The following is a 60948-nucleotide window of genomic DNA, read 5'->3' on the forward strand; positions in this document are numbered from 1 at the left end:
AATACCCACACATCGTTACTAATTCCGTTAAAATTTTAAGAATTGCTGTTACTTCACCGTTAACTTATTCATTGATTTTAATTAAAAAAAAAAAAAAAAAGGTCTTAGGTTCGAACCTCATCCCAATCAAAGTTGGCATAATTTGTACTCTATTTTACTCTTATTAAAAAATACATATGCATTTCTTTAATTTAGAATTATGTGTCCACAATGCCTTTATTCAAAAAAAAATTATTCATTATCAATAAATTAAATAAGAGAAATAATTGTATTAGTTATATTGTCTTTATTTTTCTACAATATAAAAATTCTTTATATTCAAATTTATTAATTGATTATATTCGCTACATTGTCCTTACAATGTCTTAATTCAGTGAAAAAAAATTATTGATTATCAATAAATTAATTAAGAGAAATATTTTCATTAGTTATATTGTCTTTATTTTTCTCAAATGTAAAAATTTTTACATTCAAATTCATCAATTGATTATATTCACTACATTGTCTATTATCTTTTTTGTGCACTATTTTTCTAATTAAATATCAAAGTTATAATACAAAATAATGCTATATATTTATTTACCAAGTATTTTATTAATACCATGAAAAAATTTAAAAAATATATAATTAATAAAGCCAATCATATTAACTACTTGAGAGATTTTGTGACAAAGAGAGTATTCAAATCACACAACAAATTGAAGTGAGAACTACCTTGCAATGTCCTTGTTTGACAATCAGCAGTTAGCGCCCGGATTATATTAGCGGATTTGACCAACGAATTTAATTAATTATTAACATTGGGTAGAAAAAATGAACGCAAAATTATTAAATCAAATGAATGGTTCAAATTGTTCAGGTTTTATTTTTTTTTTAAATTTTTCTAATTTATCCTTAATTATATGATTATCCATTTAACTTTTTCGTTAAATACCGTTAATTCACCGTTAGTCTAATTATAATATTAACGTCTAATATAGAATTATAATTACACCATTAATCTAATTCTAATATTAAAGTCTTAATAGAACTTAACCACAAATCCTAATGTCGAAATCTCCTCAAACAATATTAGTATATATTTAATATTTTATGCCCTAATTTTTATTTGTTCTCCCTTATGTTCCGTATTTGGTTTCAACCATACCTATACAATTATTTTATTGACAATTATAATCAATCTTGACTATATTATCTTGCATTTGTAAACTTAGAATTACCTATTTAACCCGCACGGGCTTAGCTCAATGGTTTAGTGGGCAGTATTTGGGAGAAGAGACCAAGGTTTGAACCTCGGCGGCGGCAGTGCGGGAATTATGTCCAAAGTGGGCAGATTCCTTGTTCGCACCGGCATTTGGTCATGTCTGCTGAACCACTGAGTCACCGTGATTTACAACTTCCTACAATGCTCTGTCGGGTCAGAGTGTGGGGGGCCCTTGGGGTAGGGGACTCAACCTTTGGGAGAAGAATTTCCATACCTATTTAAATACGCAAATTCAACCTTCAATTATCTATGCATGAACAATTTCAATATAATCTTGCCTTAATATACTTTAAAGTACTTATTTAAAAAAAAAAACTATTGGACATTATCCCAATCGCGCAATGCGCGTAAAAAACTAGAATATATATATATATATATATATATATATATATATATATATATATATATATATATATATATACACACATTTTTTTTAAAAAAATGGGTGTATATATACACAAATGCAATACTACTCCGAACGCATCTACTTATTAGTACCCATGTATGCTGCATGCATATACATATATGCATGGCATGTGATATATACACAAATGCATGCACATGGGTATACGTATGTACTATACGTACAATATTGTAGGGTACGTCGGTGCATATATATATATATATATATATATATATATATATATATATATATATATATATATATATATATATATATATATATCATCAAAACGTAGGCCAATCTCTTACCGTACCCTACGAATCAAACCATGCGACATAGTACGTTTTGTTATATGTATTAATGTTTGAACATGTTGAGATAGAAAGTGACATACTTTTGACCATTTTGGTACACTCTCTAAACTTATTGTTTTCTTTAAAAAAAAAAACAAAAAAATTTATAATATTTAAACAAAATTTTATAATACTGAAAATGTACGTATAAGGTTTATTACTCCTATCTAAAAATATTCCGAACTTATATTAAATTGAGATGTCCTACCAAAATTATCACTTTTCAAAAATACAACAATATTATTAGTTAATTACCCAACACAAATACGGTCCGGAGTTAACAGATGTTTAGTAGCAAAACAAACGGATGATTAAATTGGTTAAGATTTTTAAAGTTGAGGAACTTAATTGTTCAAAAAAAAAAATCAATGACTAAATTAGAAATTTTGCTATAGTCAAAGGATCATTTCACTAATTAATTCATAAATTTACCTATACTAGTAATTCACCCGCGCGATGCACGGGAAAAAATTGTGTTATTATTTTTGGAATGCTACTGGCTCTATTACAATGTAGTATCTGTTCATATACTTTCTCAACCTACTGAAACACAAAGAATCAATAACGCCTCCACTAAAGCTCGAACTCACAACCTTCCAAATGGAAAAACCAAAATATGAATATAAATAAAAAATTGAAAAACTAAAATATTTTAAATTGTTTAATGTAATAATATTTTTGAGCTTCCATTGGTCAAGTATTTATTATTTTTATAGAATACAAAAATACAATTAAAATTAAAATTAAAAATTTGTATGGTTAATATAATCTCTAATTATGTGCATATTCAAATAAACTTATAGAGAGAATTTACATAATTACATTGATTTATTCTTAATTGTATTTCATCTATATTATAATTTTCACAATACAAATAATAACTAAAATAATTACATTTGGAAAGCAAATTTCAAATTTTGTATGAGTAAATTTAAACTCTAATTGAACACATTTTTTATATGATTATATAATATATATAGAAATTTTATTTTTCAAATGTTGTGTTTTTTTTTTATATAATAAATGATGTTGTGGCATTAATTGTAACATTAATTACTTCTCAAACCATATAGCTTTATTATAGTTAAGATTATATATAAAAACAAAATCCTGAACTTTGACTTTCCGCTCAAATCCTTAAAAAATCTTACTTTTTATTAAAATATATTGTTTTCTACATTCATATTCGTAATATAATTTTAGTTTAAAATTAATATTCTAATATTACAAAATAGTGTAATACAATTTCTAATAGAATATATTGTTTCTACTTTCCTATTCGTACTATAATTCTACATTAAAATTCATATTCGTAATACAATAGGACAATATATATCTATATATAATTAAAACTAAAATCATTCTTCTAGCATTTTGATCCCACATCGAAAATGATTAGAAAGATGAGCTCTTGAACTACTCCTCTATATAAGAGGCGCATTGCTCATTTTCCAAATTACATAATTGCTTGCCCATCAACGTGGGCAAGTATTGAGAAGCCAAAAGACTCTTATATAAGATGTCTTAGCTTAATGGCTTCTTATTTTAGTATTTTTTTCTTCAAGAAAACATTTTTCTTTTTAATGTTTGGCTGCACAACAAAATATTGTCTAAAAGAAAATTTATATTATTATTATTACTATTATTGTTATGTAATATTGTAATAATAAAATTAAAATAGCAATAATAAAAATAAAAATATTAATAATATAATAATAATCAAAACAAAACTATATACAAAATAAAATTAAAAAAAAAACAAACAAACAGACAAACAAAGTGGAGCTATTGTAAATGACATCGAAAATGTTTAGAAAAATGGGCTCTTGAGCTCCTCTATATAAGAGGAGCAATATAATGTTCTCCTTCCAAACATAATTGTTTGCCCTTCAACGTGGACAAGTATTGAGAATTGCTTGCCCTTCAACGTGGGCAAGTATTGAGAAATCAAACATAATTGTTTGCCCTTCAACGTGGGCAAGTATTGAAAAGTCAAAAGACTCTTATTTAAGAATTCTTAGTTTAATAGCTTCTGCACAGCATAAAATTGTTTAAAAGAAAATTTCTATTATTATTATTATTATTATGTAATAATGTAATAATAAAATAATAAAATAAAATTACAATAATAATAGTAATAATTAATAATATAATAATAATTAAAACAAAACTATATACAAAATAAAATTAAAATTAAATAGAAAAAAAGACAAAGGGGAGCCACAGGAGCCTTTGTAAATGATGTTTGATCATTTTGATCCCACATCGAAAATGTTTGAAAAGATAACCTTTTGAGCTCCTCTATATAAGAGGAGCAATGCTCCTTTATTTAAGAAGCCTTAGCTTAATAGCTTCTTATTTTAATTTTTTTTTTCTTCAGAAAACACTTTTCTTTTTAATGTTTGACTACACAAGAGGAGCAATGCTCCTTTTTTATTATTATTATTATTATTATTATTATTATTATTATTATTATTATTATTATTATTATTATTATTATTATTATTATTATTATTATTATTATTATAATATAATAAACCAGAATCTATCTATATTATATATAAAAACAAAATAATCATGAACTTTAATTTCCCGCCCAATTCTTAAAAAATCTCTCTTTCTAATAAAATATATTGTTTTCTACTTTCTATTCGTACTATAATTCTAGGTTAAAATTCCTATTCTTCCAAAAGGCTGAACCCCAACCCTAAGGTAAAATTCCTATTCTAATATTATAAAATAGTGTAATACAATTCCTACCCATTCGTACTATAATTCTAGGTTAAAATTCCTATTCTTACCCCAAATATAAAATAGTGTAATACAATTCCTATTCTAATCTATATCTATACTATCTATCTATACTATACTATATATAAAAACAATATTTTGAAATTTAACTTCCTGCCAAATATATTGTTTTCTACTTTCCTACTCGTACTATAATTTTAGGTTAAAATTCATATTCCAATATTATAAAATAGTATAATACACTTCCTATTGTAATCTATACTATATATAAAAGCAAAATCCTGAACTTTAATTTCTCGCCCAATTCCTAAAAAATTTCTCTTTCTAATAAAATATATTATTTTTTACTTTCCTATTCGTACTATAATTCTAAGTTAAAATTCCTATTCTAATATTATAAAATAGTGTTATACAATTCCTATTATAATCTATACTTTTATACTATATATAAAAACAAAATCCTGAACAACTTCCCGCCCAATTCCTAAAAAATCTCTCTTTCTAATAAAAATATATTGTTTTCTACTTTCCTATTTGTAATATAATTCTAGGTTAAAATTCCTTCTAATATTACAAAATAGTGTAATACAATTCATATTCTATTCTATATTTATACTATCTATATTATATATAAAAAACAAAATTCTGAACTTTAACTTTCCGCCCAATTCCTAAAAAAATCTCTTTCTAATAAAAATATATTGTTTTCTACTTTCCTATTCGCAGTGTTGCAAAAATCGCGCCTAGGCGCCGATTAGCCTAGGCGCTAGGAGGCCGCCGCGAGGAATGGCCTCGGCGGCCTCCTCCGCGGCCAGCCGCCTAGCCGGCCGGCTAGGCGGCCGCCTAACCAGCCGGTTCGGCGAGGTTTTTTTTTTTTGAAAATGGACCAAAGGCGGTTTGGTCCACTAATTTCTCAAAAAAAAATGTTTCTTTAGCTCTTAATTTTAGTGTTTTTTTTTTTTTTTTTTTTTTTTGTTTTTAATGTATTTAGATGGTTTAAACAATCTTTTGAACAATTTTACAACCACTTTTGTAAATAGTTTCTAAGAAATAACTATGGAAACCTTATGTTTTAATACTAAATTTTGAAAATTTTTAATTTTAAATTTTTTTTAATTAAAAAAATAAAAAAAAAATAAAGATAAAAAATAAAAAATCGGCGCCCTAGGCGCTAGGCGCCCCCTTGGCGCCTAGGGGGCGCCTAACGTTTTTTGCAACATTGCCTATTCGTACTATAGATCTATGTTAAAATTCTTATTCTAATTTATATCTATATTATATATAAAAACAAAATTCTGAACTTTAACTTCTTGCCCAATTCCTAAAAAATCTCGCTTTCTAATAAAATATATTGTTTTATACTTTCCTGTACTATAATTCTAGGTTAAAATTCATATTGTAATATTATAAAATAGTGTAATATAATTCCTAATAGAATATATTGTTTCCTACTTTCCTATTCGTACAATAATTCTACATTAAAATTTGTATTCGTAATACAATAGGACAATATATTCTATCTCACACTACAAATACTCCATGACGCAAATATATTCTATCTGACACTACAAATACTCCATGCGTAACTCTTTTAACGCACAAAAAAATCTCGCACTACAAATAAAAAATCCAACAATATTGTATATTATAAAATAGTGTAATACAATTCCAATATATTGTTTCCTACGTACTTTCGTATTCGTACTACATAATTCTACATTAAAATTCCTATTCGTAATACAATAGGACAATATATTCTATCTGGCACTACAAATACTCCATGCGTAAATATATTCTATCTGGCACTACAAATACTCCATGAGTAACTCTTTGAACGCACAAAAAAATCTCGCACTACAAATACAAGAAACGAAAAATCTAACAATATTGTAGTTTTGGCGATTTGAAATTTTATAATCTATACATTCCAATAATTTTTTTTTTTTTTTTTTTTTTTACTAATGGAGTCTTTTTTTTTTTGTCTCTGCTTCCGACCTAACTCCCAAGACGAGAAAAAGTTGTATAAGGCTCCGGCTTATGCGTTGTTATTTATCAAGGGAATATCCACGTTCCACAGTCAACCAACAGACACTTGAGTGCTTACTCCATGACTCCCAAGTGAATGTTATTAATTATAGTTCTATGATTTGTAGTAAACGTTATGGTTTTGATTTTATTTTACTAATCTTTTGTTTCTCTAATTTTCAATTCTATTTTGGCGTGTTTGGTAAATAGTTGTTAGCTAATTGGGTATAACAATGAGTTTGACGTCTCTTTTCTTTCTGTTTTATGTATTGAGTTACTTCTCAATTCCAAGTGATTGTAATATTGTCGCTCTCCTGCAAGCATTTGCATCACAGTATATATACTGTCAAAAGAAGAAAAAAAACATAAAAAAAAATATGTAGACATAAACTAAATTCAAATTAGAAAATGATTTGTTTAACTGAAAATATAATTATGAAATAAGTGAAATGCTATGAAATAGAAAAGAGAATTTATGAATTTTCACTATATATTTTTTTTACTTCGGGAAAAGAGTTTTTTTTTTTTTTTTTTTTTTTTTGCTATATTAGATTAAAAATGAAAACAAAATAATAATTGTTTCAATCTTCATTTATGGAGTCTTTAATGGCTTCAGTTATAATTTTTTTTTTAAAAAAAAATATATAATACAAAGGCCTTTTGGGATGCGCACTACCCATAACAAACATATACATTCATATATAAATGAGGAAAAAAAAAAGTAAAGGCGATATGGTGAAAAGGAATATACTTAAGGTATAAAAGTATAATTGCACTGATATTAGTATAATTGACTAATAATTATTATGGTAATTAAGCTAAACATGGATCGTTAGATTTATTTTTATAATAATTACAATTAAATTATTTATAATTTTTTCTCCTATTTATTTATATTTTTTGGATCAAAAGAGAGGGAAAAACCCAGCAAGAAGCTCTCAGTCCAAGTCAATTAGCGACACCTCCTCTGTGCGGCTGTTGCCGCTGGAAACTCGCTCCATTTCTGTCTTCCTAGAGCAAGCCCTCCACTGTAGCAGGCGGATTAAAGAGGACCTGATTACCCAAGGTGTGAGAGAGGCCAATCACGGCAAGATTGTCCGCCACCCTGTTCTGTTCCCTTACAATATGCGAAAACTTCACTTTCTCGAAACGGCGGCTTTCTCTAATGCATGCAAGAAAGATGTTTCTCCATCTTTCCTGCCCTCGGGCGTTCATAGACAAAACCCTGATCACCACCGCAGAGTCACTCTCAACAACAATCTTCTTAGCTCCATACGCGTCAGCCATGCGCAAACCTTCGAACACCGCCCAAGCCTCGGCCTCGTCCGCTGAGCAGGACCCCACGTTTCGTGAGAAGCCTCGAAGCCAGTTACCTTGCTCATCGCGAAGCACCCCTCCACAGCCTGCCCTCCTCTCCGGTCCCTTGCAGAATCCGTCAACATTCACCTTGACCCATCCTACTGTCGGCTTCTCCCATGCAAAGGCCGTTGCAGAATGGTTATTTCTCCTCACAATGGGTGACCACTTCTTACGAAACGCTTCTTGTATCTCCATCCTCTGCTCTTGGATCCACCGGAGCTTATCAGTCAAGCTTTTGCCTCTGCCGTTGAACACTCTATCATTCCACCACCTCCAACACCACCAAAGCGCAATCCCGAAGGTCTCCGACCATTCTTCTGGAAATCCCAGCTTGGTGTCCGCCCTCAAATTCATAGCAAGCCATTCTGGCCAGACCCTTGTTCTGGACTCGTGTTAACGCCCCAGGTAGCAGCGCCTCCCATAGCCCCTCGACCTCCGAGCAGTCTCTGAAGAGATGGATCAGCGACTCCAGCACACCTACACAAATCGAGCACATGTTATTCGCAGTGAATTGTCTCTTGGCTCGCTCCACATTAGTCATAATTTTTTGGTGCTTGGCGAGCCATAAGAAATGGACCATTTTATTTGGAATTTTAGTCGCCCAAATACGCTCCTATTTATTTTAGTAATAATAATATAATTACATAAATCATATTACTTATCAATTTTAAAAAATAATTGCAGACAAACGAGTCATATATTATTCAACTAATTGAGTGATACATTTACACTAATCTTATAATCAAATATTAGAATTATTTATAATTTCATATTTAATTTTATTGTCTAAATATATAATAAAAAAAATTTCCGTGCGTCGCATCGCATGGGTAATTGGGCAATTATTTACTTGAATTCAAGCCAGGATAACATAATCGAACCAACCAATTTCATCAATTGCACAATATAATACTTGTTATTATAATTTATATAACTGTATATTGATTCAAATATTCTTAAATATTATAACAAATCAATTTCGTGCAACGCAGTGGTGAAAATACTAGAATTTTAAGAATATTTGAATCGGTATGCAATTATATAAATTATAACAACAAATATTACATTGTGCAATCTATTTAATATTTAAAATACAACAATATTAAAATTCATATTCTTAATTTTCCGTCACTACTCAATATTGAATCAATGATATTTAGTTACTCCAATCTATTTATTCGACTTTGTTATTTACTTTTCATTGTTTATAAATAAACTAATTTATTATTTTTTCTTTTTTCCTTTTAAGAGTTGATGTTATCGGATTCAGATAAAAAAAAATAGTTTACTTTGGTGGAGTTGGGGAAGCTGATATCTTTGTGGGGGAAGAGCCTGAAACATTGGTAACATAATTTATCGACGAGCAAAAGAATGTTTACGACTCTGTGATGAATGATATTGGTTCCAATGGAGGTGGATTGTTCTTTGTGTATGGTTACGGAAGAACATGCAAGACGTTCATGTGGAAAATGTTATCGTCAAAGATAAGCAGCTACAATGATATTGTTCTGAATATTACTTCCAGTGGAATAGCATCTTTGCTCTTGCCGGGAGGCAGGCCGACGCATTCCAGATTTGCTATACCACTCTCGTTGAACGAAGATTACATCCCACATGTAATATATCGGAAGGCAGTTACCTTGCTGATCGATGAACTTATAATAATGAGCAAATTGATAATATGGGATAAAGCACTGATGACGCACAAACACTATTTTGAGACTTTGGACAAAACCATGAGGGATCTATTGAGGTTTGCCACACCGGGTAGTGCTGAAAAGACTTTTGGTGAAAGGACAATAGTTTTGGGCAGCGATTTTAAACAGATCCTACCTGTTATTCCGAAAGCAACAAGACCAGTAGTTGTCTTAGCAAATATTAATTCTTCATACATGTGGACAAATTGCAAGGTATTAAGACTCACCAATAACTTGAGACTATGAACCTTAGCTTCAGAGGAAGATAGATAGACGGTTGATTGATTTTCAAAATAGATTGCAGACATCAGAGATGAGATTGCAAGGATTGTAAACAGTGGTTCATTTGAGATCGATATTCTAGCACAGTTTTTGTTGAAGTGTGGACACAATCCCATAGCAACTATAGTGGAAAGCACATTCCCAAGCTTGAGATATGACATGCTTGATGAGTCGCAGCTAAAAGGCCGAGCGATCCTCTCGCCGACTTTAGATGTCGTTGATCAAATTAATCAGTACATGTGCGACATGAATACTGTAGAAGGACGAAAATATTTAAGTTGTGACTCTTTGTGTAAGGCAGAATCAGATAGTGAAAATCTATCAGAAGTACACACTCATGGATTCTTAAATAGTTTGAGATTTTCGGGTCTTCATAATCATTAATTGACATTAAAGGTCCGTGCACCTGTTATGTTATTGCGGAACATAGACCACTCTCTTGGTCTTTGTAACGAGACATGACTCATCATCACAAGATTGGTAGATCACATTGTCGAAGCAAGAATAGTTAATGGGACACATGAATAAACCAAAGTTCTTATCCCCCGAATGTCTCTCACTCCTTTTGATACGAGGTTGTCCTTCAAGTTCTAGCGTAAACAATTCCTGTTGATGCTTGCATATGCCATGACTATCAACAAAAGCTAAGGTCAAACACTAACTCACGTTGGGTTATTGCTAAAACAATTGGTCTTTAATCATGGTCAATTGTACGTGGCCTTTTCCCGAGTCACCCATCTTGATAGCCTGAAGGTGTTAGCTCTAAACAATGATAGACAAGAGGTATTGCAACTACCAATATCGTCTACAAAGAGGTTTTCAATAACGTGTAAATACAATCGATGATATTATGTTTTCTTTTCATTTTGTTTTTCCAAAATAACAAAATTGCTATATATCTAGACAAAAATATATCCTTTATACAAATGAATTAGGATAACAATTGATTACTATAACAAAGTTGTTAGAGAACGAGCACATTTGCCCAATTTATAAAAATCCTAAACAATGATATATAAAAATCTCTAAAGTTACAGCACCGCATGCGTACATCTACACATTAACTATTAATTTGAGCAATTTTGTGGTTGTATGTCTTTAGGTCTCCTAAACACTAACTCCTAATCATAATGGTAGTCTAGCTATTAGGTTATTAGTGTTGCACCACACATCAAATACTTAACATTATCATAACTTATACACCATTTAGAGAGAGCTGAGTAGAAGTGAGAGACAAAACTATGTAGTAGTCCGGATCGCACATATTATATGATGCATGTGATATGGTAACATCAACAAACATAAACGATCCAAACCATATCTTCAATTGCACTATATAATACTCCGTATTTGATGTTATAATTTAAATAATTGTATATCGATCCAAATATTCTTAATATATTATAACAAATCCATTTTGTGCATCACACGGGTGAAAATACTAGTTATACGTAATAATAAAAAATATATCATTTAAATAATGAAAAAATTTGTACAAGGAATATACTCAGCATATTTTTACACCAAATTTTTATTATTATATACCACGCCTCCACTAAGGCTCAAACTCACAATCTTCCAAATAGAAGTCCAACCCGAGTACCATTAGACCACTTAGTCCTGGTCCAAAAGAGTACACTGTATGATCTCTAAAACTTTAGAAGCATGCCTTAAGTAGAGATCTCTTAATGTTAGCATAATGCTAACTATATTCTATGACTTCTTTATAAGTTAACTTTAAGCACTACCTCTAACAGCTAAGAGCTTGGAGTTGACACATCTGTCACTCCCACTCATCAAAAATAGCCAAAAGATAGTCAAGTCACATAAGCATTCCAATAACTTAGACAATAAGCCAAAGGTCTAAGCCCAAAAATTTGGAATCTTAATCATACACCATAACTTCCCAAATAACTTCAATGTTCACTTTAAATGAACTAAACATAATGAGTCTTACTTATATGTCTCACGAAGTTTTAGAGAGATTTCATATGCAAAATTGTTCACCAAACGCTGCTCCCATATCTAAGGGGGATAGATTCAGTTTGGACCAATGTCCGAAAAATGATTTGGAGAAAGAATCCATGGAGAACATCCTTATGCTGCAGCAGTTGGATGTCTTGGACATATTCAAGTCTGTATGAGAAACATCCCTTAAGGTACCGAGAATAAACATAGGGTTTGTTCATTAAGGACCTAAGTTGGAGAATTAAAATGCATGTGACCATAAAGGATACTATCTAAAATACCAACCTATTTACACCAAAACACCAAAATACCAAATTTCTATACTAAAATAATTTGATTTCTCAATTATTAGTTCGAACTTAATTAGTTTAATATAATTTAGTTCAAACTTAATTAGTTTAATATAAAATATAACTTGTGATGTAAATAATAATTTTTATTAACATCAATTTTTATGACATTAATTATTAAAAAAATCGAATTTAACAATATTTATAAAATTTAATTTATTCCACAACAATAATATAGCATAAAACATCTAATACATTTAATTATAGGAATTACTATATCGTTCCCACAAATGCTCAATCAATGTATTATGGAGTGCATAATGAGCTTCTTTATCTTTAATTTGTTTATGCCGAGCAAGAAATTCTTGAAATATAATATTCTTATCTCTAGTTATATCAACTTCAGGAGACAGTGCTTCCTTCCAACCTTGTATATCTGCTTGCTCATCACGTTCATCCTCAATGATTATATTGTGCATTATAATGCATGCTGACTTTATATCATGCAATACATGCACATTTATCCCAAAAACGTGCCGGTCCCTTGACTAGCTATTGTAAATCGTGATTGGAGAACTCCAAATGCGCGTTCTACGTCTTTTCTACACGATTCTTGCATCATCACAAATAACTTCTTTTTTGGTCCTCGAGGTTCATGAATTGTTTGTACCAATGTGGACCATTTTGGATATATACCATCCACTAAATAATATCATGTGTTGTACTCCTGTCCTTGAATTACATAATGACAAGGAGGTGGTATACCGTTTGCAAGATTTGCAAACAAATGAGATGCCTCCAACACATAAATGTCATTATTCGACCCCGACATACCAAAATGTGCATGCCAAATCTACAAATCATATGATAGTACTAATTACGTGTATATGGAGTATATGTACTGTATAAAATATGTATGAACATGATATGAACAAGAAGGAGCAATATAGAGTAAAGTGGGTATTTTATTCATATATCTTCTTGAGAGTGTTCTCTTGTATGTTTATTTGTAGAGAGAAGTGGGAGGATACAGTAGAGAGAAGGAGGAGATAATGGAAGTGAACCAAAAAATCCTTCCACTTTGAGGGCTTAAAGCCCTTTTATAGGTCTAAGGTGGCGGGTTTGACCCGCTTCGGGATTGACCCGTCACCTTTGACTTTGACCCGTGGACCGGGTCCCGAACCGCTTAACTCCGACCCGATTACAAACGAGAACACGAACCCGATGTATATAACCTATCATCATAATTGGCTACAGCTTCAGGAATAATAGGTGATTCTCTACTCCGCCTCGCATATTGTCCAGCCCAGGCAGTTGGACAAATTTTCCATATCCAGGGCATGCAATCTAAACTCCCAAACATCCCTGGAAAACCACGTTTTTCGCCAATTTGAAGCAACCGTGCAACATCATTAGCATCATGTGCTCTTAGATATCGCTCCCCAAAGATCTCTACAATTGCTCGACAGGATCTCTTCAAACTTTCAATTGTAGTTGTTTCTCCAATATGGATATATTTATCTACTGCATCTGCTGGTATTCCATACACCAAAATTTGAAACGCCATTGTTACTTTTTTGTAAAGTAGATAAGCCAGTCTATCGATTCTATCATTCCGTTGCACAAAATAGTTGTCATGGCCTTTTACAACATTGGCAATTCGTAGGAACAAATTTTGACTCATTCGAAATCGTCTACGAAACATTGCTTCAGAATATTTTGGATACTCTGAAAAATAATCATTCCATAATCTTCGATCTACTTCTTCACGATCATGATGAATCACTCTATGACCAAAAGTCGAACCTCCATGCCTTGGGGATTGATTATTCATATTTTTCATGTAGGAAGCTATGGCAAGGTTGTGGCTAGTATATGCATTGGTTAATAACTGTGTTTGTGCTCGTATTGCACTTGTGAGATTGGCAAAACGAAAAGAAGATAACAAAATCCGGATGTGCCTGAGTCGATTAGACGCCAATAACTACAAATTGTAGCTGAGAGAAATCAATTGCATGGAGGAGGAGTTGAACCCAATCGTGAATTTGATAAATATTTTGATAATTTGGGAGGAAGTGGGAGTGGACTAGGAAATTATTAATTTTATTTTATTTTTCAAAATTGTGTTGTATTTTATAATATCAATATTATGTCGTATGCATTTTAATTTTTATTATGTTCTAGTTATGTTTGATGTATTTGAAATTTTAATTAATATATATTCAATATTAGTCATGTTCCGATCGTCTCAATGAGATTTTTTAAATGGTATAATTTTTACTTAATAATACAAACTTTAAATATAAGTATTTAACAAAATAAAAAATTATATATAAAACAAATAAAGGATACATTTGAAATTATTTAAAAAAAAAAAAAAAACAAGGGTAAAATGGACTATTCCTACATTTGCCGTGGATGAACAGTGCCGCACCATCTGTTCATTAACGCCAAAATAATTGGCATTATAGCGCAATGCCGTCTCCCTTTGGAGTGAGAAAATTTGCATATTTACTACTTTGCCATTGGATTTTGTTGTTATACCGCCACCTTGGAGATGCTCTAAAGCACATATATATTATTCTTTAAAAATTACAAAATACATTCTTAACATTATAATTACATGCACTGTAAAATTTTTAAATAATACATTAATGGCACGTTTGGTTCGCGGAATAGGCCTGGAATGGAATAGCATTTCTAGTAATAGGCCTATTCCTTTTACCCACACCATCGTCGCAAACGTTTGTAGCCTCCGCAATTGGCCGGAACCCCTCGCCGGTGCAATTGACTCCGGGAAATCAGAATGTCGACGATCCTCAATCTGAGTAACGGGAAGTGATCACGACACCCTCCCCTCACCATTGCAACCCTCGGATTGGCCATGCATAGTCTGCTCCGCCTAGAAAGCCGCCATTGCCAAAGGTTGAGTCGGGCCACCCGACTTCGCAACCGTCATTCGATTATCTATTGAGAGTGGCGATCCTTCTGTTGAGTCTCTACGATGACACCGGGAGTGCCAAAGGAGCCATTACGAACATGTATGTGCGTCGGAGCTGCCATGGAGGAGACTAGGCCACGATTGCAATTTTGCTTCACAATCGTCCGGTCACCCGTCTTCTCAAACAGCCCTCAAGCTTCAATCCGACCATGGCGACGAGGCCAGGGAATGGAGTGCCGACGAGCATTGCTCCTTTGCCACTGACTGCTCCGATCACTAATGGGGGTGGTGATCGCGAGGCTCGGCTGTCACTCAAAACCCTCCTTTTTCTTTGTAATTTTTCTCTCTGTTTTTTTATTCTACATAATCACAATCTGAAAAATATGAGTAATTCTGACATGTCTGATCAGTTTGACATGTCTCATCTCAGCTCCTACCTCCCCGTCGTCGTCACCGGTATTTATCGGTTCTCCGTACGGCATATGCGTTTGGCTAATAATAATAATAATAATAATAATAATAATAATAATAATAATAATAATAATAATAATAATAATAATAATAATAATAATAATAATAATAATAATAATAATAATAATAATATTATTATTATTATTATTATTATTATTATTATTATTATTATTATTATTATTATTATTATTATTATTATTATTATTATTATTATTATTATTATTACTATTTTGTATAAGGGTAGTTATGTCTTTTACACATATATTCTATTTCTATTCCTTAAACCAACCAAGCACTAGAATAACATTTCTAAAGTCTATTCCTTCACCGAACCAAACAATAGAATACAATTTCTATTCTATTCTTTACCTATTCCATTCCTTATGGAATAGTATTCCTATTCCCTCAAAATTCATTCCGCGAACCAAACCCGTAAGGGTTGGTTTAGAAACCTGAAAGATTTTATTTTTTTAAAAAAATGATTCAATATTTTCGAAAATAATTCAATTTTCTAATATTTGATTGAATCTCTTTTTCTGTTTGACTAAAAGTTAATAAATTATATTTTTTCTATTTAGTTCATTTTTCTAAAATGAACATATTATTTGTTATAAAATATAAAATAACAACAACAACAACAACAACAACAATAATAATAATAATAATAATAATACTAATAATAAGTGGTGGTATGATAGTGTTGGTCATGGTAGTAGTAGTGGTGGTTCGCTGGTGGAGTAGTAATAATAATTTGAAAACTAGTTTGAAAAGATATGAGAGAGAGAAGATAAATACGGAAAAATAAAGAATATGGCAAATGTCTTCCGACTAAAAGTCTAGGACGACACTTTCTGCCAAGTTTAATCTTTTTTTCGACTTATCAGACTGAATATTTTTCTCTGACTCTATTTTCCTTGTATAGTAAACACAAGAAAATTCAAAAAATAACTTTCAAAAGTAATTTTTTGAATTTCCAAACGTACTCTAAATATATTCGCCTAAATTAGTGTTTCCAATTAGAGTAAGCAACATTTTGAGACAAATGGAGTATTAATGTATTATAAATATAAAAAATATAGTAGTATTTTAGTAAATAAAATGATAATTATTTACAAAACTATTACCAACTCTATCTTTATATTTGTAGTGGTAGTAGGTATATTGTTTTTTTTTTTTTTTTTTTTTAGTGATACTCACTGAAACAATTTTTTTTTTTTTTAAATACACTAATATGCAATACGTATACCCATTTCAAATAAATTACTCAGTAATATTTTAAAAAATCAGTGAATATATTCTTTTAAACCTGTATACACATTTTTTTTATATTAATAGGAAGGGATACTCAATTACATCAAATGCATCCACTGAAGCTCAAACCTATTGATGGATATCATACTAGGCCTAGGCCACCTGGACCGGCCCAAGGAAGCGACGGGATAAAGAAAGCCCAAGAAAGATATACGATGCGGAGCAATTCAAGAGTTTGTTAAGGATTGGGCCTGTTATTCCTAATATAATCAGAATTGGACTCATTATTTTTAGTATAGTAGAATTAGGTCTTATTATTCCAATGTAACACAGACTCCCGATATGAGGCAGTCTAGGATTCTTATTTCTTGTAGAGCTCTTCGGCCCAAGTTATGTATAAAATTATAAATAGACCCTTCACACAAAGGGGAGAGGACAACTCTCGGCATTCACGAGCAATACTCTTCAATACAACATTCCTATATTTTCGCCATATATTTCTCCTATATTCTCGTTATTCTAAACGGTAGTGTTGGCCTGCCGTTGTTTGCCCAAAAGTCATAAAACCAACACCTATCATCTACCACGTAAGGGAGCAACGTGGTACTATTGGACTACAAGGTCCTTTGTTAAAACCTGTATACTTTATTTTATGGGATAATTTTTTTTTCTTTTTAGAGTCGTAAGTGAGGTAGAAAATCGAGGTGGTTTTAAAGGTGAATGCGAAAGGTGTGATGTTTATTGGGGATCTTGCGCGTCTAAGTTATATATAAACATAAATGTATAACTTAACTATTGGTTTATATTTTTAATTGAGATAAAACACATGCTTTAATTTAATATTAGAGCCAATCTCATACTAATAGTTATGAATTTGAATCTTTGCATCTTCGTGTTACTGGATAAAAAAAAATTATGACGTGTTGAGTAAATAATATTATATAACTATAAATGTGCAATCCAACTATCAATTTAATCTTTTAATTAAGATGATCGAAACACATGCTTCAGTTTGTCCCTATCTAATTTTAGCTTCCCTTTCGTTTATCTTTTGCTCTTATCCACAAATACTCTCCTCACAATTTGGAAACAAAATATGGCTATTCAAACATCTTAATTCCTATACATTAAAATTTGTCTTTCTTGTTATATAAAATGTTACAATGTTATTGATATAATATATTGTGACACCCCGTAAATTCAAAATCTATTTAAGGATTAATTAGATAATTAATCATAGTTTATTTGGTAATTTATTCCTAAAATCCTGAAAATTCAATAGTCGGAGGACTAGAAATTGGCTAGTCAATCCAAGTCAAAGAATTGTAGTCTATGCTTTATGAATTATTCCCTTGTCTCCTTACTCTTCCCACTTTAGTAAGGGAAAAGAAGTCTTTTTACCTTATATTTGTGCCCCAAGCTAACCTAGCATTCATCCTCTTATTTCATTCACTAACACCCTAAACACAAAAGCTCCACCTTCTCTCTAGAGATTGATAGCTTCTTCTTCAAGCAAATTTTGGGTGTCTTAAATCCTACAAGTTGGTCTCCAAGATTCAAACTTTCTTAACCTTGAGCATAGGGGAGGGAAAGATCCTTGATCTCTTGGTGTTTTTAGTATCTTTTTAGGTGTTTTTTTCTAAAGATGGAATCTTTGTGTCTTTTGGTGTGTTTATGAAGTTGAAGTTGAAGGAGAGCTTTAAGAGAAGCCTTTAAGGGTGTGAAAAGTGAAGTGTTAGGCTACAAGAGGTAACCCATGCTTTACAAAATCTATTTTCTTACCTATATGATGATTTCTTGACTTCTACTTGTGATTTTTGATATGAAATGTGAGTTTTGATGCATTATCTTGTGGTAATGCATATCTAGAGCTTGTTATTAGGGTTCTTGTATGCCATTGCTTGGCTATTTCTTGGATTCAAGTCATATTGTTGTATTTTGTGAGATTTTGGGTGTTTTGGACTTGTTGGTGAAATCCCCGAAGGAATTATTTTGGACACAGGTTGGTACCCGCGGGCAGGGAACCACCCGCCGCCCCACCCGCGGGGAACAAAGGGTTGTGGGTGTGGTTCCCGCGGGCGGAACCACGGGTGGAGGTCCACCCGTGGCTCCACCCGCGGGGTACACGTTTGAGGTTGTTCGGAGATTTGTTCCCCGTGATTCTTTTGACTCGATAATTGATGTTTTGACCTTCTGATGTTGTTTTATTGGGCTATTTGAGTGTCTTCTTGATGTTTCGTATGTCTAGAACGGTATGTTAGGAATCCATGTAGGATTTTGGTGTCTTGAATCGTGTTAAGTGTCCAACTTTGTGATTCATTGGACTATGATGAGTCTTTTATGTTCTATGGAACTATGTTTGGTTTACCCGTTTGATAAGCATGCTAGTTTGATGTTGAAATGCTAGTGTGTGTGGTTTGTTCTTTCCCATTGAAGTTGGCAACTTGTGTTGACCATCGTTGGTGTCGGATTGTAATCCTTCCTTGTTGAGTATGGTTTCATATCTTTATTGTGATCCATTGATTGATTCCTGTGATGAAAACGTGTGTATTGGCTGAACCTTGATTGCATGGTTAATGGTATGGGACATTAATCACCAAGGTACAGATGTGGTCCTCGTGGTGGCCATGAAATGAAATTTGTGGTGTAATCTGAGCATAGGCTCACTTGTCGGAGATTGTGAATGAAATGAATGGTACCCTCATGTACTATATGTTGGTGGAAATGTTGGAGATTGTCGGAGTGGGGACGACGGTCCACGGAGGCATAAGGTTGGACTTTGGAGTACAGGGGTCCTGGAGGTAATGGTTGGAACTGTAATAAGGCCGGGGGTAGCCATAAGGTTGGAACAGGGCATAAGGTTGGAACTTTTGACATGAAGTGTCACTGTGGCATGTAGTTGCCAATGATTGAATGTCTATTCTTTTATGATGAGCATGTCGAGTGGTATTCTACTTTGTGATCAGTAGAATACGCCTCGAGTTGTATTTGGTTATGGTGGTTGTCCTTGTCTTGTCGATGTTTTGGGATGTTGATTTCCCTTGTTCTTTTTGAGAGTGAAATAGAGTCTTTACAGTTGACTTCTCTCTATGACTTTTGAACTGATATATACTGTATTCTGTTTCGAAAATAGTTTTGTTTTATACTATCTATATATGCTACTTAACACGTATTGATGGGTTACCAGCAATATTCGCTGACTGGGCATCGTCCCCTTTCTTTATGTTGCTTTACAGGTCCTGAGTAGCTTATGGCGAGTGCGCTAGCTGTTGGTTGTAGTGTAGCTCCCTTGGACTTTGTAGATAGTGTTTTGAGCCTATGTGCCGTGGTTATGTTGAACAAGATAGTATGTTGGTTTTAGATTTGCCTGTGCATCCACATTGAGGTGGATGTGGCATAGCACTTCCTGTTTTCATGTTTTTAATTAAAGTTTTCCGCTGTCGTTTATGTTTTATGATACCTGTTAGTTACCTTGCCTTACGTATTTAATTTTTTAAAATTTCGTGAAAATCGGGGGTGTTACAGTTGGTATTAGAGCCTAGGTTTGAGCCTAGGATGTTAGAGTCAAGACTTTTAAGAAGTTAGGTGTGGTTTGAGACCCTAAGGTGACCTTAAGTATCTAAGTGATTAGGACTTAGGATTTTAGGACGCGTGGTGAGCTGTGTGTTGGTTATCATTTGTGCTGTTTGCTTTGTTGTTTCTGCTTAGCTTAGTGTTCTTTTAGTTAGCGCCAGGTAAGGGTGCGTTGTTGTCTGTGCCTACCGTAACCGTGTTGTGGTTATAGAAGCTTTGTCATGGCACCACCTCGTCAACGCGCTCGTACACCGGAGACACCAACCAACGAGCAGCTAGCTCAGAACCTGCAACACCTCACGCAGACCGTGCAAACCTTGAGTGAAGTTCTTTTGAACAACAATCATCCTGCTCCGCCACCACAGCCAACCGGACACCGGGATGTTGGACGCCTTGTATCGGGCCATAGACCACCGATGTTTGCCGGTGAGGAGGACCCTGTCGTGCTCGAGGAGTGGATTCGAACCTTCGACAAGATCTTCTCCGTTGAAGGGTGCCCTGGAGAGCGCAGAGTAGAGTTGGCATCTTTCTACTTCAGTCATGAAGCGGATCTGTGGTGGGTGCACGAGGGACCTGCATGCCAAGAGGAGGCCGACTTCGACTGGACAGCTTTAAAGGACCGGATGAGAGAGCGGTTCTACCCGGCACATGTTCGAGCTGCTATGTATGAGGAGTTTCTACACCTCCAGCAGGGTTCATCGTCTGTGGTGGAGTACCACATGCGATTCTTGGAGCTCGCTCGCTTTGCAAGGATGCTAGTCCCCACCGAACTTGCGAAAGTGGAGAAGTTCGTGTCTAGGCTCAACTACGAGGCTCGTAAGGCGTTGACCGTGAGTAAGCCGAGGACCTTGAAAGAGGCTTATCTGAGTGCTGCTGACTTATACCGACTTCAACAGTTGCAGCAGGGATCGTTTGAGCTTACAAGGAAGAGGAATGAAAGCAGTGGATCTACCAACTTCAAGAAGCCAAGACAGGACTTCCGAGCCAAGACCGCACCTTCCCCACCTCAAGGATCAAACCGAGTAGGGTCCGGTGATCAAGCTAAGACGTTCGCTTGCAGGAAGTGTGGAAAGGAGCATGTGGGAAAGGATTGCCATGGTTTTGCCCTCCGATGTTTCAAGTGTGGGGAGAGAGGACATAAGGCTGCCGTTTGCCCTCTTCAAGCTAACCAAAGAGCTTTGCAACCTAGTTCGGGAACCGGTGGAGCTTCAGGAGGGAGTTCAAACCGAGGTGCATCTGGAGCTAGACCTTCGGGTCGGGTATTCGTGATGGGTAGATCCCAAGCTGAGACGGAGGGTTGGTTGAAGGTTGGGTATTCGTGATGGGTAGATCCCAAGCTGAGACGGAGGGGTTGGTTGAAGAAGAGATGGCAGGTAACCCTTTTCTAAGCCTATCTTTACTTTGAGAGTGTGCCTTTCCTTGTTGCCTTATTTCCTTGGTATGTGATCCTTTTTGGTTTTTTTTTTTTTTAAGTGAGTTTCTTTTGTGAGTTGATCGTGCTTGTATTAATTCCGTGGTTTTTCTTTTGTGAGTTGATCGTGCTTGTGTTAATTCCGTGGTCTTGTTTGTACTCTTTCAACTCGACCATTTTCTTTTGGGTCATCTAAGTTTAATTAAGCACCCTTCAAATTTATAGTAGACAAAATCCTAAAAATCCCAGTGAGTTTGTTTTGTGAGTTGATCGTGCTTGTGTTAATTCCGTGGTCTTGTTTGTACTCTTTCAACTCGACCATTTTCTTTTGAGTTTATTTTGTGGTCTTGTTTGTACTCTTTTAACTCGACCATTTTCTTTTGAGTTTATTTTGTGAGTTGATCATTTATTTCTGGGTGGATCGTGCTTGTGTTAATTCCGTGGTCTTGTTTGTAGATTTCAACTCGACCATTTTCTTTTGCAAGTTACCAATCCAACCTTTGAACCACTTGAACCAATTGTGTTACTTGAACCTTGTCCCAATTAAATTCCATTTCACCTATCTTTTTCACTCTACCCAAAAATCCCCAAATTAAAACCTTCTTTCTCCCAATTTTCCCCAAAATTCCCCAAACCCTTCATTGTTCCCTTTCCACCCGTGAGATACCCGAACCCCCTACCCGTTGGCCCCCTGTCCCCGTCGCAACCGAGAGCAGCCGCCGACGCCATCGCCACCGAACCCGACCGCCGCCGCTGTCGTGCTCTGCTGCTGTTTCGCCGAGACGCCGCGAGCGAGAGAGAGAGGGAGGAAGAGTGTGAGAAAAAGAAGAAAAGAAAGAAGAGAAGAAGTAGAAAAGAAGAAGAGAAAAGTTTTGGGTTCCCCTTTTGAGTCTTTGGGTCATCTCAGAATCATGCCCAGAAGGTCTAATTTGACAAGAAGAGTGGAATGGGTGGATGCCCACTACCTCGTGTTGGAAGGTAAAGCCTTTGATCCTGATTCTTTTTCAAGTTCTTTGTTGGAGATGTTGAATTATCAGGGTCTGTTGGATGGGTTTCTCGCCATCAGGGTTGAGACTTACCCGAGTTTGGTAAAGGAATTCTACCGTCACATGGTTGTGACTAAGGATGGTGGAAAGTTGGAGGTTACCTATAAGGTGAGAGGTGTGAAAATTGTTCTGTCTGAGAAGAGGCTGGCTCAGCATTTGAGTCTGACTGCCATGGGAGCCTCGCAGTATAGTGGTAACTCCTGGATTGAGACAGAAATCATGGGTTATCGAGACTATTTGAGTTATCTCTTGGGTCGGACTAGTGATTTTACCCAGGCCACGAGGCCGGAAAGGAAATGGTTGACTGCTGAATAGAGGATCTTGGTTATGCTTGTTTCTGACTGTCTTTCGCCTAATAACAACAAGAGCCGTCTGTTGGGAAAGTTAGAGTGCACGCCTTTTGCTTGAAGAATATGGTGAAGTTCAACCTGCCTGCTTTAATGTTGCATCATATGGTCTTTTGCCGAGATCATAACCGAAAGAGTCTACCGTATGGTATGGTTTTGAGCTGGATCTTCGCCAGGAAAGGTGTAAGTGTTGAAGGTTGTGTGCCTAAGCCAGTGGGTAAGATAGTGTTAGATGCCACAAACCTACGGAGTTGCAACCTGTTTCAGATTGATGACGGGGAGTACATCACGCTTGAGGAAGTCGCCAGGAAAACCCCCGATTAGAGAAATGCATTGGTTGCTGAGCTTAAGATTCCCGTTGGGAAGTTGAACCTCGCAGTTCGGAGCTTAGGAGGAGATGCGGGGAATGATGAAGTTGAAGACCAAGAAGAGGACCAAGAGGAAGATGTGGATGTAGGAGAAGCTGCTGAAGCCGAAAAGAGCAACTCTGAGGATGAAGAGAATCTAAGAAGGAAGGAAGCCAGAACCAAGAGGGAACACGACGCCATGACCCACGAGGAGCGTGTGGTCACCCTTCTTCGCCAGCAGAACAGAATGTTAGAGGAAGGCTTCGCATACATGAAGACGTAGTTCGTCGCGGTCAACCAGAGGTTAGACCAGCTTGAGGCTGGTTCTAGCCGAAGAGGAGATGATGAAGAGTCTGACGAAGACACCGAGGAGTCGGAGAGCGAGTATTTCTAGTTCGGAGTTGTGGTAATCTTGTCTTTCTTCCCTCGTTAGTGGTTATCGTTATGTTGTTGTCGCTTGCTAGTTGTTTTGTTGTTTGCCTTGTGTGATCTTTCTTGTTTGCTAGTTGCGTTGGATAGTTAGTTTTGTGGGTTGTTTTACTATGATCTAGTTGTTTAGAAAGTTTGGTTGTTATGTTTGACCTTAGTGTTTGTTGTGCTCAAGGAACTACGTTGGTTATTTCTTTAAACCTTGCAATGCCATGATCTCTTGATAATTTTTCATCTTTTTGAATTCTTGAAGTTTGGCCAAAAGACGTTCTTGCTTCTCTTGTCACATTGTTGTTTCATTTTGCCGTTTTGTTTGGATTCGTCGTACCCAAACTTCGGGGACGAAGCTTCTTTTAAGGGGGAGAGGATGTGACACCCCATAAATCCAAAATCTATTTAAGGATTAATTAGATAATTAATCCTAGTTTATTTGGTAATTTATTCCTAAAATCCTGAAAATTCAATAGTCGGAGGACTAGAAATTGGCTAGTCAATCCAAGTCAAAGAGTTGTACTCTATGCTTTAGGAATTGTTCTCTTGTCTCCTTACTCTTCCCACTTTAGTAAGGAAAAAGAAGTCTTTTTACCTTATATTTGTGCCCCAAGCTAACCTAGCATTCATCCTCTCATTTCATTCACTAACACCCTAAACACAAAAGCTCCACCTTCTCTCTAGAGATTGATAGCTTCTTCTTCAAGCAAATTTTGGGTGTCTTAAATCCTACAAGTTGGTATCCAAGATTCAAACTTTCTTAACCTTGAGCGTATGGGAGGGTAAGATCCTTGATCTCTTGGTGTTTTTAGTATCTTTTTAGGTGTCTTTTTCTAAAGATGGAATCTTTGTGTCTTTTGGTGTGTTTATGAAGTTGAAGTTGAAGGAGAACTTTAAGAGAAGCCTTTAAGGGTGTGAAAAGTGAAGTGTTAGCTCCCTTGGACTTTGTAGATAGTGTTTTGGGCCTTTTGTGCCGTGGTTATGTTGAACACGATAGTATGTTGGTTTTAGACTTGCATGTGCATCCACAATGAGGTGGATGTGGCATAGCACTTCCTATTTTCACATTTTTAATTAAAGTCTTCCGCTGTCGTTTATGTTTTATGATACCTGTTAGTTACCTTGCCTTACGTATTTAAGTTTTTAAAATGTCGTGAAAATCGGGGGTGTTACATATATACTTTGTAAAATATATTGTACTCTCCGCTTTTATTTTTTTTGTCAGACCATGAGATGTCCTGAGTAGACCCTAACTGTAGGAGGCACCTTTAAGCTCGAACTTTAAGCCCGCACCATATTCAGACTAATCCCTATTCGCATCGGATTGGCCCAATTAAGGGGCAAAGTGCTGGCTAGTTTTTTCATACGAGATGAGGTTCCAACTTCCGACCTCTCTTAAGGGATGAGAGTGCACGGCCACTCACACTAACCAAGCTGGTTTCTCCGCTTCTATTTATTTCTAATAACAAGATATAAAATATTTTTTTTAAATGCTACTGACTCTATTACATTGTATTATCTGTTCAAACATACTTTCGCAACCTACTAAAGCACAAAGAGTCAACAACGTCTCCACTAAGGCTCGATATCATGATCTCCTATATGAGAGAGTCAGTACATGCTAAGCACAAGGTGCTTGGCAACAAGATATAAAATATAATTCTACAAAGAATTAATTCTATTTTTAGTCCTAGATTTATAGGTGACAGTTCACTTTTAGTCCTTTTTTTTAATCAAAACATCCCCTTTTGGTCCTAGTATTATTGTGACATGACCAATTTTGGTCCTCTATCAACAAATCGTTGAAATTTCGTTAAATAGAATGACATTTTGATCTTTTTAATACAAAGTGCGTTGACCCATTATATATTTTATATTTATTTATTAAAAAAATTCATAATTGAACAGCGAAATGCTCTTGTATTTAACGCAATTTCAATGATTTTTTTGATAGAGGACCAAAATTGGTCATATCACAATAATACTAAGACAAAAAAAAAATGTTCTAATAAAAAAAAGACTAAAAGTAGACTGCCACCTATAAAGCTAGGATCAAAAATGGAATTAACTCTTCAACCAACTATATGCCATTGAAACTTATGAAATTATGAAATTATAAAATTTATAATATACCATATCATTTTATGTGCCCGGGCATAATGAAAACAAATTTTTAATATATAGAGCTAATGCATATTTTAATAACTAAAATGTAAAAGGTAAATGTCAAATGAGTCTTTTAATTGGAATAAAGAACTATAATTAAACATCAAACAAGTTAAAATCATGCAACCAAGTAGCTTGTAGTTCAATGACACATCTGTAACTCTCTTAAATGGGAGTCACAAGTTTGAATCCCAGTGGGACATTGACTATTTGTGCTTCAATAAAATCCCGCTAATCGGTGCCTAGGTGGTGCTGACCGACCACCTAGCGTATCACCATAATCGGTTGTCTAGGCGGTCGACTAGGTCGCCCAGTCGGCTGATTAACAAATGTTCCCTCCTTTTTTTAAAATAGGTTATTTCACTCAAAATCACAGCGTTCGGAGTGAAATAACCTTAAATTATGCAAACTCTAGATGTTTTTAGGTTAATATTTAATATTTTAGTATTAACAATTAAAATATTAAATAGTTTATATTTATCAAGTCTTAAAAATTTAAACAAATTTTTAATAAATAAAAAATACACGGGCGCCAATTAATCACCGCCTAGGCACCCTAGGCTCTAGGCGCCTCCAAGTGCCCGAGGAGTACCTATCGATTTTTCAACCATGCTTATTCGTTCTTCGTCACCGACAACCTGGAGATGAAGTGGACATTTTTTAAAAAAAAAATTTGTTTAAAATTATTATAATAAAAATTAATTTTTTTTTAATTTGATAATTGTCGCCACATCAGCAACTATAAGTAAACATGTTACTTTTGGTTCAATTGCATGATTATGTATTGCTCAGGGATCAAATTGAAATTTTTTTAGTTGGATAGCTCAATTGTAGTTTCATGTGTAGTTCAGTGGTCTATTTGACCCTTATTCTTAATGAAACCATATGCTAGAGCAACGGTATGACCAGAAGTGATGGGTAGATTCGTAGAAAAAAAATATTGTAGTTACCTGTCATATGCTCAGAAGCCCCTGAGTCAATGACCCACTATTGAGTTGCAGAAGAAACACAAACAACTAAATTACCTGTTTGGACAAAGGTTGCGAAGGAAGACACTTGATTGGATGGTGCGGTATATATGATGTGTAGGGGTTTAGGGTGGTATATATGATAGGGGATGGGGTTGGTAATCGACTATTCCGGCTAGCGCATGACTAACAAGGTTAGCTATATGTTGGTAATTGACCCTTACGGCTAGCGCATGACTAACAAGCTAAGGTTAGCTATGTGTTGGTAATCGACCCTTCCGGCTAGCGCAAGACTAACAAGGTCGAAACTGTACGTAATCGACCCCTCCGACATGCTTGGAACACGTTGAGAATAGATATGAAAGAGTAGTTGATCGATGCCGTACAGTTTGCTATATCCCATTTCTTTTGCCGCGATCTTAATTAATTAGCTCTATGTTCATAATTACCAAACTATATATTCATAATTTTTGAATTGAAATGCATATTCATAATGATTGAATAACTCTGATCTATATTCACAATTACAGAACTTTGTGTTTATAATTTGCGATGTTCATATATTCCCAAGTGTTTATAACTATACATTTTAGAAATTGTGAATCAAGAATACAGATTATGAATATGCAGTATAGAAATTATGAATTTATTGTATAAAAATTATTAATCTATACAACTGTATTTAAATTAGAAATATACTGTATAGAAATTATGAATCTACATTATAGAAATTTATGAATTTCGTGTTCTGTACCTATTACCCGGTTTTATTTTAATTGACCGGATGTAGCGACTCGAGTAATTAAACTAATATTTTGTTACGAAATTTCCCTCTAATTAAGCTAAGGAAAATTAAAATTTTCCCCCAAGTCAAAATTTCCCTCTAAGACAAAATTGGGAATTTTTTGTCTTCCCTCTAAGACAAAATTACGCAAAGGTCGTAGGTTAGTCCAAAATTTCCTCTCCTTCAGTTCGCCGACCGCCAGTCTCCGCTAACAACTCGTCTGTGTCGGTGGGGTTTTTGCCAGTCGCCGACCGTAGGTCTCCGCCAACAACACCAACGATACAGCTCGTCCGTAGGTCTCCGCCAGTCGCCGACCGCCACTAGTCATCTCCGCCAACCGTGTACCGCCGCCGCGTCCAAGCTTCGACACCGTCGCCAAAGCCCAACCTCTTCCACCATCGCCGCCGCCATCCTGTGTCGCCGTCGGTCCAGCTGCCGCCGCCGTGAGGTATCCAAGTTATTTTAAGATTGTATCAAAATTTCCCCCTATAATCTGTCAACTTTATCGAAGCTAGGTCTGATTGTATCAATGTGTGTATCAATACAGTATTTGTTTTTTTGTGTGAAAATATGATAGAAATTTAAATTATGATCTCTGGGTGTGATTATTGAATTTTTCAATCTACTCTTGCATAAGAAAGAAGTTGTTTATGCTTGTTCAATCTACTCTTTCTGCTTCTCCAGAAACTTGTTTATGCTTGTTTTTGGTATACTTTAAATTTACCACTTAGATAGCTACATATTAGTCTCTATGAATATGCATCAATGCACCATTCTCTTGGTAGTTGGACATTGGCAGTGAGCAGTGAGCTCATTTAGACTTTGGAGCATATTTTAAATTATGAACTATTATTAGTTTGTTAGACTTGTGATTTTTATTATTTATGGACATTTGATTTTGAAATCTTTATGTGATTGAATGTTTTAACTAGTAATGTGTTTTGGTAATCTGTTGTCAATTGACTCTTAATTTTTTTTTTCTCAATCTATCATGAAAGATTTCTCTTTTACTATGTAAAGGAACCAAACTAAGTCTAGCTTGTTTTGGTTATTCTCTAAATATATAATAGGAGAAGTTGTACCAGTGGATCTTGAGGCTACAAGAGGGAGGATCAAGAGTAACCACAGTTGACATTCTCAATTACCTTAAGGTTTTTCTTTTTTTACAAATTCTGCTACTGTTTCGTTTGTAGAAAAGATTGATTCTGTTTTTTATACACTTTTGAGTATGTGTTTGCCAATGGTTGTTAAGAGTTCTTGCACAGGGGTTTAAGACAGTATTAATTGCCAGTATATTGTAGTGATGATGTTAGTTTTTTTTTTTTTTTTTTTTTTTTTTGTATTAATTTTGTACTATTTGGGGTGGGAGAATGTCTGGTGGGTACTGACTGGGAAAATGAGCTCATCACTTCATTCCATGCAGTTTAATTTTAGTCTGTTTCTTTCTGCTCAAGACCACCTCATAAGCTGATCAATAACAACTTCAAGTTAAAATCCTTGAAAACTTCAAAAAATCCCCAGCTTTGAAAATATATATACAAAACAAATGAAATCAACAACAACTGCTGCATGTCTTGCATGCAATTTGCATCCTAGATTCTTGTTTTTACACACACATACAGGTCAATTATTAATTGCTTCTTTGAATCCCATTATATATATATTCTCCCATGCACATATGTATGAAAGAAATGACATTAATCTACCTCTTAATATAGCCAAATTACAAAACCAAATTAAACTTCTTTCTTTCATATAATGTGAAAAAGAAGAAAAATATTGCATGCTTAATATAAAAAGTTACAGCTTTTTGGAGTTTGGGTCAGGAAGGGAAAGAAAAAATGAAAAAGTTGCATTCTGTTTGATTGCTGCTCTGTTTGATATTCAATGTGTTAGAACTCACACGAATTGCCGGACAGACCACATTATGCTGTTCATTTGTTTTTTTTTTTTTTTTTTTGGGTTTTGTTTTCAGCCTGATCAATAGATTATTTTTCACAGTATTATTGTGATTTCTGATTCTTTTGGTGCTTTGTATTCGAGTTGATGAGCATGTATTCAATCTCTGGGTATGCCTGAATATATATATATATATATATATATATATATATATATATATATATATATATATATATATATATATATATATATATATATATATATATATATATATATATATATATATATATATATTATTTGTCTTGTTACTTGATTATTTTTAAGCGACATGAATTTATTTTTCTTGTCACTTGACTGTTTTGTAGCATTGAAATGGACAAAGAATGGATGTCAAAAGATAGATTATGTTATGAATATGAGGTTGGAGTAGAATCTTTTTTAGAATTTGCTAAAAAAAATGTCTTTGATCCTAATTCAATATCATGCCCATGTGCAATATGTGGCAACCTAAGGAAGCAACCTATTGATACTATAAGGGCACACTTGTACCGTAATGGAATGGATGCAACGTATGTGTCATGGATATGGCACGGGGAGAAGGCCACGTTTAACAACTCAATAGATGAGGGAAGTCAAATTAGGGGAGAGGAGCAGATGCTTTTTGATGAAAACCCTATAGATATGGTAAATGCTGCTTATGACGAATACGTTGAGGATCCCAAAAAATTTAGTAAATTACTAGAAGATGCAGAGAAACCGCTATACGCTGGATGTACTACGTTTACAAATTGCTTGAGCTCAGCGAATGATAAGTGGCGTCAATATAAGACACAACTCACGAATAAATTTATTTATTCAAGATTGGATGATGAAGAAAACTTACATAAACCACCGGCAGGATATGGTATTACGGGAGATGAATGGACTCAATTTGTGATTTCCCGCATGTCTGAAGAATTCAAGGTAACCTCAAAATTATCTAAGCATAGTTAACACTTGGACTTGAGTGCATAAATGAACTTTTTGCTAACAGACAACATGCAACTAGCAACTGGGATGCTCTATATGCATATTTGTATCATTGTATGCTTTAATTGGGCTTTATATTAGTTTTGATTTTATTGATAATCTGTTCACCTTCCTAGATTAGTTTAGGACAGTGAACTGTATGTTTTAGCATAATCCGATTCATATTACAAATGAGATGATTGAGTATTAAGTTGTTTTAATCTGGTATTTTCATCTTGGACCACCATTTTAGTGCTCTTTTTTTGGAATATCAAATAAGGAATATATTATTTATGGAGATATTGTTTCTGCTATTTTTATAACATTCTGAGTGATATTTTCTGTTTATTATATAATGTGTTTGGATCCTTGAATTTTGAACTCATGTATTTCTGCCCTTGTGTTTGATATCTATTATGGTTCTTGTCTGTTGGTAGAGATGAGTTTGAGCATGAAATAAAATGGTAAAATGGTTGTGGGATAATGATATTTGTAATAGTTGAAGAGCTCTTGTGGGCAAAGTGTACTGACTGGAAAAATTGCTTCCTTCACAGAACTCAAATGTATCAAAAAATAAAATAAAATTGAAACATAGAGCTCTAGGATTCTCATTTATTTGTTCAGTCCTTTTATTAACTTTTAAAGATGGAAGTCAAATGTATCAAAATTGTGGATAAGATTGGCAGCCAAAGAGCTTGTCTCTAAAGCAATGAAGGTCCCTTTTCAATTTTCATGCCAGCAAGCCTTTAAATCTTGATACACAAGTAAGAATGGGAATAGTTTGACCATATGCTTTTCCCAAGAAAGTGGCCTTTGTTCATCAAACATTGCCTTAATAATACAACTATATTATTGTCTCCAAATATCCAATTGAATGTCATTCTTTATCCTATTATTTACAATCTGTGAAATTTGGGACAGTTTTACTGTAATATAGTTCTCTTTGTTGGTTTGATTTTGCACTTCAATGTAGTATCGTTCAAGAAGTCTTAATTTAATCTTAATGTATGGTGCTATGGCAGAAATATAATGTGAAGCTTTTATTTAATCATGTTTGTCTTAGAAAGTGAGCGAGTTACAAAAGTCAAGAAGAAAGAAAAACCTTTATCCACATCGGCTTGCTCGTAAAGGATATGCCCGGCTAGCTAGTGAAATTGTAAGTAATTATTATTTCACTTTCACTATTATTAACTTCAACACATTTTCACCCTAAGTTTGACATTTATAAATCTTCTTGCCTGTAGTCGACGGAGTTGTGTGATGATGACGAAGTTAATAGAGCTATACTGTGGAAGAAAGGGAGAACTAGTAAACAAGGAGAAGTACAAGGAGATGTTTTGAAGACAAAATTTACAAAGATTGTAAGCAAAACCTTTACTGGTATTATCCTCTTTATGTATTTCTAAAGATTGTGGTTATATCATGGATTTGTCATGCATTACAGGATGAATATATTCAGCAAAAACAAGATGGTTTGTTGCAACTTCAAGGACCAAATGAGGACATCCTGACACAGGCTCTTGAATCTAAGGAGCATGGAGGTCGGGTGAGGGCTATAGGGGGACATGTCAATCCCTCAACATATTTCAGAATGGGTAGAGGGATGATGCCTGCTCATGAGAAAAATGTTCTTCTAAGCAGACAAGCCAAAGTTGAAGACAGAGTAGCAAAGTTAGAAAATATGCTACTTCAAAATGTTGGCTGTAATATTCAGATTGAAGCAAAAGGCAGCTGTACTGCAAAGGATGCAAAGGGTGCGAAGAAAAGTGAAGAAGAAATTGGTGATATTCAACATAAATTGGATTTTGAGGACGATGATGATGAGCTGCAATTTATTGAAAAAGAAGATGTCTTGGAGGTAAATTTTAATATATTTATGTGTATAATAAACATGCGTTTCTTAGTATATTTATTTATCTAGCTAATATGCGTATATTTTGCAAATTAGAAACCATCTAAGAAGAAAGCGGCCAAGGAAGTCAAAAAGCTTGAGTTGAACTCCTCAAGTATGCCTAAGTCATTATGGCTACTTTACTGTTATTACAAGCGTGCACTTGGGAATGGAGAGAATTTACAAATATTGCTAGATAATAATGTCTTCGGGGAAGAATGTACTCTCTTTGTGCACGACGAAGATGTGACTCCTTTTTGTCAATTGATGCCAATATCGTACACGTGTATTGCTGTCTACATATGGTATGATTTAATATATATTTCGAGTCAATTTGATAACTTATCACTTCTATGCTTTGTTCTTCTAATTCAGTTTCCGTTCAAATGTTAGGTATTTGTATAACAAGATGATGGAAGAGAACAAGCTTGACAAATTCAGATTTATGCAGCCAAGTGTTGTATGGCATCTGGCAACGAAAAGAACAGATACAAATTTTCTAGAAAATCAATTGGAAAAGAGGGCACGAGCTTTAGCAAACAGACTGCTGGACATTCCAAGTGATGCAACACTTTTGGTGCCATGTAATATAGGGTAAGAATGGTTACAATTTACTTTCAATTGCATATATTGTGTTGATGTAATATATAATTATGTGTTTGTGTGTGCATAGCTTCCATTGGATTCTGACAGTTATCAACATCACTAAGGACTTAGTTTATGTGTGGGACCCTCTTAATCATCGCATTCGCGATGATGATTGGAAGCGTGTTGTAGAAATGTAAGTTTTTATTTTTTATTTTTTTTTATTTTCATTCTTTCGATTTATTATTACATAATCTGAATAATCAAATATATATATACATATGAAGGGCTATTAAAATGGTTCATGCATCCATTACGAATGCAAAGAAAGGACGCAGTAAAACTACTTGGGAAATTGTCAAGGTAATTTCATATTTTTAACTATATAAGTGTTTGTATATAGCTAAATTGTAATGCAAATATTATTTAACATTTGTAGGCTCCTCGTCAACCGGATAGTAACCAATGCGGTTTCTTTGTCATGGCGTACATGAAAACTTTAATTGAGAATATGCCAGACTTCAATGATAAAAATTCTGTTCAAGCACTGGTATTACATTCCATTTCTACTCTCTCTTCCTTGTTTCTCGCTGTTATTTAATTGCAGAATGGTTCTAGGTTTTTAATGCTTTGTTAGCTTGGGTTTAAGCCTCTCTCTTTTTCACTTGATTTGGACAGTTATTGATGATAAATTTGATTTTTATTTTTTATTTTTTAGAATAAGTTTGTTGCTCTGAAATTTGGGTGTAGAATGCGTGTGAAAGCTCGAAATTTTGGGCATTTTAGTGCTTGATGTATTGCTTTTTCAAGTGTCTTTCTTTACTTGTTGGCTACACTTGTTATGATTCTCTTTAGGAAACTCATTATCTTGTTATGAACAGCTTGAGTATGAATGTGGTGAGAGTAAGAGGGCAGTTTCATTTCATTGCAAATTATTTATATCTATACTAATTTATTTTCTTACTTTTTACATGTAGTTTCAACAAGTTGATTATGACAAAGAGGTTATTGATCTGGTGCGATCTGAATGGGCCGATATTCTATCAAGTCATATAGAGTAGGTATGATTTGGTCATTCGAACGTTGTGATCATCTAGACTTGAATTGGTTCGGGGAATTGTTTTTTTGTGTAGTAGTATTATGACTTGAATGATAATTAGAATTGGTCATGGAAGTCTTTTTACTTTTTATTTTGAACCTTATTAGCTTGTGCACAATTATGTAACTACACTTTGCAATTTATGGTGAATGGATAAATTGTTTTTTTATACGATTATAATTTAAGCAGGTGATAAACGGTTAAAAACCGTTGTCTATTTTACAATAGACAACAGTTAGAAACCGTTGACTTTTCTACAAAAGACAACAGTTTATGGGTGTTTCAACAACACCCAATAGACAACGGTTTATAACTGTTGTCTTTTAAAGAAAAGACAACAGTTAAAAACCGTTGTCTATGTACGTGACTTTTAACAACACTGGTTTCAACAACGCTTAATAGACAACGGTTAAAAAACCGTTGTCGTTGGTAGAAAAGACAACGGTTAATAACCGTTGTCTATTGCGTGACTTTTAACAACACCGGTTTCAACAACACTAAATAGACAACGGTTAAAAAACCGTTGTTGTTGGTAGAAAAGACAACGGTTAATAACCGTTGTCTATTGTGTGACTTTTAACAACACCGGTTTCAACAACACTTAATAGACAACGGTTAAAAACCCGTTGTCGTTGGTAGAAAAGACAACGGTTAATAACCGTTGTCTATTGCGTGACTTTTAACAACACCGGTTTCAACAACACTAAATAGACAACTGTTAAAAAACCGTTGTCGTTGGTAGAAAAGACAACGGTTAATAACCGTTGTCTATTGCGTGACTTTTAACAACACCGGTTTCAACAACACTAAATAGACAACGGTTAAAAAACCGTTGTCGTTGGTAGAAAAGACAACGGTTAATAACCGTTGTCTATTGCGTGACTTTTAACAACACCGGTTTCAACAACACTTAATAGACAACGGTTAAAAAATCGTTGTCGTTGGCAGAAAAGACAACGGTTAATAACCGTTGTCTATTGCGTGACTTTTAACAACACCTGTTTCAACAACACTTAATAGACAACGGTTAAAAAACCGTTGTCTATGAGCAGGACCTACAACAACACCGGCTTCAACAACAGAAAGTATACCCCTACGACAACGGTTAATAACCGTTGTCTATGTGCATTTTTCTTGTAGTGGCAGTATTAGCAGCCACTTGTTGTCTTGGCGGCTTAAGACACTGATTTCAAAAGTGCCCGGGATCTCTCCAATTAAAACAAACTCATGGGCCTCCACGACCTCTCCCAGAACCCCCACGTGTAACACCCCCGAATTTCAACAACTTTTAAAAACCAATTAAATCTTATGATAGAGGTAAAGTCTAATCATTAAGAATAAGCAAAGCAGAAGCTAACTACATAAATCCAGGAGATGTTATGCCACACCTACACAACATTAGGTGCACAGGCAAACACTAACTACTAAGCAGTCTAACAACTCAACTACTTAGGTTCACAGGCCTCAACAAATATTAAAGAAAGAGATCTAATCTATCTACAGGTCACTAGCGCGCTCTCCAAAGCTACTCAACTTGTAAAAGATAAGGGGATAACACCCGGTCAGCGAATAATGCCGGTAACCCACCAACACGCGTTAAGTATCATAATATACATAGATATAATCAAAACTATTTGAAACTGGGAATACAGTATATATCATTTTAAAGTCGAGAGAGAGGAAACATCAATAGACTCATCAATCACTCACAACAAAAAACAAAGACCAACATACTCAATAAGACAATAGAACCACAAGCAACAAGCTCAACAATAAGGTACAACGTACAACCCACAACGAAGGATTCACAAAAGACATGCTCTTAAGCAATGGAAGACAAGATTCACACCACAACGAGTTCCAAGTCGTCATAGGACACAATCACTCCAAGTCATATACCGTGGAGTCAGCACCACGGCCCGATTCATAGTGGATCAGTGTGGAGGGCTCCAAATCATCAATCATGTATCACGTAGTCATTGCAACGACCCGAATCACATGCTATAGTGTCATCGCAATGACAAGGACCGCAGCCCAATGGAAGCAGAGCTAGCAACTTTAAGTGTATACACCCCCTATTGAGATTCCAAGCTCAACGGGTTAGTTACCATCTCTGGCAACTGGAATGAGTTTCCCAGTTTGCCCACGAGTCACAAGTAACCAAATGGCAATCCGGAGCTTTAACCCACTACCGGATGCAATCACACATAGTCCTCACACTGCCCACTTTACCAGCTCAATCGTCTCATCACATCAATCCATCATCTCAAGAAGAGTCAATACACACGGAATCTAGAGATACAACCACACCTAGATTCCACACAAAGTGTGTACAACAAAGGATCTTAATCAAGGAATAATTATACACACAGGATCACATCAAGGAATTTAATCAAGGGGTTTCAATGAAGGACATGAAACGATACTCAACAACAACAATGGACCTCAATCCAATATCAACATAATTAGCAACACGAGTTGCCAATCCTTAATAGAAATGGACAAACAACACATACTAGCATCAATGACACCAAGACTATCATGCATATCAAACGGGTAAACCAAAATGGTTCCAACGAACCCCAACGACTCATAATAATCCAACGAATCACAAAGTTGGACCATAAGCACGATTCAAGGCACCAAGTCCTAATATGGATACTTAAGAAGTCGCTCTAGACATACATAACATCAAGGAGACACACAAAAGCTCAACAATCCAATCAAACGGTGCCAAAGAATCACAGACGAATGGGCGAAACGGTGGGCAAACAACCGCCCACCCTTTCTCAAACGGGTACCCTGGGGTTGGGTCCACGCGTAGGGCTCCCCCCCCCCCCCCCCCCCTTGGTGGTTCCTCCCGCGGGGAACATCCTTGCACCAAAAGTCAGCACTGCGCAGTTTTGCACTTTCAAGGTTAAGTTCAAGTCCAAATGACCCCAAATCTTCCATACAACAAAGATATGACTTGAACCTATGAATAGCTCATACAATAGCATTCAAGGACCCTAATACAAGCTCTAAACACACATTATCACAAGATCATGCATCAATCACTCAAACACATCAAAAATATCACATACAAGCCAATAATCATTCTTATCAAGTGAAACTAGGTTTTGTGTAGCATGGGTTACCTCTTGTAGACAAAGAACACCTTCTTCAACCTCAAAGCAAGACCAAAGCTCCTCTAGATCAACCTAGCACTTCACCCACCACTAGATCTTCTACAAACTCCCAAAATCCAAAAGGTAGAAGAAAGATTTAGAGAAAAGATGGAGGAATCTTGTAAGGAAAAGTTAGTGAAGGATAGATCTTACCATTACTAGCCTTGTAGTGTCGGGAAGTTGGAATTTTGGCTTAGGATTTTTGAAGAACTTGTGAAGATGAACTCTAGGATTTCATAGAGAGAAGGAGGAGTACGGGGCAAGAAAGAGATGTAGAGAAAAGGGAAATCCTGAAAAATGATTTGGATTCCTTGGTTAGGGTAGGGTTTTTATGCTAGCATTGAATGAAATGACCAAAAGGGCCCCTTCCTCCCAAAACTAGTTAGGAGAAAGACAAAGTCTAGGGTACAAGGGCTAAAGTCCAAGGTACAACTCATTGACCAAATTAAAAGGATAAGGAATTTGGTCAACTAGGTCCTTCAACTAATTTCAAAGGGAAATTAGGATAAGAATTGTAAAGCCACAGGGAATTAATTAAAGATTTAATTCGGGTTTTAGGGAATGAATTTTCGGGGTGTTACACTACGTCCTCTGAAGCGGTTATTACATCCTCTTTGAGAGCCATAACTTTCACCGGTACTTCCCCCTTGAGATACCAGGGCACTTGGATCCATACTACCTTGTAACATAAAGACATTTCTTTCCTAGAGATCATTTGAATCATTATTTATTGATGCATTCTATAGCATGGAAAATACTCGATCCAAAGACTCTAAGTCCTTATTTCCAAATAGTTGAGATCTAATGACATCATATTCTTTATCCAGTCCAGCAACCTAGCTAAAAAAAAAAAGTAATTTGTCACGTTGTTTTTTCATTTCATCCACATCATTTGTTATTAGCATCGCAGCATACAAGGCAACACAAAGTCATAGTAATACACTCTAAGCTCACACCCCTTTTGACTAGACCGATATGCTTCCTAAGATAACTAGTATAATTTTCTCAAATTACTGGTTCCACTAAACCATTTGTTCACTAAATCCCATACTTCTTCAATAGTTTGGCAGTGTTGCATAGACAAAATAATTCCTCCTATCAATGCAATTAATTACATGTAACAATAAGGCTTTATCAGTAGTTTTCTAGTCCATAGCTAAAGTAGCATCTGTATGACACTCTTTTTTCAAATGATCACCCTTCCCCATACCATCTAAATTTACTTTAATAAAAAATATCCACTCAGAAAATTAGACCCATCTAAAGCCAAAACTATGTCAATTAATTTAGATGGTGTGGAAATAACAATGATTTTCCTTTCTTGTGCCATTTTAATCTTCACCCAACAAATTCAAAAGATGAACAACACAACAACCCTTCACCTAGAAAAGATAAAACACATTAGTCATACCTCTTTCATTAGAAGACCCAACCAGATCGATAACCTGCAACACATCCTACCTCCCTAGACTCAGCACGATGAGGCGAGACTAGAGAAGCGAAAACCGACCGGTGGCATCGCCGGAAACAACCTCATGCGCCGGCACGTGTCTTCGGAATAGCTCTGCGACGGTGGCGCGTGACTCCTCCGACGGCAATCAGACTTCTTTTAGCGGCGTCGCCCGTCCTTCCCAACCCTAGGCACTTGCTCTCACTTCCTAGGCTTTGATACCATGTTAAGTGTTGAAACACAAGAATAGTGGTTGTATATTCATTGTGTTGTTGTACAAGTATAAGCCCTATTTATACATAAGCTAAAAGACTACCAGCCATAGAATTCAAAATTCAAATGAAAGACTTAGAGACTAACTCTAACAACTCCCTTATTCATCTTACAATATATATATATATATATATATATATATATATATATATATATATATATATATATATATATATATATATATATATATATATATATATATATATATATATATATATATATATTGAACTATAAGTAAATAAACTAAATGTACACGATATGTTAACTACATGTACATAATTTGGACTAGGATCCATAATGCTCATGGTGAACCTGGTGTACGATATAACGATTGTATTTTGGTGGTGTTGTGTAAAATATAATTTTAAATTGGTAAAAATTTTAATTTATTACTTGTTGATCAAGAATGTTTGTTGTGTGGTCATTTGTTGATAAGAATTAACTTTTTATGTTATGATTTAAGAAATTCATAATCATTCCAACTAACGACGACTTTTTCTCTCTAGGGTTTTGCTAGGGTTTCCTCTCTTTTCTTGATACTCAAGAATTTTCCGGCGAATTCTATTGTTTCCTCCGGTTTCTACACCGGCGTAACGCGACAGAAGGCATGGAGCAGGCAGCAGTGACGCAGGCGGTCGCTGTTTTGGGCCGGCGATGTGCGGATGTAACCCTAGACGATGAGGAAGATGACGTCTTCGTGCCGACGGTGGAGAAGGACGACGAGCAACCTGCCGAAACAGTACCAACATGGTGCCTGGTGGGTAGATTCTTGACTACTAAGCTTGTGAAGGCGGAGTTTATGAGCCAGGTCATGGCTTCGGTATGGCAGCCGGTGAAGGGAGTACGAGTCTCGGAGTTGCAACCGGGGCTTTTTCTCTTTGTGTTATTTCATGAAACGGATATTCAGTTGGTTCTTGATGGTGGTCCATGGTCCTTTGAGAATCACACATTCGTTTGCAAGCAAATTCAAGATGGGGAGATACCGGTCTCGGTGCCTTTGAACACGGTTGATATGTGGATACAAGTGCATGACTTGCCGTTGGGCTATACTTCTGATCTTATTTTGGAGCAGGTAGGAAACTTTTTTGGTGTTTTTATTAAGATTGATGATAGATTTGCTAATGCACCCTGGAAGATGTTCTACCGGATTAGGGTTTCAATCTCTGTCTTGAAGCCTCTAAAACGGCGTATGAAGCTAATGAAGAGGGATAAAACGACTTGTTGGGTTAATTTCAAGTATGAAAGGCTACACAACTTTTGCTACTTCTGTGGTATGATGGGGCATCTACATAAGTATTGCTTAAAGGCGCGAGATGCGGGAGTACCGATTGAACAATATCCATATGATGAAAGTTTACGTGCTGGATTTAGGAAGGGGCCGCGGAAAGTGGGTGCTTCATGGCTTCTTGACATGAATGGTAATCCTATGGCGGGGACACGGTCGGATCTTGTGCCTAGGGCACGGGTTGACAGGCAAGAGAGTGGGGCATCTGAGCCTTCACGTGAACAAGGGGAAAGTGATATAGTCACGACTGCGATTAAGAGGAGAAGGGCTGAGCTGAATGATGGGGGCGATGTGAATGTTGGTGGGGATGTGGTTATGACAGAGATCCAAAAAAACTTGTCCATGGCGGGTTCTGGTTCCCAGACCCGCCTGTCATTATGAGTACCATCAGCTGGAACTGTCGTGGCTTGGGCAATCCACGAACAGTTCGAGAATTAACGGACCTTGCGTCCCAGAAGAAGCCTGATTTTATTTTTCTTATGGAAACCATGGTGCAACGAATACATGCTGAAAGAATTCGTGTCACTCTTGGTTTTGATGGTCTTTTTTATGTTGATCCGACACCGCAGGGTGGTGGTGGTTTAGCACTGCTGTGGCGGAAGAATAATACGGCAAGTCTATTGAGCTACTCCAAAAACCATATTGATATTGAGGTAAATATGTCCAGTTTTCCGAGGTGGAGAATGACATGTTATTATGGCTACTCCCAGCGCCATAGGAGGGCAGAAGCGTGGGAATTGATAAAATCCTTTGCACCCCGGTCCACCTTACCATGGGTTATGATTGGAGATTTTAATGATCTCCTATTTCAACACGAGAAGAGAGGAGGTAATCCTCATCCTAATAGTCTCCTACGCGGCTTTGGGGAGACTATTGATCAATGTGGTTTGACTTAGTTGCCTATGGAGGGTTACCGTTTTACTTGGGAAAAAGGAAAAGGTACGCTAGCTTGTATTGAAGAACGATTGGATAAAGTGTTAGCATCTAATGGTTGGCGTGAGATTGTGCCTGGGGCCAGAGTTATTAATAATCTGATGAGGAAATCTGATCATTCTGCGCTGTTTTTGAGTGTCCATGGGACATTCCAAAACGGAGGGGGAGGAAGGAGAGGGTTTCGGTTCGAAATGGCCTGGATATATGATGATGGATGCAGGAATGTGGTGGAAAAGTCATGGGAGGAAGGGAGGAGTGAAGGGATCCAAGACTGTATAGCACACTGTGGGAACCGATTGTCCAGATGGGGCGGAGACCGGTATCATAAGTTTGGTGAAAAGATCAGGCACCTAGGAAAACAGCAATTACATCTTAGGGGTCGTACTGATCTGGCATCCTTGAATGAATTCCAACGCCTAGAAGGAATTCTGAGCAATATGGAGATCCAGAAGGATGCTTATTGGAGGCAGAGAGCCAAGCAACACTGGCTAAAGAATGCAGATGCTAATACAAAATTCTACCATAGGTACGCCTCTCATCGTAAGAAGAAAAATACTATTTATAAACTTATGAATCATAATGGGGATTGGGTGGAAGGAGGTGCTATGAATACGATTATCTTGGATTATTTTAGCCAAATCTTTTCCTCTTGTAATCCTGTGAATGGTGACAATTTATTTTCTGGAGTATCCCCGTGTAACCCAGAATCAGAATGAGTCATTATTACGTCCTTTTGAGATATTTGAAGTTAAAGATGCCCTGTTTGCAATGGCCCCTGACAAAGTTCCTGGACCGGATGGTATGAACCCAGGTTTTTACCAACATTTCTGGGATGTAGTTGGTAACGATATTTCGGCATTTATAGTAAATTGCCTTAATAATCGAGTCTTCCCCTCTGGCCTGAATAATACGGATGTGGTACTCATCCCGAAAAAGCAAACCCCTGAGGTGGTAGCGGATTTTCGCCCGATAGCGTTGAGCAATCTGATCTACAGGATAATGGCTAAGATGATTACGCAGAGAATGAAACCATTAATGGAGAATATAATATCTGGCTCTCAGAGTGCATTTATTCTAGACAGGCTGATTACTGATAATATTCTTGTAGCTGCGGAAGTGGGCCACTACTTGAATAGGAAACGGTGTGGGGCTGTAGGTTGGAGTGCACTCAAACTTGATATGGCCAAAGCCTATGACCGCATGGAATGGCCCTTCCTCCGTGGGATGTTATTAGCTCTGGGCTTCGATAATAGATGGATTGAGTTGCTTATGTTGTGTGTGACTACTGTGTCGTATAACTTTATGATAAATGGCTCTCGCAGTTCCTCCATTACGCCCACGCGTGGCCTCCGCCATGGGGACCCATTATCTCCATATTTGTTTATTATCTGTGCGGAGGGGCTTTCAGTGCTATTGCAGCAGGCGCAGAATAGAGGTTTAATACATGGCTGCAGGGTTGCTAGGGGAGCACCGCTGATCTCTCATTTATTTTTTGCAGATGATAGCCTACAGTTTTTCAGAGCAAATAGACAGGAAGCATCTGAGATAAAAAATTGTTTACAGTTATATGAGAATTTATCTGGTCAGAAAGTAAATTATCATAAGTCCAATATATGCTACAGCAGGAATACAGGACAGACTGATAAGGATATGGTGGCACAAATACTAGGTGTTGCCCAAGCCCCCAACTTTGGGAAATACCTAGGGTTACCCTCATTTGTGGGTAGGAACAAGAAGGCTGCATTTGCATACATAGAAGATAAAATCAAACAGAGGATTGGATCTTGGAACAAGAGGTTGTTATCACAGGCTGGTAAGGAAATTTTGTTAAAAAGTGTGGCTCAGGCAATGCCAACATTTTCAATGAGTGTTTTTCTTTTACCCATATATGTTTGTACAAATATTGAACGTGTTATGAATCGGTACTGGTGGGGTCGGGTACTGATCGTGGCATTCACTGGAAAGCCTGGGATAAATTGTGTGTCCCAAAGAAACATGGTGGACTGGGGTTTAAAGATTTAAGGGCATTTAATTTGGCAATGTTAGGAAAACAGGCATGGAGGCTGCTCACTAACACTGACTCATTGGTAGCCAAGGTTTATAAAGCTAGATATTATCCAAAGGATACTTTCCTAGAGGCAACTATAGGAAATAATCCAAGCTTTTGTTGGCGCAGTATCATGGCGGCTAAGGACCTAGTATGTGGTGGTATAAGAAGGCGAATTGGGAATGGGAATTCTACCTTAATATGGGAGCATCCCTGGCTGCAGGATGAACTGGATCCTATTATTCACACAGAAATGCCACATTACCTGTCTGGGGCCAGAGTGGAAGGATTAATTGATCAAGATACGGGCACCTGGGATCCGCATATGCTAGCTGATATTTTCCAACCGAGTGATATACCCAGAATTCAGAGTATACCAGTTGTCCCTGAGTATGATGATATATGGTATTGGTATGGTGGTCCTAATGGATGTTATTCAGTCAAGAGTGGTTACAGGCGTATAGTTGGTAATTACGAGAATAATTCTATTGGGATTTTTAATGAATGGCTAGCCCTATGGAAATTAAAAATTCCACCAAAATGGAAGACATTCCTATGGAGAGCTATTTGTGATATCCTTCCTACTACCAACAACAACTTACTTATAAAGAGAGTGGATGTTAACCCAATGTGTGCCATGTGTGGGAGAGTGAATGAAGATACCATGCATGCATTAGTTTTGTGTGACTATGCACACTCCATTTGGGCTAAATCCAACCTTCCAATCCCCAATATTGTCACAAATATTTTCATGAATGGTTTAGTGCAATCTTGAATGTTCTAGACTTTGATGGAATTGTTTATGCAGTTGCAATTTTATACCATCTATGGAGGGCCCGAAACGGAGCGGTATGGGATGCCTGTCTACCAAGGCCAACGAAATTATTAACAATTGCAGCAGCTACAATGAGAGCATGGAAGGATCTCCATCATCGTGCCCCATCACAGCCCCGAGCTACTGCCCACCACCCTACTGCCGAGCAGCCTCCACCGACGCCAGCTGCACCGAACGCCGACGCTACCGAAACCGCACTGCCTCCGCCGCACGCCAGCTTGCCGGAAGTCATGCATGGCGAGGTGATGACGCCCGTCAAATGCTATATGGACGCAAGCTATCACCGAGGAACCAATGCAGCAGCTGCTGGTGCGGTACTCCTCGACGCCAATGCCGCTACATATCTGCTTTCAGCGCCCCATTAATAGGTTGCCACTCCCCGCTCATGGCCGAGGCTTTTGCATGCAAGGAAGTATTATCATGGCTTAAAAGGAGGAATGAACTATCTATACAGATTCATACGGATTGTCAACTACTGCAGTGCTATTTATCTGGACCACCAGCCACATCACGCTCATATCTAGGTTATGCTATCGATAGTTGCAGAACCTATATTTCTACTTTTACTTACTGCTCAGTAATTTACATTCCTAGATTACAGAATTTATTAGCTCATACTTTAGCTACTACAGCACTTAGTTTCGCTACTGCTATGTACTGGGACAATGTCCCACCAGACTCTATTTTAACTCTTCTATAAATACAACCGCCAGGTTGACTTTCAAAAAATGTTATGATTTAAGAAGATATATCTTCTGGAATTATTGATTGTGTTTTAATATATGATATTTCAGTAAGTTGGAATCAATAGATTTTTTAAAATGATAGACTTTGGGTTTGAGGAATTGAAAGATCCTCTAAACGGTAGATTTTGGGATATTGTAAAATATTCCTGGAAGATCTTAGGAGTCCTAATAAAACTTAGGCTAGGGAGTAGTATACTAACAAATCCCAACTGTGAAGGTCTACTAATGAGATCTTATGATATAAGATATGCTGATGAACTAGTTTTATTATACTTGCATTTCTGCTGAACTAGTTTTATTATACTTAATAATATAATAACTCTTGATAATTTTACAAATATTTAAAGAAAAGTAACGATTTTAGTCCATTAGTTATATCTAAATTGTAGACTCAATCTATAAATTATTATTCTATACAAATTTTTCTATTTAATTATGTTGAATGTGGCAGATTCAATCCATTATGTATAGATTTTTTAATATTAACAATTTATTTTTAATTTTCATATTATTAAAGGACATATTCGTCATTTCATAAAATTTTCTCAAATTCTCTCTATGAATCTTCATATATACGCTACTCTTACTGCAAAATAGCATTCTAAGTTGCACAAAATTATAGTCTAAGACAATAAAAAAATAAAAAATAAAAAATAAAAATAAAAATAAAAAAGAGAGAGAGATTTATCTAAATACATAACACATCGTTGCACTATACTTACTTTCCAGTAAGTCAAGCACACTTAACTAATTGGTGATAAGTATGTGAACATTAACCATTTAACCACATCCCTCCATGGTAAGCCACAACGTCACGTCTCGAATCGAACAGGGGCTGAACTCGGTCGACGCCCAAACTCAGTTGTGCAGCATGCTTGACTTGGTCCTTAGCATCTGTGCCCATCATCCCCCTCCTGGGACTGGACTCAGCCGTCGCCTCGCCATCGATTCAAACCTGTAACCTTGGCTCTGATACCGATTGATGGATCTCTGGACTGGGCTTTCGCCTCGCCATCAATTCAAACCTATAACCTTGGCTCTGATACCAATTGATGGATCTCAGCCCGGCACTATGCTTACTTCCCAGTGGGTCACCCCTCCTATGACTGCTATAAGTCAAGCACGCTTAAACATAGAGTTCTTTGACTATTTGGTTTTCATATCCTACTTAAAACCAATTGGTGATAAGTAGGTGGACATTAACCATTTAACCACATCCCTCCATTGTAAGCCAAAATGCCACATCTCGGATCGAGTAGAGGCTGAATTCGGCCGACGCCCAACACACATGCTTTCAGTTATTTTTCTTCTTAAATTTAGAATGATACTGATGGTTTTTTGTTACTCTCTTTTTTTAGATGGTTGACTAATGTTGGAGGCTACATTGAATATTCCTGAGTGTAATGACTACTAACTGTTGGAAGTTAGATAATTATATGTTATTTTCCCATTATTTGTTTAATCTAAAAACCAATAAAGATAATTATCTCATCCACCCAACTTCCACTAAATTTAAAACCAACGTCATGATATGGTGAAAAAAAAAAAAGATTTGCATCTCTAATGAGATATAATAATAATACACAAAAATACTATTTCTATTAAAATAGTAATCCACAGCATTCACCTTTTGAATAAACATCTATATACAATCAATTAACATATTAAACTAACTTAATTGCATATATTACTCATTAAGATTGAGTTATTAAAAAGAGTAAATTACATGCAATGTAAGGAAAATTTGTAATAAACTAACACATTATACTTATAAGTTACAATTCAATGTATCTCCAATCCTAAATAATATCCTACTTGTCATTTTTGTTTCTTAGATTCCTCCTCAATCAATGCAAACAAGTATTTAACAATAATTTTGTGGTAAGAGTACTTTATATATGAAGATTCATGAAAGGAATTTGAGAAATTTTACAAAAATACCAATATATCTTTTAATAATTTGGAAATTCAAAATAAATTGTTAATGTTAACAAAATATAAACCTCCATTTTTTGAATATTTAATTCGTGAATAATTTAAGGGTGTGTTAGGAAACACGGAAAATGATTTTTGAAAATTATTTTTCGAGTTTTCAGTATTTAACAAAGAGTGGAAAATGTGAGTCAAAGGAAAATGATATTTGGTCAAAGGAAAATAGTTTCATTTTCTTGGAAAATGACATGCCCTTTTATTTTGGGAACTCATTTTCCATTTCCCACACCATCACCACACTACCATCACCACTGCCACCACTACCACCACAACCACTACTACACTACCATCACCACCACTGCAACCATCGCCACCAGTCCACCACTACTACTATCACCACCACCACTGCTGCCGCCACCACACCACCACCGCACTACTACTACCACACCACCACCACCACCACCACCGGCAACTACCGTCGCTGCCGCCGCCACCACCACCACCACTATCACACCACCACCACCACCACCACCGCCATCACACCACCACTACTACCACCACCACCACCACCACCACCACCACTACCATCACCACCACTACCACTACCACCACCACCACCACTACTACCTCCGATCCACCACCACCATACTACCACCACTGCACTTATTATTATTATTATTATTATTATTATTATTATTATTATTATTATAATATAACAAATAATATCACCACCACTACAACTATCCTGACCAACAACACCACCACCACTACCACACCACCATCTTCACCACCACCACTAGTCCACTACCACCATTTATATTATTATTATAAATGTTATTATATTCTAAATAAAATAGTTAAAATGTTTAATTATGCAATTTTACTCATTTTCATAAATTGAATCAAACACACTAAGACAATTTGCGGGAATGCAACCAAACACTTGAAAGGAAAATATTTTCTAGAAGTGATTTTTCTGGTTTAAAAGTACACCCTTAAAAACTTATAAAAAAGTGTATTTAATATAGTCTGAAGTTATTTACTCTTTTATTTCCCTGCATTTTCTCAGCACCCATATTAAATTTCCCAAGCAATATTTGTTGTAAGTGACATTGTATTTTTTTAAAAGAATATAAATGTATGATAAGAGTCCTATGTACATAATATGCTCTCAATTAATTTTGTGCAATAAATACGAGTCCGTAGCAAACGCCTTTTTAACATTTGATTGCTGCTTTCTTTCTTTGTTTGGTTGCTTTGTCAGAGAGCGTGCGTTTGAATCCTTTTCATGGTTCTGTACTCTCCTTAGCCCCAACAGTGTCCCAACAAGACAAAAAAACATGAAACGAAAAAAAAGACATTAAAGTCGGCTTAGTTGAGGTTGTTTTCAAAGGGGAGATCTTTATGGTATCTGCAGGGTCAAGATTTACTGGAATCATCATATCATGCCTACTTGTACGTAGTAATTGTCGCAGCCTACCAGCATTAACATCTCACACTCCTCTCTCACGTTGACATAATCATCTGCTTTCCATTTACAATTTTTTTACATCCTTCCTACAAATAGGAAGTAAATCATTGCTATTTTAATAAGACCAATACTACAAATTCCTCTTAAAAACTACCCCTCCTGATGTGGCATCATTTAATTGGTAATTAAATTTATTTTTAATTGACAGTGAGATTAGCCAATTCAATCCTTGGCACCTAATGAATGAAAACCACATCATGAGGAGAAAGTTTGGAAGGGAAAAGAGCATTTTTTTTTTTATAAACATTAAAAAAAAAAAAATTAGTCTTATAAAAAATTATTTCGATATGTCTGAAATAGATAAGCTTGATAGCCCAAACAAACTAGCCCAAAATTTAGTAGGCAAACTTAATAGCCCAAGCCACTTAAGGGTATTCTTTGATTCATAAGTAATGTGAAACAAAATAAACATGAAGTTTATTTTTTTTTTTGGTGGAAACCACACATTGTGGTCCGGGTCTTTCTCCGAGAGGCACAGAAGCTGGCCCAAAGGGAATCGTCACTTGTGGGAATTGAACCCGGGTTATCCCGGAATTCTCTCCACAAAAAGAGCTCATTTGCCACTTGAGCTATCCTGTTGGGTTAAACATGAAGTTTATATGTAAGTTCATCTTAAGTATTTTTTTAAATTAAATTCTAATAAATATATTAGTAAATGTATTACAAAATAAAATATTTTCATAAAACTAAATAAGGAAATAAAATTATTATATCATAGTATAAATATAATATTTTTTTTAGTTGGAATTTGTAGAGGGGGGTTTAGATTATTTGAATGATGTATAAGTTTATATTTACTAATGTGAATGTAGTAGTTTATTAAAATTGAAAATTTAGAATATTAATTTAAAAATATTAAAAATTAATTAAGCTCACATGAGATTTTAGAGTTAGGGCCAAGAATTTTAAAGTCGACAAAAATCAACTGGCTTAACAACCTGATAGAGCTATTGACCGAAGTCAAACATGCATGCTGAAATTCGATTGACATCACTACCTACAAATATGCAAGTGTAATAAAATTATATCATATACTATTCACACTAATTGCTAAAAAAAACTTACAAAAAAATGACATGTATGTGAGTAGTCATTTAATACTTTGTTTTTAGATTGGTTGGTTTCTGATTTGGATTGGGTTAAAGTGGATTCAAATCTTTGTTAGTAAGACTGTATTATGGATATTATATATTTAAACACTAAAAATAGATAGCTATTAAATGAGCTAGAAATTAGTTCTAAAGTATACCTTGAAATTGAAGAAAGTGATCTCTAAAAGACTTTAAAAATAATAAGTCTTCGTCTCACTTTAAAAAATTATGTAGGTTTGCACTAGTATACATATATTTATACTTTTTAAGAAATTTGAAAATTTGCTAAAAAACTATGTTTTCTTTCCTATCTCGTTAAAAATTAAGAAAATATGTTTTTAAATAAAATTCCCAACACTATTTGCCAACTTTAGAATGCTACAAGTGTACTTTTTGTTTAATAAAATATACTTTTTATTTTATAAAGTTGTACTTTTTTATTTTTTTCAAAAAATAAATATATACTTTTGATAAAGCATAAAATATAACATTATATTATAATTTATTAGAAATTATAGTCCATATAAAAAAAAAAAATCAGAACTTTAATATGCAGCTGTAATTAGTTAGTGATGATGGGAATAAAATAATTTTTTTTATTAGTTGTGGCAGGAGGATTTTGGGGAGTTTTTTGCACTTTTAGTCCCACGATTATAGTGGCACTGGCAGAATTGATCCACGACTTTTGAACATTGCAATTTTAGTCCACGACTATTGATTTTTTTGCAAAAATGGTCCTTCCGGCCACTTTTCCGTCAAAATTTCACCGAAAAAAAAAAAATTCTCCATTTTTAGCCGGGTTAAAATTGACATTTTACTTATCTCAAAAAATTAAAAGAAAAAAAATTGATATTTGACTACATACAATATTACTGGGTACATACTACTGCCCCAGGCGGCGGAGTTCCTGGAGCAGGCAGGGCTGTTAGTAAGTGGCGGAGCGGCCGTGGCGTTCCCCGGGCTCCGGCAGCAGCATTGGAGTGGTACATGTACTCTGCCGCCTGGGGCAGTAGTATGTAGCCCAGTAATATTGTATGTAGTCAAATATCAATTTTTTTCTTTTAATTTTTTGAGATAAGTAAAATGTCAATTTTAACTCGACTAAAAATAGAGAATTTTTTTTTTCCGGTGAAATTTTGACGGAAAAGTGGCCGGAAGAACCATTTTTGCAAAAAAATCAATAGTCGTGGACTAAAATTGCAAGGTTCAAAAGTCGTGGATCAATTCTGCCAGTGCCACTATAGTCGTGGAACTAAAAGTGCAAAAAACTCGGATTTTGGGGGCTTGAAAGATAAAGTATCCGTTGTCTATGGGAAAAGTGATGAGGTTTTAGGACAAAAATTTTAGGCCTTTAGCAGTGAGATGTCATGATTGAGGCCTTTGAACTTTGGGTTTTGTGTTTGGTTGGTTTATAGTTTATACTATCAACTTCCATAAGAACTGAATTGAGGCTTTGGAATTGAAGGGAGATGTTTGAATTGCTTTGACCAACCACCCATGAGAGTCTCCCACAATTCAGCATTATATTGGCTTTTGCTTTAAATGCTGATTCTAAGCCTGAGATTATGAATTTAAACTATATGAGATTGGACTAACAATTTCACAAGACTAAAATATAAATCCATATATTAGTAAATTTTTATGGGATTAATAATCGTGTCGTAGTGAATTTTAGTCATGTTTAATGTGAATTTATAAAAGATTATAGACACATTTTAGTCATGTTTAATGTGAATCTATAAAAAATGATAGGTAGTTAATTTTATTATAGGTGATAATACACTTTTAGTCCTTTTTTTTTTATCAGAACATCTCCCTTTGATCTTAATATTATTGTGGCATGACTATTTTTTGTCCACCATCAACAAAACCGTTTAAATTTCTTAAAATACAAGGACATTTAAGTCTTCAATTATGAACTTTAAAAATTATCGAAATGTCATTGTATTTAACGACATTTCAATGATTTGATTGATAGATTGAGAACAAAAAATGGACATGTCACAATAATACTAAGATAAAATAGGGATGTTACTAAAAAATGACTAAAAGCGGACTGTCATATATAAAACTAAGACAAAAAATGGAATTAAATCAACCGTTTAATTATCGTTCTCAGTTATTCGTAGATCTGTGAATAGTGTTGTCCATGTATTAGCTAAGACAACAATTGAAGTTGCAGTTGTGTTGAAATGAAACTACAGTGTATATAAAATGAAACTGAATAACATTTCACATATTTTAGTGTCTATTGTGCAATGAAACTGTAGTTATATCGAAATGATAATGTAATTTTATTTTAATGAAACTATAGTGTATATAAAATAAAATTAAATAACATTTTCACATATTTGAGTGTATAAATATCGAATGAATCTGTAATTATATAGAAATTAAACTGTAGTTGTGTTAAAATGAAACTGTAGTGGGTACAAAATGAAGCTGAATAACAGAATTACTTTTTACGGAACGGTGCAGAATGGCACGAAACAAATGCTTTTTCTTTTCATTAAACAAAATGACATCGTTTAGAAGCTCAGTGCGTAATCCATTATGCACCACGGTGCACGATATAATTTGCCATTCTTTGATGTTACTGTCTGATTCCATGTCTTCAAATGCAGCTTAAATGTTATGTTCTCATATGCAAATTTTCTGTACAAGAATTAGAGTGAGTGAACATGAAAGCATCCTGATTCCTGGATTCCTGATATTTGGACTTTTGTCACACTATATTTTGGGACAAAGTGACAGAGCATTTGTAATATCTTTTGGTTCCCCCTTGAAGCACATTATTTTTATAAACAGTTATAACTTCCAATTTCTACTCCTCTCACTTTTTCTCTTCATATTAATATTTTAGTTTATAATCATTATATAAAGTACATTGCACATCCAAACCGGAGGCATACAATCATTATTGTGTAGCATACTATCAAATAATGTACATTCACTACACAAATAATGTACTTTTAGTATATTAAAAATGTACATTGTATTCAGGAAAAGTACATTATTTTGTATAATGCACATTCAGTACACAAATAATGTACTTTTAGTATATTAAAATTGTATTTTTTGTTATGGTCCACATAGCACTGTGTGGACCATAATTTGCCGGGGGCATACAACACCCAAAGCAAACACTGGACTCGCTTGAATTTGGATCCAAAACAGAGGCCCGACTAACAACCGGCTCTACCAGAAAAATAATATATAATGCTGCAAAAATCTGTAAAGCTTCTCGATAAGAAAACTGAGCCTATATAAAGTTTAGCGCGCTCCAGTTAATAAAACAATGATTCTCTTGGAACTCTTATGAGTTAGGTCAAAACTCCAACAGACCTAGTTCTTAAACTCATTTAAAAGCAACTGTTCTACTTACCTCCCGCGACAACAAAAGAACTCTGAATTTCCAGGGTGAGTTGGTTAAGTCGTAGTATACAAGTTCAGCTGTACATGATTTCATTCAGTTGTGCGCTTCTTTGCTGTTGCAACTTCTTCATTTATACCAACCAGTAAGAAGCCACCTCAGCAGGAAACAGAAGCAGCAGCAGAAGGCCTGTCGGCAGACAAATTTATATACGAGGGTTCAATGACACCATGCCACATATGCAGGATTGATTGAAGAAACAAAGGGAACGAACCAGTTTAGGACTTCAAGTAACAAGAATTCTACAAGCAATGCAGCCTATTGTTATCCTTGGTAAATATCTAGTGTAACAACATTTTGATTGCCAGTTTGCCACCTAAAATTCATACCTTACCTAAATTATTCTTGAATTCTAAGTTGACTACATGTCTACATCTTTATATCAGCAAAAAAGATGGCATAGAAGTGCTTATAAATACATTTCTATTAGAGTGTGTCCCACCCATTAGAGGTGCCTACAATTCAACGAGGGGATTAGTCGGTGTCCGACGATGGAAAATGGAAACCATGGGTACACCCAAAAAAAAAAAGATGGCATAAAAGTGCTTATAAATACATTTCCATTAAGGTAATTTCTACCTGTCACGCACAGAAATTTCAGTTATAGAAAACTAGTAAGTTCAAGCTTTATATTCAAAATCAGTCCAAATTTGAGTCCGCTGTACCTATTTAAGTCAGGTGGTGGAAGAGAGAAGAATGGAGTTCAGATCAAAAAGTCGGCCAATTATGTACTGGTGATATAAGTAAATTTAGGGTTGTTATGCAGCATCAAATTAAAATCAGTTGTTCAATAACCGATGGATCTATGTAAAGGAACTCATTGTTAGAAGAAGTCCAATGAGTGGCTAGCCACCATTCAACAATATGAAGGAACTTGGCAGCTCTCTAAATACATGAGAAACCTATTACCTGGAAAAGTAGTAATACAATGCAAAGGGACTGTTCTGACATTCTGCCAAGTTGTCTTAAGAAGAAGTTTACCAATGTTCCGTCATTTGTACCAGTCAGTAAACCCGTCTGAGGATCAAATCTGAACAGTTCCAATAGAGGTCAACAATTTAGTTGTGAGTATTTACAAGTCAAGCAGGCAAATAAATTAACTTACTTAGGCAGTCGATGCCGTGGACAAGGGATAATACCAGCTAGCTGACAAAGGAAAAACGAAGAAAAGGGGTTAGTCTTTATAAATAACAATATTAACTTCATTGTTCTGTTTTAGAGGAATCTAGGAAGAGGGGGTGGGTACCTGAGGGAGTGACAGCAAAAAGTTCAAAACTTGAGGGGTAAAGAATATCAGAAGTGTTTCACTGAAAAGGATAAAACATGAGAACAGTAGTTGATTATAGTTCGCAGAATCTCAGATCAAAACAGCTAAATAAGTAACTTTATAATGTAACAAAATGCATGGGTGCTTGATGGGAATAACTGGATAATGTAAAAATATGCATGTATTTTTTATGGTGCATCAGCAATTAGACGCAGTTTAAAGCCATATTTTAACTTTGTGTAACATAATTGTCCACAAATCCTTATTTGTATTCATGTTAATAATATAGACAGCACTCCTGTGGATTTAAATTATGTTCAAAGTGTTTGATTGAGGGATAGTAGTACTGCAATTCACATGGAGGGTATTCATCAATATGTTGATGGAACAGCCTATTGGTTCAAATGCCAACCAGATAAGATGAATATGGGATTTTATATATCTTTTTTGGTTAATTGTATTTTTTTAATTTAAAAATTGTCTTGAAATATATGATCAATTGATCATCCATCTCGAGACAGAGATCATCAGCAGACAGCCTAAAAAACAATTTTTAATACATCTATACCAAAACAAAGACTAATTTTTGTTTCTCTTTCAAAGAATCCCAGTTATTTAATGCATTCTCCTTTCTCTCAAGATCAGGGGTAGGATATAACTATGAGTGATATATTACTAAGATGGTTTATAAACCAGGGAACTTTCAAAGTTGAGGATTCATGTCATCATCAAAGAATATAATGAGGGGAGAGTCAAATTTAAGTTCATTCTGTACTTAAATTAATTATATTGTTATAAGGAAAATACATATTCACATACCTAAAGTGACCCAAAATGCCAGCTACTGCCATAGTCATTCCAGCAAAGTAGGTGAAGGTGTCACCAACAAAAACCGAAGAAGGATACCTATAATAGAAAGTTCAGGATAACACACAGAAGACAAATTGCAAAGTTCTAGGAAAATTGACAATCTTGAAGTACAGTACCAGTTGTAAGAAAGTAACGCCAAGGAAGTGCCAAGCAATGGTTGGGCAAGATAAAGAGAAAATGCATGGGCTTGTTTGTACTCGGGGTCCGTAGATGCTCCAATTTGCATGATATTATGAATCAAAATCTACAAGTAATACTGTCAGTTAGATTCCATGAAAACTTTTTGTATTTTCAAGTTCAGACGTTCAGTATACTAAAATCTTTAAACTTACAGCAGCTGCAATAACAACTGTTTGCCCTACTTCAAGGCCATTGATGCCAGCATGGATATTTATGGAGTTTGTGCAAAATATGGCCAAGAGCCACATATATAGTTTATAAATCCATCCTGTACACATTAAAATTGGTAGAAGCATTACAAAATGTACCAATGAAACAGATTGTGTAACACGAAAAGTGAACAATCAGTCCACACATTATAATGAAGGTATCAATTAAATCAAACAATACCTAGATCCACAATTTCTAATCCAACATATTGAACTAGAGGCTTTGGTATAACAATAGTTGTATGCCCAGCATACGCCATCAACAAAGGAAGAGCTGCAATAGATGGCAATAACAATTTCCTGTCTTCATCATAACAGTAAACTAAATAAGGATCTCTTTTATAACATTAATAAGTCAAAAGCATTCAAGCTTCCAATATAAAATGGAATATGAAAAAGTTTCTCAAGTGTATGACCAAAAACATACACTCTCCATGGTACATCAAGAACATCATCAACAAATCCAAGCATCATCATGAAGCAGATTGAAGCTAATGCCGCATTGTACTCAACAAGCCACTGCAATTACCAAACAGCAAGAGCTAAATCAACTTTCAAGAAGAAAAGGTTCAGAACTTCAAATATGAAATTCTCAAAATGTACTTTAAAAAAAACTAATGGAAAAAAAGATTTACAATTCATTTTATACAAATCTGGATATAACTTGCAGAGATTTTTTTTTTTTTTTTAAGTATCATAATTCTTCATTCATTGTAAATTTATATGATGTTTCAAGGTGCTATAAATCAGTATAGGAGCATAAATTGAGTAAGATGGTTTTTGACAAGATTATCATTGGCTGAGACAATAAGGATATATCATGGTTTGCACGCCATACTTCAGAATCTATCTTCTTGTGCCGCATGGTGGAAATCAAAGCTTCTGATTTAAAATGCACAAACTTATGGCCTACAATCTCTTTTCAAGGATCTAGATTACAAGTTAATCAAAGAAATTAAAGGAGCAAGTTGTTCCTTAAGTCAAGAATACCCCATTTTCCTTTTATAATATTTAAAATAGTAATGGTTCTTTGTATCATATCAGTATTCTCTGCACCCTGTTTCGGCTGTTTGTAAGGAACAACTAAGCATCCAATTTATTTTTTTACTCAAGGAACAATTGACAACACAATTTATCTTTCTCTCTACTCCCCCATAAAAAAGGTCAAAATAGAAATATTACAAAGCTAAAAGTGCGTATAGGTAAATACACTCATTATGAGAGTGTGTGTGTGCGTGAATGAGAAATAGAACTATGGTGTAGGTCGTAAATTTATATAACATACATGATGTAAATGAATATAATGAACAAAATCTCAGAGCAATGCCACTGAAATGACTTAGCATGAACATTATAAAGCCGCAAATTTTAATAGAAGCTAAGCATTGTGATATTTGTTGTTTCAGTTGTAAAGTACAAGAAAGGTAGGAGAAGGACAGTCTCAATGCATCTTCTACCAAACAAAGCTAGAAAAAGTGATATTTCTAACATCACATCCATACAAGGAAAAAAATAAGTTAAAGCTAACCAACCAGTGAACCCTTCTTCCAAGGTACAGTGGATTCGTGTGCATTAGTGCATTACATCCCTAATTTTTCACCCAATAACTTTGGCTTTTTTTAATCTTCAGAAGACTTCACATTACTTTTTAGAATATCTTTCAATTTTATTTCATTTTTCTAAATGAAACATAGGAAAAATAAAAACAGAAGCATACACTTACATTTGAATCAGCTGTGAAGTTAAAGTACTGAAACAAGATAGCCACAACCAAGAAAACGGTCCCAACAACAATACCCAGTGACTCAGGCCTGCAAAATATTAGCCTCTAATATTTAGTGCATACAGCAGTTACAAAACTTGAGGAATCACCAAATGATCTAGAAATCAAATTGAATCAAAATGATGAATATGGAATTATAGAAAAGAGAAGAGGATTACACTTTAACGGTGCCTTGAGGAGTGCCCCTCTTGTTGATATCGTATCCGAATAAGTTCCTTCTAAGAAGGTATTTCGAGGCCACGGGGATCATAGCTAGGGTTACGAAGTAACCAAGCAAGCTAATAATAGCATTGATGATGATGGATCTCCGGAGCTCCGATTCGATTCGGTAGTGGTAGTAGATCAAGTAGAAGTACGGGATTGAGAAAATTGCAGTGCATTTGAACATTAATGGAGCTTTTGAAGGGGTGATGTTCGGCTCGGACGAGGCATCATCAGGCGTTGGAACCGGTTTGGAATCGCCGGATTCCTGTTTAGCAGCCACGCCAGCAGGTTCTTTTGAAGCTCGTTTCCTAGCTCCCATGGCTGACTCACAGTTTCTCACACCCGCTCGGTCGGTTTTTCGGTCAGTTATAGCATCATTTCGGCTCAGTTTTTCGATTGGAATTTTTCGGTCGGGTTATCCAAAAACGGAAAGATTAATAAATTATTCCACAATCTATGAACACGTATAAAACTTATGTTATTTTTGCCCATGACATCTTCTGGGGAGCATTTTTGTACGATGTGTATTACGAGGTGTGCGTTCACAGTTGAATTCCTTATTATGCCCTTTTCAATGTCGTCGATTTGGTTTCGGCTGGTCAGAGTCGAATGAATCATTAATTCTTCGGAGAAAGATTTTGGCGTGAGTTTCGAAATAGGGAAATCCTTAAAATGGGATATCAACCAAGGAAAGTGTCTTTGAAAAAGGTGACATTCACCAAAGGGAATCTCGTCGTTAGTATTGGCAACATTCTAATACAGTATTACGGAAAAAAAAATAAAAAATATACATTGAAATACAATATTACGGAAAAAAAAAAACATACAGTGAAATACAATATTTTTAAAAATTTTCTTTTATTAGTATAATAATTAGTAACATATAATGATTAGATGTTTAACTAAATAAGTAAGTAAATAAGTACTAATGATTAGGTTTTCAAAAAAAAAGTGTTGATGATTAGTAAAAGTGAAACATAATTATAATGTAATAAAATTCAAAACGGTTAACACTATTATTATCATATGCCTAAAGTTTGAAGTTCACCATACACATTGTCATTAATGAAATATTTAACTGACGATGGATAAATTTTTTCAACATGACATGGACCAATAACCATGAGTAGTACAACGTTGTCCTCCAAACTGAATAAAACCACATAGTCCTCCGTTGTATTACTATTAAAATATGTTGTTATTTCCTCCCACTGTTCTGTGAAAAAAGTTAAAGTTGTGTCAAAGTAGAGCTATAGCTGTCGAGATCCAAGTACTATTTTAAGCGTAGCATCAACGAACTCGTCAGAATATCGGAGGAATGCAGACAATCTAGCTTTCTATAGAGACGAAACAAAGAAATGAACTACTAAATAATTGTTAGAGGATACAAGTTGAATTAGAATATTATGTATTATCTCTTACTGCTCCAGGTTGGGAGAAATCCGTATACAAAGAACGACATCGTTCTACATGAATTGAATATGTTGGGGACAGAGCATATTTCGCCTTTACACGTATTCGGTCTAAGGTTAAATAAACGAGTAATTAATGGTTGTAATATGTAACATAAATTTTGGTGATGCATTAAAGTGTATAGTTACCTAGTTGATATGGTCGAGAAGGAATGCGGTACGCATTTGGGGGAAAATAGGGGTACCTCTTCAACATTCCCTCGAAAGTATAGCAAAAGATTTCAAGAGTGAAGAAACCAGTATGTCTAAATAGCACCCTGTCCCCTGTTCTTAACGAATTCGCACTAATGAAATCAGAAATTCCTGTAGTGAAGTGCATGTTTTCAACTGACACTTCGATTGCGAACGACAAACCATATTTCAATATCGCAGTCGTTGTGAAGTGTTGCATTAGATGTCGATACATACATTTTGGAATTTTCTAAAAAAAAATAAAATAAAATAAGGGCACAATAAAAAAAAGTAATTGGAATAAAATATAAAAGAACGAAATTTCGAAGTAAAATTGATAAATTTACCATGGACACACACAACCTAATTGTAATAAAAACCATACAATAGTAGATCTTGTAATACCCGACAAATATTTTTGATCATTGCAAGTTTCAAGAAAGCAAAGAAAAAATAGTTATAAATATACATTATAAATATGAAATATGAAATGACTTACGTGAGGGAAGGAGTAGTGTTCGTAGGCCATGTTGTAGGATGTCATAGGTATAACGCTCTGCATCTTGAAAATTCTGAAATGCAATTGGATCGCACACGTTTAGTCCTAGCATTTTCATATATTTTACCCATGAAAGGTGCAAAACATATATATTGATCTTTTGATGTATGCTCTATAATTGCATACAATAATTTCCTTCCGTTTATTGTATTTGCGAAATAACGTTTCATATTATAACGTTGTTGGTTGACGCATGAAACCTTTGAAAATTCTACGAACATATCCATGATGATGGAAGAGAAAATTGGTAAGGAGTTTGGAAATGGATAACAAGTTTGGAGCAAAATGAGAAATAATTGTGCTTCTATAAAATGGACGGATGTGGGGTATATATAATATAATTCGAATAACGCTTATGACATAGGCGTTATTCGAATGCAATAGGCGAAATTCGAATTTCGAATAACGCCTATGCCAGCAATATTCAAATAACGCCTTTGGCATAGGCGTTATTCGAATATTGCCTGACAAATTCGAATAGGAAATTAGATGATGAAGATGGTTTGACGGGTCAAAAATTTGACTAAACGGTGCTTGCATCTGACGGTATTGAGTTGTTTGATCATATGGATTGTATGCTCCCTCGAATGCGGTGCTACCAAAAGTTAAAGGTGTATTTAGTAAATAGAAAACATATTTTCTCGCACTATTTCATCATATTTTTAAAATTAAACAAATCATTTTTCAATTCAACAAATAATTTTAAAAATACTTTTTTTCCTTTACTTGCTGCGCTCATTATTATTGTATGTTAAAATGAAAAACTAATTTAATTTTAAATATCTTTGTATTTTTTACTTGTAAAATAATATGATAACAAATCTATTTTCTAAAGAAAAAAAAATTGTAGAAGATAAAAATTAAGAAAAATGGACTAAACATATCTTTAAAATCTTTTTCATTAATAAACC

The 60948-nt window shown here is 35.1% G+C and overlaps 6 protein-coding genes and 1 long non-coding RNA gene across 7 annotated transcripts; 5 read left to right on the plus strand and 2 right to left on the minus strand.

The window, feature by feature from the left end:
• The first annotated feature begins 9543 nt into the window (after positions 1-9543).
• On the plus strand, positions 9544-10098 carry LOC109174024. Its single transcript, XM_019323317.1, has one exon. It carries the CDS (start codon positions 9544-9546, stop codon positions 10096-10098), a length of 555 nt encoding a protein of 184 aa, XP_019178862.1.
• Positions 10099-13593: 3495 nt separating this feature from the next.
• On the minus strand, positions 13594-14226 carry LOC109174025. The gene has a single exon (XM_019323318.1). The coding sequence runs from the start codon at positions 14224-14226 to the stop codon at positions 13594-13596; it is 633 nt and encodes a 210-aa protein (XP_019178863.1).
• Positions 14227-20849: 6623 nt separating this feature from the next.
• LOC109174026 lies at positions 20850-21950 on the plus strand. Its single transcript, XM_019323319.1, has one exon. The coding sequence runs from the start codon at positions 20850-20852 to the stop codon at positions 21948-21950; it is 1101 nt and encodes a 366-aa protein (XP_019178864.1).
• An 11514-nt stretch (positions 21951-33464) lies between these two features.
• On the plus strand, positions 33465-34018 carry LOC109174106. Its single transcript, XR_002053015.1, has 3 exons — positions 33465-33509; positions 33589-33696; positions 33940-34018. It is a non-coding gene; the product is annotated as an uncharacterized LOC109174106 (long non-coding RNA).
• Positions 34019-41676: 7658 nt separating this feature from the next.
• Positions 41677-42423, plus strand: LOC109174027. Its single transcript, XM_019323320.1, has one exon. It carries the CDS (start codon positions 41677-41679, stop codon positions 42421-42423), a length of 747 nt encoding a protein of 248 aa, XP_019178865.1.
• A 1464-nt stretch (positions 42424-43887) lies between these two features.
• LOC109174028 lies at positions 43888-44954 on the plus strand. The gene is made up of 2 exons (XM_019323321.1): positions 43888-44221; positions 44539-44954. The coding sequence occupies exons 1-2, from the start codon at positions 43888-43890 to the stop codon at positions 44952-44954; spliced, it is 750 nt and encodes a 249-aa protein (XP_019178866.1).
• Positions 44955-53018: 8064 nt separating this feature from the next.
• On the minus strand, positions 53019-58379 carry LOC109174138 (UDP-N-acetylglucosamine--dolichyl-phosphate N-acetylglucosaminephosphotransferase-like). The gene is made up of 11 exons (XM_019323431.1): positions 57790-58379; positions 57572-57659; positions 56276-56367; positions 56030-56148; positions 55792-55907; positions 55576-55703; positions 55409-55495; positions 54569-54629; positions 54428-54468; positions 54232-54352; positions 53019-53451 (listed from the first exon to the last, which is right to left on the minus strand). The coding sequence occupies exons 1-11, from the start codon at positions 58152-58154 to the stop codon at positions 53392-53394; spliced, it is 1278 nt and encodes a 425-aa protein (XP_019178976.1). The 5' UTR covers positions 58155-58379; the 3' UTR covers positions 53019-53391.
• Positions 58380-60948: the final 2569 nt, after the last annotated feature.

Source organism: Ipomoea nil, unplaced genomic scaffold (assembly GCF_001879475.1).
Source record: "Ipomoea nil cultivar Tokyo-kokei standard unplaced genomic scaffold, Asagao_1.1 scaffold0519, whole genome shotgun sequence".
Taxonomy (NCBI): Eukaryota; Viridiplantae; Streptophyta; class Magnoliopsida; order Solanales; family Convolvulaceae; genus Ipomoea; species Ipomoea nil.

What these genes read in the sequence shown, in the direction of transcription:
- LOC109174024 (XM_019323317.1), top strand. Translation starts at nt 9,544, where the DNA reads ATGAATGATATTGGTTCCAATGGAGGTGGATTGTTCTTTGTGTATGGT.
- LOC109174025 (XM_019323318.1), bottom strand. Translation starts at nt 14,226, where the DNA reads ATGAATAATCAATCCCCAAGGCATGGAGGTTCGACTTTTGGTCATAGA.
- LOC109174026 (XM_019323319.1), top strand. Translation starts at nt 20,850, where the DNA reads ATGGCACCACCTCGTCAACGCGCTCGTACACCGGAGACACCAACCAAC.
- LOC109174027 (XM_019323320.1), top strand. Translation starts at nt 41,677, where the DNA reads ATGGAGGGTTACCGTTTTACTTGGGAAAAAGGAAAAGGTACGCTAGCT.
- LOC109174028 (XM_019323321.1), top strand. Translation starts at nt 43,888, where the DNA reads ATGGCGGCTAAGGACCTAGTATGTGGTGGTATAAGAAGGCGAATTGGG. An exon ending in TGGTTACAGGCGTATAGTTG is followed by an intron (nt 44,222 to 44,538) that starts GTAATTACGAGA and finishes TGAATGTTCTAG; the next exon opens with ACTTTGATGGAATTGTTTAT.
- LOC109174138 (XM_019323431.1), bottom strand. Translation starts at nt 58,154, where the DNA reads ATGGGAGCTAGGAAACGAGCTTCAAAAGAACCTGCTGGCGTGGCTGCT. An exon ending in CTTGATGTACCATGGAGAGT is followed by an intron (nt 56,149 to 56,275) that starts GTATGTTTTTGG and finishes TGATGAAGACAG; the next exon opens with GAAATTGTTATTGCCATCTA. An exon ending in GGCATTTTGGGTCACTTTAG is followed by an intron (nt 54,630 to 55,408) that starts GTATGTGAATAT and finishes TATCCTTTTCAG; the next exon opens with TGAAACACTTCTGATATTCT.